This window comes from Enhydra lutris, unplaced genomic scaffold, assembly GCF_002288905.1.
Source record: "Enhydra lutris kenyoni isolate GAN:26980312 unplaced genomic scaffold, ASM228890v2 scaffoldscaffold99, whole genome shotgun sequence".
In the NCBI taxonomy this organism is placed as follows: Eukaryota; Metazoa; Chordata; class Mammalia; order Carnivora; family Mustelidae; genus Enhydra; species Enhydra lutris.
The window spans coordinates 2,043,846-2,115,934 of NW_019154183.1; the positions used below are offsets into that span (position 1 = coordinate 2,043,846).

A 72,089-nucleotide genomic window follows, 5' to 3' on the forward strand; every position below is an offset into this window, starting at 1 on the left:
TAAAAAGATTGAAATCATACCATGCATCTTTTCTGGCCACAATGCTATGAAACTAGAAATCAACCACAAGGAAAAATCTGGAAAGACAAATACATGGAGGTTAAATAACATGCTACTAAACAAAGAAATTTAAAAGTACATGGCAACAAATGAAAATGAAACACAATGGCTCAAAACCTTTGTGATGCAGCAAAAAATTCTAAGAGGGAAGTTTATAGTCATTTGGGCCTACGTCAAGAAGCAAGAAAAATCCCAAGTCAACAACTTAACCTAACTTAAAGGAATGAGAAAAAGGATATACAAAAACCTAGTACCAACAGAAGGAAGGAAGGAAGACAAATTGGAGTAGAAATAAATGATACAGAAACTACAAAACAAAAACAACAACAACAAAAACAAAACAGATTAATGAAACCAGGAGCTGGTTACTTGGGGGAAAAATCACTAAAATTGATAAACCTCTAGACAGACTTAATCAAGAAAAAATAAAACTTCTCAAATAAATAAAGTCACAGATGAGAGGGGAGAAAAAAAACTAACACCACAGAAATACAAACAGTTATAAGAGACTATTATGGAAAACTTATACAACTAAACAACCTAGAAGAAATGGATAAATTACTGGAAACATATAACCCACCAAAACCTAAACAGGAAGAAATAGAAAATTTGAACAGACTGATGACCAGCAAAGGAATTGAATGAGTAATCGAAAAACTCCCAACATGCAGAAGTCCAGGACCAGGTGGTTGACATGTGAATTCTATCAAACATTTAAAGATGAGTTAATATCTATTCTTCTCAAACTATTCCAAAAAGTAGAAGAGAAAGGAAAACTTTCAAATTCATTCTATGAGGCCAACATTATCCTGATACCAAATCCAGATCAAGACTGCACAAAAAAAGAGAACTGCAGGCCAATATCTCTGATGAACATAGATGCAAAAATCCTTAATAAAATACTATCAAACTGAATCAAACAATGCATTAAAAAAAATCATTCACTATGACCAAGTGGGATTTATTCCTAGGTTGCAAGTGTGGCTCCATATTCACAAATCAATCAATGTGATACATCCACCCAATAAGAGAAAGGATAAGAACTACATGATCATTTCAATAGAAGCAGAAAAAGCACGTGATAAAATACAACATCCATTCATGATAAAAACCCTCAACAAAGTAGGTTTAGAGGGAACATACCTCAACATAATAAAGGCCATATATGAAAAATCCACAGCTGATGTCATCCTTAATGGAAAAAAGTTGAGAGCTTTTCCCCTAAGGTCAGGGACAAGACAAGGATGTCTCTTCTTACCACCTAAAAAGACATCCAGATCAGTAAGGAAGAAGTAAAATTCTCGCTCTCTGCAGATGACAAGGTGCTATATATAGAAAACCTGAAAGGCTCCACCAAAACACTACTAGAACTGATAAGTGAACTCAGTAAAGTCGCAGGATACAAATCAAGGTACAGAAATCTGTTGTTTTCCTATATACCAAGAACGCAGCAGCAAAAAGAGAAATCGAGAAAACAATCCCGTTTACAATTGCACCAAAAATCATAAGATACTTAGGAATAAACCTAACCAAAGAAGCGAAACACTTGTGCTCAGAAAATTATAAAACACTGACAAAAGAAGTTCAAAATGAGACAAAGAAATGGAAAGGCATTCCTTGACCTCGATTGGAAAAACAAATATTGTTAAAATGTCATACTACCCTAAGTAATCTACACATTTAATGTAATCCCTATCAAAATACCAATAGCATTTATCACAGAACTAGAAAAAACACTTCTAAAATTTGTATGAAACCACAAAAGGCCCCAAATAGCCAAAGCGATCTTGAAAAAGAAAACCAAAGCTGGAGGCATCACAATTCTGGATTTCAAGTTATATTACGAAGCTGTAGTGATCAAAATGGCATTTTAGTGGCACAAAAATAGACACATAGATCAATGGAACAGAATAGAAAACCCAGAAATAAACCCACAACCAAATGGTCAAGTAATCTTTGACAAAGCTGGAAAGAATATCCAGTGGGAAAAAGACAGTCTCTTCTACAATGGTGCTGGGAAAACTAGACAGCCACATGCAAAAGAATGAAACTGGACCATTTCTTACACCATACACAAAAATAAATTCAAAATGGATTAAAGACCTAAATGTGTGACCTGAAATCATAAAAATTCTAGAAGAGAACACAGACAGTAATTTCTGTAACATGGGCTGTAGCAACTTCTTCCTAGATATGTCTCCCAAGGCAAGGGAAACAAAAGCAAAAATCAACTATAGGGACCACATCAAGATAAAAAGCTTCTGCACGCAAAGGAAACAGTCAACAAAACTAAAAGACATCCTAGGGAATGTGAGAAGTTATTTGCAAATGACATATCTGATAATGGGTTAGAATCCAAAATATATAAAGAATTTATAAAACTCAACATCCAAAAAATAAACAATGCAATTTAAAAATCGGCAGAAGACACGAACTGACATTTTTCCAAAGAAGACATACGAATGGCCAATGGACACATGAATAGATGCTCAACATCCCTCATCATCCGGGAAATGCAAATCAAAACTGCAATGAGATATAGCTTCATACCTGTCAGAATGGCTAAAATCAATAACACAAGAAACAACAGGTGTTGGTGAGGAGGCGGAGAAAAAGGAAACCTTGTGCACTGTTGGCACAAGCCATTGTTAGAACTACCCTACAATCCAGCAATTGCACTACTGGTTATTTACCCAAAGGATACAGAAACACTAATTCAAAGGGACACAGGCACCCCTGTGTTTACAGCAGTATAATTGACAATAGCCAAGATATGTGTATTTCATCCATAAAAAAAGAATGAAATTTTGCTATTTGCAAATACATGGATGAAGCTACAGGGTATAATGCTAAGTGAAATAAATCAAAGAAAGACAAATATCACATGATTTTACTCATATGTGGAATTTAAGAAACAAAACAAATGAACAAAAGGGAAAAAGAGAGAGGCATGCAAACCAGGAAACTGACTCTTAACTATAGAAAACAAAATGATGGTTACCAGAGGGGTTGTTGGACAGGGGAAGGGTGAAATAGGGGATGTCTCTTACATAGTCTAGGAGCCCCATAAATTGACTCCTCATGTTCTTTGGACAGATGAGCTAAAATAAAAGATGAATACAACAACTGGAAAAATGTGCTAAACTCTATAGCCGAGTGGCGAAGGCTATACTACGTTGGAGACGTAGTCGTGTGAACACAGGCAAGTTCCTTAAAATATATAAGGTTCAGTTTGTTAACCTATAAAGTGGGGAGGATACTATTCATTTCTTGTGAAGATAAAATAAGGCGATTTATGCAAAATGTTTGGCAGGTTCTATTACAGTGCCGATCTTTATTTTGGTTGTCATTTTTAATTAAGAGGAAAGTGGGCTGGCCAACTCAGGATGGCCACTAGGTGGTGCTAGAGAACAAGGTCTACCAGAAAGCATTCCTTGTCAGAGACCTGGCGTTTTATTGGAATACATCAGGAAGCACATTTCTGATAAACATTACAACCCACATTCCTTGCATCACTTTGGAACTTTTACCTACTCTTGGAGTTTCCAAAGATTTCTGGCCCACCCTGCCTTCTGAGTAAGATTCTCTTTCAGCCAACAAAAAATTACGGAGTGGGGGCTCTAGGTGAGATGCTAGAGAGTCAATGATAAATGAGACAATGTGCCCGTCACTACCATGAATCCCACCTTGAACATGGCGACTGGACCTTTCTTTAGTGCTTCCAGGTAGAGTCGTCCAACAAGCAGTTGGGTATTCAGACTGAAGCAGGAGCGACAACCAGAGCTTCGGTTTTATTGGGGAAACATTACCCCTGGTTCATAGTTCATCAGGGGCACGGAACACATGCTCTATGAGAAGGAGCATGAACAGGACTGGCTGCTGTAGGATGTGGGTGTGCCAGCAGGAAGAAAGGGTGTCAGGATCCAGAAGGAAAGTTCAGAGATGGCGGTTGGAAGCAGGACCGTGTAATGTCAGGGAAGACAGAGACATGAAGAGGCAGAGAGAGTGTCCCTGAGAAGGCAGAAACATGCCCCCGGATTTGACAGGAAGAAGCCCCTTGACAGGTGCTTAGGGATAGGAGGGGAGAGGTGCTAACATAGGCTGTTCTTCAAGAGTGTGGATGAGGAGAGGTCAGATGGTAACTGGGGCGCAGGGTGGGGGTGGATCTTATCTCTGCTAATGAACTCAGTTCATAGAGTGCAAAGAAACCTGTTCAAAATAGTCATTCACTAGAGCGCAGTTGATTGTGTAAATGACATGTGTCTTTCTTCCACACACGAATTAGTGGCCCCCCAAACTCACCATCCACCTGCTATGAGGCATTGTGGTCTTCAGATGGAGCTTGTCAATCTTTCCATCCTTGAGCCCGGGGTGATGTGATCCTGGCAGAGTCCTGTTCCAAACACACAGTTAAGCCTTGAACTTACCAATCATTTGTAATTGGCCTTCCTAGCAGATTGTAATAGAGTAATTTGTATGCATGCCAAGGTGTTCAGGCATACAGAAAATTCAGTAACTAGTCTATACAGACATCTTGCAAATTGCAGGAAATGTGTTGAGATGACTTCCATGAAGGCCCAGACCATGTTCATAGGCCCATTCTAGTAAGGAATGTTCTGACTATCATCCTAATGAGACACAGAGCACTCAACAGAAGGCTACGATTTTCTCATTTATGAATGTCATAAAACTTGTGTCCACGGAGCCCTTGATAGGCCTGTTCTGTGCTCTAGCAACAGAAGAGAAGTGGTAAGCTCATCGCCTTGATGTGAAGACATCTCAAACATCTTTCTCAACACTTCCAGTATCCCCTACACCTGGCATCTTGGAGAGCTATTCTGAGTCCCTTAGACACTTAATAAAGGCCTTTGAATGGAGTGACACAGACAAGCAGAGAGCAGACTCCATTACCTGCCCATGACCTAACAGGTGCCCAGAGCACTGGCTCCTTCCTCCTGGCTCATTCTACACCTGACAGCCTGCAGTCTGTTAGAGAGTGCCAGAGCTCCAGAATGCAAGTCTTTCAAAGAGACAAAATTTGATTTGATGACCATGTTCCTCAATCTCAAATGGCATGAACACATCTACCTGGGGATAACCTTGAAGTGTCTTGAGTAGTGATAATAATTGCCTCTTTCAAAGATGGTTCAGAACGCTTGCTTTCCTCCATCCCCCTCTCCACCAGGCTGCCTTGTGGTGGGGAAACAGAGCTGAGATCAAACCGGTGATCTCATTTCCACAGTCGGTCCTTCAGGTGGAGGGATGTGTTCTTGGGGAAGTCGGGAGGTTTGACTAGAAGGAAAAGATGAACGATGGCTGTCTGTTTCCTCCATTCCCCCAAACTTCCTGTGTCTGCGCGCCTCTGGGGGCTGCTTTCCGCCTCTCTGACACCACCGACCTGCCAATGAAGGGCCTTCAATTTGTTCAAACACTCAGTGATTTTAATTAACCAACTGCCGTTCCAAGAACCGACATCAAATACTCTTGTGATCTTTGATGGTGAAGCAGAAACCACTGGGTAGAGGAGACAGGAAATAGCCCTGCCCCCAGCTCCTGCTGCTTACCCTGCGCCAAGCCAGAAACACCCCATAAACCCTTGGGCTGTCACTTATTAGAAATAATGTCATTGAAATGGAAGTTGCCATGGTACAGTGGCCTCCAGCTGAGCCCAGACTGCTGGGGAGGCAGGAGGGAAATTGCACTCAGGCTCCTTCGATGAAAGGTTACCTTGACTCCCAGCATACAGATAAAGCCCCACAAAGGGAAGTTCATGGCGCTGTTATTAACAAGGTGATTGAGGTGAGCCTTCTTTTTAACTCCACTGAACAAATGCCTCAAAGACATTGGGGGCAGAGAAGCAAAATCAGAAGCTGAAACCAAATGACTTAATTGCTTTGCCATACACGGGCGTTTTTAAAAATGAGAGTGGCAACAGGAAAGATTGCATCACTGAGACTTTAAATCCTTGGTTACCGCAAGCAAACACAGCAACAAACCTGGATGGAAAGTCCGTCCAAGTTGAAAGAAATGCGATGTTGGCTTTATGACAAATGGGTAGAGGTAGGGGATCACTGGGGCAGACAGCTTCTGAATTCTTTCTGCCTGAGGTCATTTTAAAGAGAGGTACAGCTGAGCGCTCTGACCCAAAGGAGATGGATTCAGATCAAACCAAGAGTGTGGTTTTGTCGTTCTGCTGTTCTGGAGGTGCTGTTACCTAATGACGCACTCTCTGGTTTGTGAGGATGAACCTCTTCTTCCCGATGAAATTAACACACATAGCTATGCCCCCGCTACCTCTGCACACAGAAGATGTAGAACTTGAAGTGTTTTGTGGCCCCTCTGGAGTGCGGAATCCTGCCCGGCCCCCTCCGAGCCGCACGACCTCAGGCAAGCTAAGTTTCTGGGGGCTTCGGATTCATCATCTCTAAAACTGAGTGAAGAATAATGATAATAATGTCCTCTGTATTCATTATCTATTGCCGCCTAACAAATGACCCAAAACTCAGCAGTTTAAAACCATAGACATTTACAATATTGCACATCTTCTGAGGGTCAGGAATCTGAGAGTGGCTTAGCTAGGAAGGGCTGGTTCAGGTCTCTCTGGAGGCAGGTGACAGCCAGAGCTGCAGTCATCTGAGGGCTCGACTGGGGCTATGGGGGCTGCTTCCAAGGTGGCTCCTTCACACAGGTGTGTGTGCAAGGCCTCTGTTCCCCACCTCCTGAGCGTCTCCATGGGCTGCTTGAATGACTTGACCATAAGGCAACTGACTCCCCCAAGAGGAAGTGATCTGGGAGGCAGGAGGGCCGAAGCCAAAATTTTTTTGTTGCAGAACCTTGGAGATGACATACCATCACTTCCGCTCTATTCCATTGGCCACACCCTGAGAGTGGGAGAGGGCTACAAGTGCACGAATGCCAGGAGGCAGCGACCACTGGGTGCCATCTTGGAGGCTGCCCCCCACTCCTCCTTGAAGCACACGGTGGAGATGGGGGAACACGCCTCTGCAGTGAGGGCCAGCTGGTTGAGCCTCAACAGAAATGAGAGGGGACTGATAGAGAATATCAGAATGAATAGAGAATATATATATATATGTACACACATATATATATATTTAAAAAGGGTCAAATAAAACCAACATGCATCATTCAACAAGTATGTATGAAGTATCTCCCACACTGCTCTAGTTCCTTGGATTATATTAACACACAAAACCAAGATTGCGATGCCATGCAGCACACAGTTCATGTTCCAGGGGAGGGACAATAGAGCATTCAAGTAAATGTAATAGACAAGCAGGTCCCACAGCATGTTATAAGAATCGAATAATTAAATTATTATATCAATAATTATATCAATAAATTGTAGAAATAATTGTATCAATAAATTATAGAAATAATTATATCAATACATTATAGAAATAATTCTATCAATAATTAAATAATAATCATTAAAATTGCATAGCTGCAACAGGAGCAGGAAACACAGGTCAAGTGGCATTAAGAATGCAGGTGGGGGAGACGCAGACTGAAATATTAAACACGGGGTCAGGGAAGGCCTCACTGAGAAGGCAGACTTGGGAAGACCTGAGGGAGGGAGGGAGGGAGACACGCCAAACAAACATGCAGAGGAAAGCAATCAAAGCAGAGGAAATGTCTGGAGTGGGGGCCCATCACACTTCTTAATGTGAGAGGAAGAGGCCTGGACAGGGAGGGGCTATGACTTAGGACTGAGAGTCAGAGAGATGGGACCGGGTCTCGGGGCCTTGTAAGCCATCCGTGGCAACCTCACCAACTCTGCTATGGGAGCGGCCAGTGAGTAAGGCCAAGCTGCTTGGTGGGAAACCCAGGCCATGGGGTCCCAGGGCCTCTCCTCCCAAGGCTGCCCCCAGCTAGTGATGGATGGGGTACAAGAGAGCTAGGACGAGGCCCTTTTCCAGGGCACGCCCAGCTTTCCTGAGGCCAGATGGAGGCGTGGGGCCTGCCCCGCTGATTTTCCTCCCATCTCGGTCTCGCCTGGGGTCGGCCTGGCTTCGCAGTGTGACAGCTCTCACCGCCTCCAGTGCTCCTTCCCAATTTCTCTCATTAGATCTTCTACTGAATGCTTGGGTCGAATAATCCCCCCTTAGCATCCATGTCCCGGGGACCCAGACTAGTGCACTGGGGTAAGTGGCTGGATTTTACACTACATGAAGACGGGGCAGCCGTTCACAGTGTTCTCAGCTGACATGGAACACAATCTGAGGCATTTTTAAAGGATCGCTCTGGCTGCAGTTTGGGAAAGAAACCTCGGGGGAAATGGGGGAGTAAGCAGGTCAGCTGGAAGGCACTGCAGTGATCCAGGCCTGGGGGGGGCCGCTGTAACTGTGGGAGCGGGAGGAAGGGAGCGAGTCGTGTCTCATTCTGAGCACAGCGTGAAGGCAGAGCCTGCAGGGTTTCCTGGCGGATTTGACGTGAGAGGTAAGAAAAAGAGGAGTCAAGGATTTTCCGCCCAAGAAACTGGACAAAGAGAGGTGCCTACGCCGAGGGAAAGCCTCAGATAGAGCGGAACTGGGGGAAATTTGGAGACATTCAAACGAAGCTCTCAGCTAGGATTTGGATGTACAGTTGAGCCTTGAACAGCCTGGGGGTTAGGGACACCAATCCCCACTGGCAGCCAAAAATTCACATATAACTTTTGGCTGCCCCAAAACAGAATAACAGCCCACTATTGACCAGAAACCTTCCAGACAACATAAGCAGCTGATGAATACGTATGCTGTATGTTGGGGCACCTGGGTGGAGCATCTTCCTACGGCTCAGGTCATGATCCCAGGGCCCTGAGATCAAGTCCCGCATCAGGCTCCCTGCTCAGTGGGGAATTTGCTTCTCTCTCTCCCTCTCTGTGTTCTCTCTCTCTTAAATAAATAAATAAAATCTTTTTTAAAAAACACATATCTTGTATGTTACGTGTATTCTACAACTGTATTCTTACAACAAAGTAAGCCAGAGAAAATCGTAAGGCAGAGATAACACATTTATAGCCCAGCACTGGACTGAGGGAAAACAATCCACGTGTAAGGGGAGCCCTTCAAACACATTCAAACCGTGTTGCTCAAGGACCACGGTACACATGTGCCGTTCGGGAGAGAGGCTGGGGCTGCGGAAAGACATCTGAACGTTGTCATGTTTGGTGGCCTCTAAAGACAAGGGACAAGATGAGCCCCCAGGGGAGTGAGGATCAGTGAGGATAAGGCAGGCAAGAGGCCCAGATCACTGGGACAGGAAGCGGGGAACCCTCTCCTGGTCAGGGAACCGAGGGAGGGTGGGGGCTGGAAGAGGTGAAGATAGCACAGGAAGGGTGAGGGAGGCAGCCACGGGGCCAAATGCCACTGAGGTCCATAAGCTGGTGACTCAGTGTGGGGCACTGCCTTCAGCAAGGCAGAGGTCAGAGGTCCTCAGTGAGGAACAAGCTAGTCTCTGGCTTCCCGCTCAGAAACCACCCCTCTTGCAGGTGGGCATTTCCCCCTCTTCCCCGGGACCTGAGCCCTGGACATCCCAGTTCCCTGCGTCCACCACACGCACCTGCCCAAGCAGCTCCAGTGCTCCAAAACCCCTTCGGCGGGGGCAGGCTCTGTGTGAGAAGCCTCTACCCCGCTAACCCCAGAATGGGGGTGGGCTGAGTGCTTGGATGGCAACTGCAACACCCACGACTTGGCATGGGCCTTCCAGAAGCGGCATCTCCCAACCAAAGGAAATGGTTTCTGTGGATGCCCTTTCAGGTAGAAGAGCGGGCCTTGGGTCTCAGACACAGCACAGGCGACGAAGGATGGAGAATGTTGGGCGGAGTGTGAGGGGAGCAGAGCCCTGGTCCAGCTCTTCTAGGAAGGGCTCTGAGGCTGGGCACATCTCCTCCCATCATGGTGGGAACATCTCAGAATGTCATGGATTTCTGAGAAATTTAGCGTTAGCATAAGAAATTTTTTAAAAGTGGATTTTCAGCAAAAAGAAGAAAGAAAGAAAGAAAGAAAGAAAGAAAGAAAGAAAGAAAGAAAGAAAGAAACTCAACTTTTCTGTTATAAGTGCCTATCAGCAGTTATGGGAACTAGCAGATGTTTAAACGTATTTGGAACAATTTTAGATTTACAGAAAAGTTTCCCAGATAGCAGGTAGTCTCCATATACCCTTTACTCAGCTTCTCTGACATTAACGTCTGCCATATCCATAGCACGTCTGTCAAAACTCAGAAATTAACATTGGTACCATGTGTTAACTTTATTCAGATTTCACCAGGTTTTCCAATATTGTCCTTTCTCGATTTCAGGGTCCAATCCAGGATACCGCACTGTATTTTGTCATCATATCTTCTTAATCTCTGCCAGCCTGTAACAATTTCTTGGTCTTGTTTTTCATGACTTTGGCACATTTGAAGAGTACTGATGAGGTATTTTGTAGAATGTCCTTCATTTGGGGTTTAACTTATTTTCTCATGATTAGCGGTGCTTGTAGATGTTGGGGAAGAAAACCACAGAGGTCAAGTGTCCCTGTCATCACATGCTATCAGTGGGTACATAACATGACTCCTCACTGATGAGGTTAACCTTCCTCACTGGCTAAGGTGAGGTGCGTCAGGTTTCTCCACTGTAAGGTTACTGTTTTCCCTCTTCCATGCTCTGTCTGTTGGAAGCAAGTCACTAAACCCAGCGCCTATTCAAAGGGAGGAGAATTAGTCTCCATTTCCTGGAGGGGGGTGGGAATTATCCACATAAATTATTTATAATTCTTCTGTAAGTAAGACTTGTCCCTTTTCCCCATATATTTATTTATCCAATCATTTATTTATATCGGTATGCACTCACAGATATTTATTTTATTTCCTGAGTTATAATCCAATACTATAGTTATTTATTTGGTTGTTCAAATTGTTCCAGCTTTGGCCATTAAAGTTCTTTCAGTTTGGCTCCTCTGTCTCTTGGATATAATACACCTCCCTCTTCGTCTTTCTCTTTTTAAGCGCTTCCTCAACATCTACCACTAATAAGATGCCCCAGGCTCATTTTGCATTTTCCATGCCCCAGTCCTGAAATCAGCCAATTTTCCAAGACGTCCTGGTTTCATTCTTTGGAGAATGGTGTTAGAAGCAAGATCTAGGTTCTGAGTGTGCTCATTGTTACCGAGTGTCACATTTTCTAGGTCCTTTCAGAAGATGCAGTTAAGAAATAAATATGTATATACTAAGTCATGTATACACACAAACCTATATTTATTTTTCTATCAAAGCCAAAAGATATTTATGTATATATATTCAATAGATAGAGTGAAGAGACATCTATTGAACATATCAAAGATAGGGAAAATTATAAGTATGTGTGTGTACATGTATGTATGTATACATGTGTGTATGCATGTGTGGGTCTATCTGAAGATAGATGATAGATAGATAGATAGATAGATAGATAATCTCTGCCTCTAATCCAGCACAACAGGATTCATTCTCGATTTCTTCTTTATTTGTAACTTCTTCCTGACAGTGTAAAATCTGGCTCCCATTGTCCATAATTTACTTACTGATTTGTTTAATCCTAGTATATGAGTAAAATAGTTTAGAATTGCTAACTTTTGCCCCTCTGAGAACCTAATTTACTAATGACAGTACAGTGTTGATATATACACATCTTTTTGTCCTTGGACGGAAATATCCAGTGAAAACGGTGTTTTCCAAAATTAACTCGATCAGTAACTGTTTTCCCATCCCCTTCAATGAGATTATCTCCCACATTTAGAATACAGTTAAATTTGTCAGTCTGCATTACATCCTGAGATTGCCCAACATCCTGGTTGATTTTTTTAAATTTGTATACAACAAAGTTCATGTGGCACACAATTCAGTGGGTTTTGACAAAATCACAGAATTGTGTATCGGATACTCCAGTACCATAGAGACTGGTTTCATTGATGTAAAATTTCCCTTGTTCATCCTCTCTGTAGTCAACCCCACCTTTAATCCTTGGCAAACACTAATCTGTTTTTAATCCCATAGTTTCTACTTGTTTCATAAGGTCACATAAATGAAATCTTATAATATAAAGTCTTTTGTGTTGTTTCTTTTACTAGGCAAAATGAGCTTGAGATTCATCCATGTTGTGGAAATTGGTAGCTTGTTCCTTTTATTGCTGAGTAGTATTCCACTGAATGGATATACCAAGTTTTTTTGTTTTTTGTGGGTTTTTTTTTTGTTTTTTTGTTTTGGATATGCCAAGTTTTTTATGGTTTCTCCTGTTGAAGGACATCTGTTTGTCTCCAGTGTTCCGTGATTATGAGTAGTTGTTGTAGGTTAACTTTTCACGAGAACAGAAGTTTCCAGTTCACTTAGATAAATACTGATGTGTGATTGTTGATGTGATTGGAATGTCTATGCTTAATTTAGCCAGACCTGCCAAACTGTTTTCCAAAGTGACTACACAGTTTTGCTTTCCGCCACGGATGAATGAGGCTCCTCACTGATCTACAGCTTCATCATCATTTCGTACTGTCTGTTTGATTGATTGATCTAAGTTATTCTTTTTTTTTTTTTTCTAAGGTTATTTATTTCTTTATTTGACAGAAAGAGAAATCACAAGTAGGCAGAGAGGCAGGCAGAGAGAGAGGGGAAGGCAGGCTCCCCATTGAGCAGAGAGCCTGATGTGGGGCTTGAGCCCAGGACCCTGTGATCATGACCTGAGCCAAAGGCAGAGGCTTAACCCACTGAGCCACCCAGGTGCCCCGATTTGAGTTATTCTAAGAGGTGTGAGTGATATTTCATTTTGGTTTCAGTTTATATTTCTCTAATGATGAAAGATGTTGACCATCTTTCCTACATCTTGAGTTGTGTTGCTGACCTCACTAAGATATTTTATTAATAACAAATTATAACAAGACATTTTGTGCTATTAGTATAATTTTTAAATGTTAATTTCACCTCTATCTCATCCTTTTTCAAATCTTGGTTTCATGTATGTTTATAATTTATGTAACATTAGTATGGAACATGAATGTGGTTCATAATCTGATATATACCTACAAGGGGTACGTGCTCAATATTGGTGGGATCTCCAAACTTGTTTGGAGACAGTTGCCTGAGAAAGAAGCTTGTGCTTGGATGGGAGGCTCTAGTGGAGTTGTATAGTGAGGAGGGCTGTTGGGGAGGATGATAAAAAAAAAAGAGAGAGAGAGGTAAGGAAGGCCCAGAACGTAGTTATCACCCAAGTCCCAAGAAACAGGATTCTAGAATCTCTAGGTAGTAGGGAACAAGAGTTAAGAATTCTTCTCTCTCTAAGGCTCTGAAGAAAGATTCCTGGTTGAAGACAGATCACTTGTGTCTTGTCAGAATCAGAAATGGCTTCATGGGGTGCAGGAAGCTCATGTGAGCTGCCAATCACTGATTGAGTAAGTAGAGGAATATTCCTTTCATAAAGGGTCTCTGGGGTAGGCACCAGGAATCTGCCTCTTTGGTAGCAACGGCATGAGAGGAAGAATCATTATGGGGTCTTTAAAGTAACTAAGCAATAAGGTAAAAACGTGTCCCATAATGATTCTTCCTCTCACCTTTCTGAATACTCAACCTTGTTTTTAGCCTCACCTATCAACTGGAGAGTGTACTCTAAGAGAGTATAATTATAATATCATTAAAATGGGAATTCAGGAGATGTATCACCCCCTGTGGTTTCTAACTGGACATCAATAAAGGAGGGTTTATTTCTTTGCTCGCCTGACCCAGGGAACATAATAGCATTTACTTGACAGTGGCCACAGGCACTCATTCTTCTTTATACTGTATATTCCTGTACTTTGTTTTCCCTCATGCTGGTTCTGAGTGGTTAAAAAAAAACAGGAAGCGGAGGGATGGGCAAAATGGGTGAAGGGGAGAGGGAGACACGAGCTTCCAGGTAAGGGATGAATAAGTCACAGGAATAAAAGACATAGCAGAGGGACTATAGTCAATGATACTGTAATAGCATGGAGTGACGGACAGTAGCTGCCCTTGTGGTGAACACGGCGTAAGATATAAACTTATGACTTGTCAAATTACCATGTTGTACATCTGACACTAATGTATTATAGCAATAAAACAGCTTTTAAGGTTTAAAAATTAAAATAAAACATAAATAAAACAAAATTAAATTAACAGAAAACCTCTCAGCAGGGCCACCCACAACCATGACAAATTTTTAAGTTCTCAATAGCAATAGACTTAATCTCAGGACTCAGGACAAAGCAAGGTTGTTTGACCTGTTCTCCTGATCTTTGACAGGTTCTGCCTCCAACAGACTTGGGGATGAAGGCTGCTGGCATCTTAGCCCTGATTGGCTGCCTGGTCACGACCACTGAGCCCAAAGTCTACACTCGCTGTAAACTGGCAAAAATATTTTCGAGGGCTGGCCTGGACAATTACCAGGGCTTTAGCCTTGGAAACTGTGAGATTTCTTTCTTCCTGTTCTTTTCCTACATTTGGTGTCCCTGATGAGACGCCGAGTGTCTCCAAACCCCCAGCTTTGCCTCGTCCCCAGCTGTTCCATGCTCTACCTACCCCTCCCAGGGACTCCTACTAGCTATCCACATATTCTCAAATTATGCTCCCTGGGGCACCTCTCCTCCTCCCTACCCCTCATGTCCTCAATCCTGGAGTCCTCCACAAATAACACCAGCAAGGGAAGGAGAAAACAACGCCTCCCTTGCTGGCATGGTAAGGGCAGACCTGACTTCCGACCTAGTCCGGGTGCAGCCACTGACTAGGTGTGCCACTTTGGAAGTGCCCCATGGGTGTGCTACTTGCCCTGTCCCTCCCCAAGTTCTGTTGGGACCACAGCATTATGGTAACATGTGTAGGAGCTCTCCTCTAAGAGCAGACTTGGAGAACAAAAATGCATTTCTTTTATTGGCATTTCTGGGTTTTCCCTGTCTAGGGATCTGCATGGCATACTACGAGAGCCACTACAACACGACAGCTCAGACCGAGCTGGAGGATGGAAGCATCGACTATGGCATTTTTCAGATAAACAGTTTCACATGGTGTAGACGTGCTAAGCTACAAGAGAAGAACCACTGTCATGTGGCCTGCTCAGGTACACTTTCATTTTTTTTTTTTTAGTAATGTCATCAGGAGACTGTGGACTCTGAGAAACAAACCGAGGGTTTGGGAGGGAAGGGAGTTGGGGCAGGGGGCAGTGAGCCTGGTGGTGGGTATTATGGAGGACATGTGTTGCATGGAGCACTGGGTGTGGTGCATAAACTGAATTTTGGAACACTGAAAAAAAATTAAATTAAAAAAAAAACTGCATGGAAAGAAACATCTTGCCTAATCTCACCTACAGATGAAAAATCATTTGAAAAATAGATTTCTCACTAGAAACCACAACATGAGAAAAAAACAGCAAACTATTCCACAAGAGTTAAAAGAAAATATTAATCCAGAATTTTATGTACAGTAAAAATATTCATCAGGAATGATGAAGAGACAAGACATTTTCAGATGAAGGAAAACTAAGAGAAGTTTTCACGGACCTGCCAAAAACAATCACTAGAGTAAATTCTTGAGGCAGAAAATAAATTATAAAACAATGAATCTTACAACATGTCAAAGGAAGAAGTATGGAAGTAAAAATGAGTAAATACAATGGACTTCGCTTTTCTTGAATTTTCTAAATTATATTTGATTGTAAGAAATAAATTATATTTTCTAGTGTAGTTCTCAGTGTATATAGAGGAAATAGTTGACAGTTATACTAGAAAGGGGATGGCAAATGGGCTTAATGAAACTAAGATTTCTACACTTCATCTGAATGAGAAAATTTTTCAGAATTAAAACCACAGAAGGCAAAAACAAAACAAAAAATACACACAAAAAAGGAAGATTGGAAGACAAAGAACAAGCACAATGAATAGAAAACATTTACAAATATGGCAGATATTAATCAACAATATCAATAATCATTTTAAATATGAATGATCTATATATGCTAATAAAAAGACAGAAACAATCAGAAAGTATAAAAAAATAATGTCCTCAGGGATAAAAGCAAGAAAGCTGTATAATGGACTATCTACCCATTTTCTGCTTTGACAAAATCTTGGAGTAGATGTGCAAGTAGGTCTATGCCATGCCAATAAATTATTCAACAGTTTCCTGGGGTGACACTGTCCTGTGGCCTACTTGCCCAGAGATGACTTACTTCTTCTAGGATGGTTTTTGTGAACCAACCATGAAAATGGAGGGGTGGAAAAATTATCTTATTACCCTTTCATGCATAGAGACATTATGTATGTTCAATAAGAAGGAGAAAACTGTTTGCCAACTGCCTTCTGTAAAGCAATTTATTGAAAGCATGCATTGATGCTTCTTTGTACAGAACAAGACAAATAAATACACTTTACATTTTGTAAACAGTATAAATTAAGCTAGAATTCACTTCTAAGGCTTCTACTTCAATCATTTAAGAAATATATGTGTGCACAGAAAAGGCTGATGGAAAGCATCAGACATAAATTCTGGTATTGGGAAAGAGAACATATGCTTTAGGAAGTTAAAGGACTATAAACAGGTGTGGGTTGAGTGCTGTGGACTTCAGAGGACAAAGACCTCATTGATAAAATCATGGAAAGTCTTGTAGACACAATGATATTTAATCTAAGGCTTGGAAGATAGGTAAAATTTGGACATTCAGAGGGAGAGAAGAGTCATTCCAGGTAAAGGGAACAAAAGAAGCCAAAAGGTGCATGTGGGGAGAGGATATGGGGCACACACAGGGAGAAGTGAGACATTTGTGTTATCTGGAACAAAGGGGATGTTAAGACAAATAACAGGACCCAGGGTTGGAACGGTTGATTACTACCTGATTATGAAGGGCCTGGGAAGCCAGGTAAGATGTATGTACCGATTTCTGCTTGCAATAGGGAGAGGTCAGTTGATTAAGAATTGTTCTAGAAGGATTAATGCAAACAGGGTATGAGATATTGCCATTGCAAAGGTTGAGGTGAGAGATAGAAAGACCTGAATGATGGTCATGGCTGATGGGATGAACAGACAAGAGATATTCAACAGATCCTGCCCTCTCTCTACAATGTGAGCACCACGAGGAGGGCAAGGATTTTATCTGTTTTGTTCACTGATATATTATCAATGCCCAGAGGGGTGCCTGTCCAGAGTTTTGGTGTTCAATAGATATTCATTAAATAAATGAATGGAAGGAATTAGGAGCAAGGTTGAAGACAAGGAGTTATAAGATATTCTGCGGCAAACTCCTTAGGAGCAGGAAATAAACTTTTAATTCCTCTTTGACACAAACAGGATAATCAGTACATATGTTTGAATGTATGAATGATTGAACAATATGTCAATTTTCCAGTAAATTGTCCCTACACCTACATTACAAGAGTATGGTCACTAACTCCTGAAGCAAATCATACAATTGTCAATCAATTCCTAATTTAGAACATTTTTCTGTTGGGCTAAAATCCACCTCTTTCTAGCTTTCTTCCGTTAATTCTAGTTTTTCCTTCTGGGTTTATTTAAAACAAATTTGCTCCATTCTATACGCAGAAACTTGTTAAAATGTTTGAAAATAACTAGTAGATATTTCTTATCTTTAATTTCTTATCTTCTGGGCTAAAACATTCAGTATCTTCACCTTCCTACAGATATGATTTTTAAACCCCTCCCCATCCATGGTCAAGCTCAAGCATTCCCTAAAAGTTTGCCAATGGAGTCTTCAATTCAATACAGCACCTGGACATGAACATTTTTAGAAGTTGAAAAGCAGGAGGACAAAGGCTGGCTAATTTAGTAATTAGAGAAATCTGAGACCTAAACTGACAGTAGGAAAGACAAGAAGCAACCATAGAATCCTAAAAGGGCTCAGAAATCAGCAGGACCAGCTAATTCTTGAAACTGGAATGAAAGTAGGTAGAAAATAGGAGAATCGATGAGAAGCCCAATTAAGGAGCAGCTAGACCATCCGTTTCCCTTCCTGACTCCATTCAGCTACTGACTGTTCCTCCCCAATTCTGGCAGAACACTGGAGCTTTCCTTTTTGGACAAGTGAGTAGAAAGTCAACTGAGGGACCTCAATAACCTGTGAATGTGAGAGTTTCATACTGAAGACACAGGAGATTAAATTAAAGTTACCATAGTCCCAACAATTTTCCTCCACTTAGATCCTAGAATGACAGACAGCAGCAGGCTATCCTCTCCAGAAGAGAAGATCTGTCCAGGAGAATTCAGACAGATGAAAAGGAAATAACTAAAGATTCTGAGTAGGAGCTCTCCATGAACAAAACTAGCCAGACTTCCTTATAGGAAGATACACAGTTGAAAATCCCCATGTCTGTGTATAGAACATCTACAAATCAGTTTTTAAGTCTCTCCTTCTTAAATGGGTGCAGATAACCAAGAATCGCCAGACTCCATAGACACGTCATTCACATGCAGGGGTGAGACAAAACAAAACAAAAAACAATATGAGATAAAAATAACTGTTTTGAAAGCAGAGACTATACAGGGAAATGAAAATTTCAAATGAAAAAGGGAAGTATCAACGATATCTTCAGATAGATAACATGTCTTATCAATGAAACAAGAAAAGGATACTTTATAAGGAAGAAATATTTGGAGAAGAGCTCCTGGAAATTCAAAGTATGACTGCAGACACACAAAAAACTCAATAGATAAATTGGAAGATAAGATTGAGGAAATCTCTCTAAAAGCAGAATAAAAAAGAAAGAGATAGATGGAAAATAGGAGAAATAAGGATATGAAAAATAAATGAATCTGTATAACACATTTCAGCAGGATAGAAGAGAAACAGTAGATAGAATGAAATCTTTAAAAAACATTTCCAGAACTTAAGGGCATCTGTTTCCTATTTATAAGGCCCATCACATAATCTATGTTGATTAACATAGATTCACACTAAGGCACATCCTCGTGAAATTTCAGAAAACTAGAGAGAAATAGAATACAGTATAGTCTTCAAAGAGAAGATGTGTGGTTTTTTTGTGTGTGTTTATCTTACTTGATGTTCATTAACAATTTGGATCCCTGAGTTCATAGCTTTCATCTCTTCTCCTTCTAAAACTTTAATGATGTATGTATCAGATCATTTGATGTTGTCCCTCAGGTCACTGAGGCTCTTCATTTTTCCCATCTTTTTCCCTTTGTGTGTTTTACTTTCAGTAGTTTCCATTGCTATATCTTCAAGTTCTCTATCTTTTTTCCAAAGTGCTTAATCTATTAAATTCATTCATTGAATGTTTTATTTCAGAGATTATATATTTTTGTGCAAGGTCATTGCTTTATAGCTTTCATTTCCCTTATTTTATTCATGTTTTTCTTTAAGTCCTTGATATAAATAAACATATTTATAAATTGTCTTAAATTCCCTGCCTGGTAATTCAATCAACTGTATCATTTCTGGGTCTTAACATTGACTGATCTTTTCCCTGGTTATGGGTCACATTGTTATGCCTCTTTGCACATATAATAACATTTTGTTGGATCCTAAAGATAGTATACGTTACATTTTTAAGTGTCTGGATTATGTTTTCTTCCTTTAAGGAGTGTTGGATTTCATCTTGGCAAGTAGTTAATTCTGATCAGCCTGACCCTTTTAAGACTTGCTTTTAAGTTGTGGTAGGGAGGGGCACCTGGGTGGCTCAGTTGGTTAAGCCACTGCCTTCAGTTCAGGTCATGATCCTAGAGTCCTGGGATCAAGTCCTGCATCAGGCTCCCTGCTTGGTGGGGAGTCTACTTCTCCCTCTGATGCTCTCATTCATTCCCTCTCTCTCTCTCTCTCTCTGTCAAATAAATAAAATCTTTAAAAAAAAATTGTGGTAGGGAAGTTTGAGAGTCATGTTTATGGTGGGGTTAAGTTAGTGCTACCAACAACTCATGCCTATTCTAGTGTCTTTTGAATATCCAGGAAGTCTCTCCCTTCTGACTAGTCAGAAATCAAATGTCTCCCAGCCCTGTGTAAGCTCTGTAACTGTAGGGGTCTCTGGTAATTGTTTTCTAGCTAGCTTCGTGGAGTCTTACCCTTTGCAAATCCAGTTTAAGCCTTTGGCCAAAGGTTCAGTGGAATCCCTATGCCGATTTCTGGTGTTCTTCTTCTGGGTGGCCACCAACCTTCAGATACTTTTCCTCATAGATTGCAGCTGCCTTCGCCTCTTATCTCTGTCTCCTCTACTTAAATTGCCATCTCCTGCCTAGGTTTTACCTTTCTGGTCTAGCAAGTGCCTCTGGGCAGGAAGTCATGGTGATCATAAGACTCTTCTTCGGTCTCTATCTCTCAAGGGTCATGATCCTGCCTTGTCTTTTGCCTAATATCTGAAGATAATGTGCTCATGTATTTTGTCTAGTTTCCTAGTTGTTTACAGCAGGAGAGAAAATCTGTTTCTCCATCATGGCCGTGCTTGACTTTACATGCAGTTGACTAATTTAATATTGTTCAATTTAGTTTCGAATACGGAAGTCTCGGGCAAACCTATATCTGCAAGGCAATCTTGAATTCTAGAAAATTAAAATGTTGGACGGTTCATGGTTAGAGGTGAACAAACACTCCTATCTGCTTTCTCATCATAAAGAGCATGAGATTTTTAGAGACAGCTTTAAAATAGAAAACAGGATGTTGGTTTTATATCCTAATCACCCCTCAGTAGCTGGCCTCCCTCAGCCTCAGGCCAGAGAAGCTTTAATTATGGACAATGTCATTCTGTCCCACGTATTACAGAAGTAGGGACATTTGTCATGGGAACCCGGAAACAAGTTAGCCTTATGGTCTCTTTATGAGAAACATGAAGTTTCCTACATGTACGGGTCATGTGCACCTTTTGACCATGGCATCTCACTCCCAGGCCAAAATCTATTTCCAAAATTCCTGCCTACCATCCCCAAACTATTTGGACAGAATATTTTTATATATGCATATATACACACAAATAATAATATAATATCAATCTTTATTTTCCTCCAACAGCACAGACCTCATTAAATTAAGAGATGTTTAAGGAAAAGGAAGGTGATTGTTGTCTCTTGTATCTAGCTTCATCTACTTTTATTACTCTCTATTTCCCATCAGCTGGGTATCTGAGTTGGCCTTTGTCACTCCAGAGAGAGGAAGGAGATGTAAATTGTGGACATGATAGTGATACAGTAGGTGGGAAGCAAGAGGATGGTGGGGAGAGACGGAGAGACATTGAAGCACAACTAACTTACCTGAAAATACCGTAGTTCTTTCTGTGTGTAGATTGCTGATGTTTTCTGTTGTTTATGTGGAAGAATAAACTCTTCGGTTGAATAATGCTTTGCTGTTCGACAGAACCCTTTGACTGCAGAGACTTGTCTATTTAAAGTAAATGGAGCAGAAGCAATTCTTGGCCTGGAGCCTTAGAAATACTTGCTCTCTTGCCTCATTTCTGCCCCTCTGCTGCCCCTCTGTGGTGATTTCATTGTGTTTTCACATCTCAGCACATCAGGTTCTCGTTTCCCAGCCCCCATCTCCCTTCACGCATTTTCCCAAGCAAATTCAAAGTCACGTCCAACTAGCACTTTCAAGATATCTCATTACTGTTACAAAAAGCTACAGCAAAGTGGGGGACTAACAAACAAACTACAAGGTCTCCACCACATGGGCCTGAGAACCTAATCCTCTCGCCAATGGTACACACTATCTCCAGCCAAGCAAACTGCCTTACCTCCAACACAAGCCTTCCACATGACGTTGTACTGTCCTGGCATAACCAAATACTCTCTGCGTCTTCCCCACTGTGGATAGCCTGTTTCTTTCCCACCCCGTGAGGGCCCACCGGACCCACTTCTCCTAGGAAACAGGCTCCAACCACTTTCAAACACAAATGGTATCTCAGCACTTACCAAGCATTTGTGTGCCCCAAATGACGTGTCTCTAGGTAATTTGAACATGCAGCAGATACCAAGCACTTGAGTTAGGATCATCTCTTAATAAATAAATAATTACTCGAAAAATGAATATTTATGTTTTTATTCTCAACTTCACTGGCATCTATAGTATTCCATAAGCAGGCCTCTTTGCTTAAGTGTCTGAGTTGGAAGGAAGTAGTCAAGGGCAATAGAAGTTAAGTCATGGGTTTGAATGCAGGTTCATTTAAAGGGCTGACCTTGGCATGCACCCACACAGTTGTTTGAGGTTGAATAGAGATAATACACGAAGAGACCTAACAGGAGCTGGACACACAGTAAGTGTTCAACAAAGGTTGGCTCTTAGTAAGAACGATTACTATTCTAACTAATCTCTCTAGAAATTAGGCGAATGACTTATAACCTAACAAAGCTTTGGTTTTTACTGTGAATCAGATGTTACTAAATTTGCATAATGTCTCAATTGGTTATCCCTTAGAGGTCGTCATACCTTTTGTTAATTTTTTCTTGGTTAATAGAAGTTTGTTTTAAATTTAAAAAAAAAAGATTTAGAATGAATTTGCTCAAAAGAAATCTATCACTACCTTTATCTTTTAGTTAAGCTTATCTGAGAAAGCAACCCAATTAGCAACTACACTGGCATACTCAAGAAAAAACTCCATTTTCAACTGAGTTTACAAAATAATTGTGTATTGTATTGATCTGTTTAGGCTGACATTATTCTTTTTTGGTTACAGTTTTCTGAAAATAAAAATAATGCATTTCTACTGTCAAAAGTTCAGAAATATGCGGTGAAGTTATAAGAGCCTTTTTATCCCACAATTGAGAGCTAAACATTCAAATACGGGTAACGATGACTATCTTTTTATTTTCTCTCTCAACCAGTGCTGTCCAATAGTATTTTCTAGGTTGATGGAAATGTTCTCCAGCTATCCACTATGAGAACCACTAGCCACAATAAAGATTCATAAAGCATCTGAAATGGAGTGAGAGCAACTGAGGCACAAAAGTTCTGATTGTATTGATTAATTTAGATTTAAATAGTCCCACATAGGGAACGGCCACCATATTGGACAGTGTAGCCCTAGGAGGATATTTTCTACAATACTGAGAACCTTACATTAGGAGCATTTTCACTATTACAAAATCATGTCAACATTTGATTTTAAATGGCACCCTGTTTCATTCTACGAAGGTATTGTTATTATTAATGTGAACACCCCTCTTATAAGGCAATTAGATCTTTTCCATTTGGAAGTAAAATAAACAAAGCTATAGTAAACTACTTTATAAATAAATCTTTGTCTACATTCATAACTCGTTCCTCAAGATAGATCCAAAAAGGGATGCCTGGGTAGCTCAGTGGGTTAAGCCTCCACCTCTGGCTCAGGTCATGATCCCAGGGTCCTGGGATTGAGTCCCACATCAGGCTCTCTGCTCAGCAGGGAGCCTGCTTCCTCCTCTCTCTCTCTGCCTGCCTCTCTGCCTACTTGTGATCTGTCTGTCAAATAAATAAATAAAATCTTAAAAGAAAAGAAAAGATAGATCCAGAAAGAGAAATTACTAGGTGAAAGATTAAGAACCACTTGAAGGCTCTTGACCCATACTATTACATTGCTTTCCTGAAAAGCTGAACCCATTATACTCTCACCAGCAAGCACTGAAGAATGCCTTTGTCCTTGCACCCTTGTCAACCTGGAGCATTACCCTGTCCTTTAAAAATTTTGGCCTAATTAATAAATAAAAATGATATCAAACAGTGTAGGCTTTTGTGTCTTGATTGGTGGTGGTGATGGGCAGAGAGAGATGGACCTCCCAGATTCCCCTTAAAGGGAAGATGTCTGGCTCTAACAGCGTCTGTGTAATTTTCAGACTATCTCCCTGGAAACTCCTTTGGGGTTGTCTTAGCTACAGAGGACTGCCCCATCTAATACTGTGCCCCTCCGGGGCAGTCCACACCCAGGGACTAACTGAGAGGGATTCATAAAGACTTAGCCATTTGGGTATCACTTGTGCAACTTCGATGGGCCTGCATCGCAACTGGACATCTCCATCTGCCCACTCCAGCTCTGTCCCCTTTCTTGCACAGATGTGGATCTCTAATAAACACTCTGCACCCAAGCCTGTGTTTGCATTTACTTCTGAAGAAGTGCAACAGAAATGATGTTGGACTTTATTTGCTTTTTTCTGTCATGTTTGCATGGAGGGTTTTGAGGCCGCTTCTGGGCAAGCAGGAAAGAATGCTCAGGCCAGTGCATTCATTTGCAATCAGAAGATTTGTTATGTCTGAAAGCCCTAGAAAAACTAACAAAGACTAATGTGTCTGACATAAACATTTTTGCATGTAAAAAACACCTTGGATGGATTTTTTTTTTTTAATGCACAAACTGGAAAGTTAAATAGACAAGTTTACCTATAAAGAGATCATAAGTGCCAAAGCATCCCCAGTAGAGAAAAAAACATTGTACTGTCCTCCTACCTGTGTATTTCTTTAGGACACAGAAGACACTCTCCTCCTGTGCCTAAACACATTCCCCAAAACTCTTTAGGACCGCAACTTCAAGAAGTCCAAATGTGGCTACTTTACAAATTAAAAAAAAAAAAATTCTTTGATTTGTGAAGACGCTCAACAAAAATAAGAACATGGCTTATAGTTCATCCCACTCTCCTGTTCCAACAAGCAGTGAGAAAAGTGCAGAAAACCTGATCAGGGCTTCCCCTCAAATAACAGTCTCAGCTAATACGCTACTCCTCTCTCTTACAGCCTTGATCACGGATGACCTCACAGATGCAATTATCTGTGCGAAGAAAATTGCTAAAGAGACAGAAGGGATGAACTATTGGTAAGAGTTTTTCCTTGGCCAATTTTGGCTGATGTGGCCAAAACCAACCGTGTCCATTCATCACACCTCATTGGGCACTGATAAGCTCACCTCTGCAGAGAGGTCCCACAATGTTAATGTGACCTAGTCTCCCTTCTCAATGAGTGTGTGGCTGGACAGTGAACACGGCGAAGGGGGTTTCTATGGGGACGAGAGACAGTATGAGTCATGGCGGTTTGCAATTGCTTTTCACATTAGTATTCCAAACAACAGAGCAATTCCTCATGTGAATTTCTGGTGAAGGCCATACACCAGAGGAAAAAAGCTTGAATTTGCTTTCCACTTGGACGAGATCTTGGAGGGCTAGGGCAACATCTTGTGGGGAGAGAGAACATGCAGTAGCGAGAGAAAAATGACCATGTCAGTTACACACCATCCATTGGCAGGGAGCTTGCCTAGGACAATGCACAGACATGGTCTCTGGTGCTCCCAGTTACCCAAGGCTAGGTTTCCTGTGAACATCGCTAATCAGGTCACTCACTTGGGGAACCTGAATTTTCAGTGGTGTAGGTGTTGAACTGAATGATCCATCCCTATAAAAATTGTGTTTACCTGTTGCTAAGGCTAATGAGAGCTAGGAGAAAATCTAGAAGAGAAAAGTCTTAAGGCAAAAGATAAAGTCATTGGATCTCAGAAACAAAACTAAATCCTGGGAGCTGCTGGTAAATTTGGTTAATTGCCTATGGTTTTAAACCTACGGATATTTGGATTGTCATGCTTCTTTCTGTTGTTCCTGCTTCCCTCTCCTCTTTAGGCAAGGCTGGAAGAGACACTGTGAGGGCAAGGACCTGTCTGAGTGGAAAAAGGGTTGTGAGGTTTCATGAACTGGAACTGGACCCAGGAGGCTCGGCAACCACTCCCTAGGATTTGTAGTGAATGTCCAAGTTCTCACGTCACCTTGTCCCCCCTTCCTCCCAATGTTCCTTCTTGAAGTTGGAGAGGGAAAACTAAGTTATAGTTTTAAGGAAATAAATATTTCCATTTCGGTATCTTTACTTCGCCCTGACTCTGTTTAAGCGGTGTCAGAAAAGCACAATGGTGAGATTTGAAAAATCACCTGCAAAATAGTTCTTGCCCCCAAAAGAACAAAATTCCATCTTTGTCATAAGGATTACTGGCTCTTTTGGCCCTGAAATGGCTTCTCATTTAAAAAGAGGACTCCTGGGGCATCTGGATGGCTCAATCAGTTAAGCAACTGACTCTTGGTTTGGGCTCAGGTCGTAGGATCGAACCCTGCATTGGGCTCCACACTCAGTGTGGAGTCTGCTTGGGACTCTCTGTCCCTCTCCCTCTACACCTCCCTCCTGCTAACTCTCTCTCTCTTTCTCAAATAAAATAAATAAATATTATTTTAAAAAGAAGACTCAAGGGGTGCCTGGGTGGCTCAGTGGGTTAAAGCCTCGGCCTTCGGCTCCAGTCATGATCCCAGGGTCCTGGGATCGAGCCCCACATTGGGCTCTCTGCTCAGCAGGGAGCCTGCTTCCCCCGCCCCCGCCTGCCTCGCTGCCTACTTGTGATCTCTCTCTGTCAAATAAATAAATAAAATCTTAAAAAAAAAAAAGACTCAAATCAAGAAGAGCAGGAGATGAATGAACATGGTTTGCTGACCTTTTTCCTGAAGACTTAGGTCATTCTTCTCTTGGTCAGCAGACACACTGCCCCTCCTTAACTCACCCCTGCTAGAGAACATGTTTCTGTGACATCTAGACAATCCCAATGGACACACTAATGGGAATAAGTGGGGGAAGTTGCAGCTGTCATCTTTAATGTTAGGACAGTTCCCCACGTCCCAACATCTTTTTAAATTAAATCTATCAAATTCAAAACTAACATCATGGTGGCAAAATTGCTTCCAGCCTTAGATCTATAGATTTTGTTAGTTTGTTCTGGAAACTGGTGACTATCTGAAGGACACTTCCTTACCTGTAACACTGAGCCAAGGCGCTCAGATCCCAAAGAGCTGTTCCCAGAATGCACTCTGCTCCAGGAAGGAATGGCTCACAGGGCAGGGGAGTTCCACTCTGTCGAGTTTCCTCTCTCCCATTCTCTGTCCTGCTGGGGCAGAGGTGGTTGGGGCTGCCTTACTGCAACATTACATAGCAAACTCAAGTCCAATGCAATCTGACTTCAAGAACGCACTCAATTAAGGTTTGTTAGAGAAATGGTTATACCTACAAATAAGTTTCCCACTTAGAAAAAAGTCCCCACTGGTCAGACTGATGGGTTTTGTGATAACACCTAACTGACCCATAAACACTCTTTCATTGCCAACTGTCTGGACTCTGCCGTTGGCTCATGTCACATCCTGGCTTCACTTGGAGCCAGAGACTTTAAAAAAAATCTGAACTGCTATTTGCCAAAAGAATATAAACTTTTCCTATGTGTCTAAACAAACATAATCCAGTGACAATTTAACAGGCATTTCAAACCATGGGAAAAAAGCTTTGGAAACTCGCAGAAGAATTGAAAAAGAATTCTGTGAGATAGCTGAAGAAAACATGAAAAATGTTGACTCCATTAATTTGTACTTCTAGAAGTCTTGAAGTCTAGAAATATGCATCTTTCATTATTATCGATCGTCCCGTTATCCATCCGCCTTGCTGCCCCCATTCTTAGCCAAACCTCCCTCATTAAACTGGTGATACTGTGTTCATGACCGAGGTTGGCATGGCACCTGACACCAGCTGTTCAAACACTGGGGGAAAGATTAAACAAACAAACAAACAAAAACCCACTCGACTCCAAGAAAGGAGTGCTTTGAGATTACAAGTGAACAGAGGTTAGCTGGCCTTACAATTTGATCTATCTTTTCACAAAATTCATAACATTTCTAAGCATGTAATCCTATTATTTCTGTGCCTAAATGTTTCATTTATTTAATATTTCCATAAAGATTTAGGATTAAAAAAATTGCATTGTCCTGGATAATTTTTTGCAATTAATGCTCTCAGAAATTTAAGAAGAAAATATTGCTCCTGTTCCTGAGTTATCTTTCTTTAACAAAGGTATCTTGAAATAACAACTGAAACGTATATTCCCTTCTAGAGTTTCCAAGTTATTTGCAAATAGATTCTCCGTTTCTCCTCACAGACACCTTAGCAGCTGCTTACCACATGTCACTGCGGGGACAGTTGGATATTAGGGTTTGGAGAACTGCTTAGGTAGATACAGTCTTTCTTTGGAGACTCAGCTCTGCCTGGCTCTTGGAACCCCTCCACACCCCACAGCATCTCTCACTATGTATCCCAGCTCAGTCTCTGTCATTCTTCAACACTTTTTGTCTGGTTCAACCATTTTTTTCTTGATGTCTCCTGAATCCATATACCCTTTCTCTTTGGGTGTCTTTGCTCCTGGTCCCCAAACCTGGAAGACTGTAATACTTCCCCATAGCCTCTACAAGCTCCACCCAGCCTACAGGAAGCCTCTCTGGTCCTCCAACCTCCAAACAGTCTTTTCTCTATGGTCTTTCCCAACTGGACACATATGGGATCACAGAAGGGATACAAACATGACCTTGCATTTGGAATATTTTTATTTTCAAATCAGGTTCACATCCAGTATCTCAAATGCTCCTTACAACTATCTTGGGACACAGTGTAAAGTAATCTTCACTTTATACAGAAGCTACTGGGTTATGGAAAAGGTGACTGTCTCTCTAAGATCCATAGTGCCACAGTCAGGAATCCAGGGTAAGCCTGCCACCCTATAGAAATCCTCACAACTCAATGAAAGAACAGTGGCCTAGTTTCTTTAGAGAGACAGAGTGCCTGAGCCCCCATCTGAGGTCATTCCCCACTTCCTTGAGCACCCCAGTACAGTACAACCGTTAGCCAGTCCTGGAAAGATCTAGAAGAGAGTAGGAAATGCTCTTACCCCAAATCTAATCTTTCCAAGGTGAATTAAAGAAATAAAGACTACATTCAGAGACCAAGAAAGAGTTCTTCTGTCCTCCCAAAATAGATGGAACATGTTCTAGATTTCTAAAATTTGAAACAAGAAATGTATTGCATTGATCAACAAAAAAATTTACAGTTTAAAAATTAAAACATGAAAATTATTTTTTCCAGTGGTCAGGTCTTCCAAATGGCCACTCCATGCCCGCTCCCCTGGAGTCAGGCTCCGCTTTTCTTCTGTGGAGCCGCTAGACTGCAGAGCATGCACGGCCAAGGAAGCGGTCTAGACACGACCATCACCCAGGCAGCTGTTCCAGGGAGCATCCAGCTGCTGGAAGTTCCACACATGCAAGGGTCAGGGGATGGAAATCCCCACAGCTAGTTTGCCTGGGAGCCCCTTCCTGGGGGGAGCTGAGGATCTAGGAGGAAATCTGACTGTAGCAGAATCATCGAGAACACAGCTGGGCTCCCAGAGGCACCTGGGGCAGCTACACAGCACTGTGACTCAGACAAGTGGCTCTGTCTCTCCCTCATTTTCCTTCCCTCTTTTCCAATTTATTCACAGCACAGGAAAGAGATGCTTGGACACCATCTTGAATCACAGACACAGCAAGCACATCTATTTAATCTGATCTTTCTTAACAGCACGAAGGGGGGAAACAGAAGGCCAGAAGCTAATAAACAGTCTCACGGAAGAGGGGAAGGGAGGAGAGAGACAAAGACGATATTTTATTACACGAGACAGCAATTTGAACAACTTTAGCCATGTGGGTCCCCTTCCTGGTGGACAGCCCAAACCCAACACTGCGTCTTGACCAGGAGCCTTTGCATTGGCTTTGTTTTCATAACTTTATCAGTTGGGCTCTGATTATAACAGAATACATATTCATTATGGAACATATAGCAAATAGTTTTCCAAACAATAAAACTATTCTCAACAGTCAATGCTGCTATTAATACTCATGGCTTTCCACTCTGGAAAACAGCATGGAGGTTCCTCAAAAAGTTGAAAATAGAGCTGCCCTATGACTCAGCAATCGCTCTACTGGGTATTTACCCAAAAGATACAAATGGAGTGATCCAAAGGGACACATGCACCCGAATGTTTATAGCAGCAATGTCCACAACAGCCAAGCTATGGAAAGAACCTAGATGCTCATCAACAGATGAATGGATAAAGAAGATGTGGTATTTATATACAATGGAATACTATGCAGCCATAAAAAGAAATGAAACCTTGGGGCGCCTGGGTGGCTCAGTGGGTTAAGCCTCTGCCTTCAGCTCAGGTCATGATCTCAGGGTCCTGGGGTCGAGCCCCACATCAGGCTCTCTGCTGAACGGGGAGTCTGCTTCCTTCTCTCTCTCTGCCTGCCTCTCTGCCTACTTGTGATCTCTCTTTCTCTCTGTCAAATAAATAAATAAAATCTTTTAAAAAAAAAAAGAAAAGAAATGAAACCTTGCCATTTGTGACGACACGGATGGAACTAGAGGGTATTATGCTGAGCGAAATGAGTTAATCAGAGAAAGACAATTATCATATGATCTCCCTGATATGAGGAATTTGAGAGGCAACGTAGGGAAGGACTTGGGGGGTAGGGAAGGAAAAAATGAAACAAGATGGGATTGGGAGGGAGACAAACCATAAGAGACTCTTAATCTCACAAAAAAAACTGAGGGTTGCCAGGGGCCAGTCAGGGGGAGAGGATGGTTGGGTTATGGACATTGGGGACAGTATGTGCTATGGTGAGTGTTGTGAAGTGTGTAAACCTGGTAACCCTGATAACCACAGACCTGTACCCCTGGGGCTAATAATACATTATATGTTAAGAAAAAAAATACTCGTGGCTTTCCTTCCATTTTTTTCCCCATTTCTTACAGGGTTGGAATCAGAGTTTTAATTTGGTAACCCGATCTTTTCACTGAACATACCGCATGATTTCGCCCAATATTTGCTAAAATACAGTGCCTACGAATAGCAGCACGGTGGCTGTGTGCCCCATAATCCCTTTCCTCTGTTCTCCCTTGTTGTGTACATGGCTCAACCAGCAACACTGTCAGACCTGGGACCCTAGGCCAAGTTGTGGAAAGGGCTCTTTCTTTTCTCCCTGCTTATTCTCCTCCAGACATCACCCAAAGCCCACTGTCTGTGATTTTTCTGGGGCCCCTCTTTCCATGGACTCCTTGACTGCTGTGGGGAGAGCGTGGATCAAGACCAGAAATAGACTGTGCCATGGTTTCCAATCAGGATCCATTGAAAAAAATGAAGTCCATACTGTCCTGAAAAACCCAAAGTACGTGGTTAGCCATGCTGTTTCACCTCCTGCAAAACGGGAAAAACATATTCACTGCACACACTCGTAGGGAGGGTTAGCAACAATATCGGAAGCACATGGCACAGACCAGGTTTTGAAAAAAATTGGTGGGGTGCCTGGGTGACTTTAGCACTGGGCTCTTGATTTGGGCTCAGGTCATGATCTCAGGGACGTGAGCTCAAGCCCAGTATCGGGCTCTGTCCTGGGCGTGGAGTCTCCCTCTCCCTCTGCCTCTCCCTGCAGTGAGCGCTCTCTAAGACACTACACAGATCTTTTTAAAAAATTGGTTCTTATTACTTCATGTCTACATTTTTCTGTCTTCGGTATGTTTAACGGGTGATTTCTAACAGGTATGACAGATACTTCAATAGGATGAATTACATTTTGCATGAAAGAATGACATTTCCGAAAAGGGAAGGGGGAGATCTTTCTTGAAAGAAGCTGCCAATGAAACCGAGGCCACATTTGTTTTACTTGGGTCCCTGCAGCTGCGATTTCCAAGCTACAGGGTAAAAAGTTAAAAGCGCTCTCGATTCCCCTGCCGGCCCTCTACCACACCCCCACTGGCAACATAATTCTTGGTGAGGAAGAAAAAATAAATCTATAGTTGCCTTGAAAAGCATTCATGCAAAATAAAGCCCAGATTCATAAGTAATCGGACTTGTGCATCACTTCTCAAAACAGTATCCTGTTACGAGCTAAAGCAAACCGCGGTTTCAACCCCGAGAACTGACAGGCGGTTCAGAGGGCAGATTGGAAAAGATTAAATATTTGTGTAAAATGCCACATCCCCCTTCACAAAGAGCCGCCTGAGTCTGGAATAAAAGGAAATGGGCATCGGAGGACAGGGATCCAGGAACTGAGAAGAGCGTCTTATCTTTCCAGAGGAAGGACTGATACTGGAGCAGTCGGTGGGGAAGGGGAGAGGGGCAGAAATGAGGCGGAGGCGGGTGCCAGCGCTCAGATCACTGCATGCCTGCGCCTAAGGCTGCACTTTTGACCCGTGCAGTGGCGTCCCGCCACAGGGGCTCAGGGGAAGATGGAAACAGGATGGTGAGAGCTTTGAGGCTGCCAGGCTGTGGTGACAGAACGCAGGAAAGAGGCATGCTCAGAGAAACCCACAGTCTGAGCAGTACTACATTAATTTGTAAGGGTGGGAGGAGACAAAGGTGGCCTGGGGCTGAGGCCAGCGAAGCACACTGTGCAAACTGGCAGTCCAAAGGCCCACTGGTGGAGCAAAGGACAGACCAGGAAAGGGAGGAGTGGGGGTTAAGAAAGTTGTTTAAAAACAGCAGTTTCCAGCTCTGCTGACAGTCTATCAAGGCTGAATTCTGCCTCTGAGACGTTTTGGTGTCTCCAGGAACTTCGAATTAAAAAAAGGAAAAACCTCATACAATAGTGCATTCTGTGAAGGCAGTAGGGAGATTGCTGATAAGATGAAAATCTTTTAGGAATTGGGATTTTTTTTTTTCTTTCCGTGGATTTTGGAGCTCCAAGAGCCCCACCACGAAGACTAACACAGGGCACACCCCAGGAAAAAACAGTGCCGGGAGCCTCAGAACATAGTTCAAGGAGAAGGAGAGACCATGGGAAGCATAGCCTGTGGTCCCATGGGCTGGCTCAGACAGCGTTAGATCAGTGGTTCTCAACCCTGGCTGACGCATCCGGAAGCTTTTTTAAAAAATGCCAATACCCAGGTCTGGCTCTCTTGCATTAAACTGGGCTCCCTAAACTTGGAACCCTTAAGTGGGTATTTTTTTTTAAACTCCCCAGTTCGTTTGAATGTGCACCCAGGACCACGAAGCCTAAGCAAAAGATTTTCAAAGGGACTTGCTGTTGTACCCAGTCTCCCAACGAGGGGGAAGAGTATCAAGTACCCCCATCTTCCAGCTGTATCCTGGGTCCCCAAGAAGTCATGTGCCTTGGGAAGGCTTAGAACCAATCCCAAGATCTGAGGAGCTGAACCTAGTCATCAGAGCAGATGCAGGGGGAAGGAGATAGAAATCATCCAGCTGCCAACAAATGTTTAAACCACCATGATGTGCCAGGCTCTATCTATAAAGGGGACATAGATGTAATAGCAGGAGATCCCAAGGCTCTGAGTGTCCTGGGTAGGGAAGGTTGACCGAACCGTGCATAGCCTGCAGTCTACAAGCATAGAGAAGGTTAAAGGACCATTTTCAAGAGGGTCTATATATAAACGAAAATATTAAATAAGCACATGTCAAAGATTTTATTCAACTCTTAATTAATGAGAAAATAAGACCGGTTGAAAGCAATTTGAAGAGCTACGTATTTACAGGCAATTTACAAAAGGAATATTATGGTCAGATTGCTGGGTTAAATCCAAAATTAATATCTTAAAGGAAATAAATGATATCTTTTGGGGGCTTTTTCTTTTTCTTTTCTTTTCTTTTCTTTTTTTTCTGCCAAATTACTTACCTTTCTACCAAAGAAAAATCTACAACTGAATAGGTAACTTCACTGAGTCCGGGAATTTTTGAACAACAGTGAGCAGTGAGTTGAAGAAGCACATTGTCCTAGATAATCCTCAGGGAAGCTCTTGTCCTCTAGGACAGTGCAAGGACATGCTGCCCACTTGTCAGCCTTATTTCCAAGTTTTCGATCATTTTTCTTGATAGCAAGGGGCAGGTGGCCAGACTGCAGGTCCGGGGAATGAAGGCTGAGCTGATAGCTTCCCAGTCCCTCGAGAGAGCCCGGAGTCCACACCGCGGTGCACCCAGCTGCGGCCACTGACATTCCCCCTGCCTCCAGCTTCCCGTCCAGCAGCCATCACAACTCACACCTCCATACCTTGGGTCAACCGTCCAGCCCAGACTCCAGTGCGACTGAGCCGAGAGCTTTTAGCAACACGCGTGCAGGGGCCCCTTACCCCAGACGCCCTTACTGACCTTAGCCGCGACAGGCATCAGCACGTGTTGAAGCCACCTGTGCCTCCGACGGGCAGCCGGGGTGCGGATGCTGCCCCGCAGGGGACACAGCCGCCACGGGGTACGGCCAGAACAGGAAGAGGATTGAATCCAGAGGTCCTGGGAATGGGACTGCCTCCCCCCCCAACCCCTCCACACTGCCGGAGGGTCTTTTGAGACCAAAATGTGAGCAGGCTTTGGAAGCCCCATCTTAGATGTAGTACCATGGTTGGCCAAGCAGTCCTGGAATGGTTTGTATCTACTTTCTCACCTACTTTCCCACCTAGCACTTGGGCCTGAGTCAAACCTGAGTATCAGGGCCACAGCGATGATTGAACTGAATTGGTCAAATTAGGAGAACAAAAAAAACAAACAAAAAAATCAGGTAAGCACTACCTCCTGCTGGGTATTTTAAATGCTCCTCCAGCAGGTCCTAGAAGAGCTTAGTGCATTCAGAAATACTTAGGAAGCATAGCTCACAGCCTGCGTACATTTTCAAAACTTTCTCTTTTGTGTCTTCTTTATAAATGTGGCAAATGCACCCTGAGAAAGCAGCTGAGCTCCCCAAGTCCCTGGCCATGGGTGAATAGGAAGCTTGGGGCACGTACTTCCCTGGTTAGTTATGAATGAATCTCTTAGGTTTGAAAGCGCTTTCACCACTTAAGGAGGTCTTGCTGTCTTGAATGGCAGAATGGTGTGAATGAACTCCGCCATCCAGGCAGTAGCCTGGATGAACAAAGAAAAGGAAAGAGGTAGAGAAACAACAGCTAAATTCTCAAAACACCCTGCCACATTGAACATAAAGGAGAGCACGGGATAACAGTTGGCCTGCTGGGCAATCAGTGTTCCTTACGTGGCAGATTTATGGGGCATTGCAGAGTGATAATGATGAGGATGATTAATAATAATAATCATCAATAAATGTTCCGGTATGTGAGGAACACAGCTAAGGACCTTCCATACATATTGGCTAACAGAATCCCCTTGACGACCCTATGAAATCAATATGATTTTCAGTTTACAAGTAAGAAAATTAAAGTTGAGAGAGTCTCATACACTCGCCCAAGGTCATACAAGTTAGATAATCAGTTCAAGTCGAGGTCTTTCTTACACTCAGCCCCTGCTCTTCACCATTGCACGATACTTTCTGAATATGCATCTCGGAACACGTCGACTAGAATGTCGGTTTCCTATTCCCCAGAAAAGGTTAACAAATTCCACCATGGGAAGAAGACAGAGTCCTGTTTTTCTCTGGGTACGTCCCCTCCCAGTTTCACAGAATATGTAAGAGATAACCTAAGGTCAGGCCACAGGAAGAAGGGACTAATGGAAAAAATCTAAATTGATCAAGAGACAATTGGACAAAACACCTTTTTAAATTCACAAATTTTTCAGAAAGTTCAGAATCTTAAAATCTCTTAGCAAGTACAAAACAATAAATGTGTTAGCAAATTTTCACTCTGAAGGAAGGACCTAATTTTCTCCGATATATTCCTGACTTCCCCACCTTCTGACCTGGGAATTTCAACTCTGTACAGGCATGGGGTAATACACCCGGTCGGCTTCTTGTTAACTTCTCTGTCTTAGCGAGCAGCCATGGCATCTTCAAACTACTACAAAAGTCTAAAAGGCAAAAGAGAGGAGGAGGAGGGCAGAGACGTTCTGACTCAACCACTGTATCAGAACACCAAAAAAAACGATACAAACGAGGGTCAGGAGCGTGACTGTCTAAAGTGAGACAGAAGCTCCTAAAAGTTCTGTAAAGAGGGCGTCAGTAGCACTTGTGGGCTTTTTGGAAAACGCCCAAACTTGGGATCTCCTGTTTCCCGAGAACAGAGCTATTTCCTACCTAGGACTCCGTGACCCCCGGTGCCAAAAGCCCATTAGAATGTGACTTACGTCCTGCATTTGACCCATCCGATCCACATTTTTCCCGTGAGTTAATAATATGACCCCTGCGAGGGGTCTTGCTGTGTGTACTGAAACTGTTTGTTAACTCTTCTATGGACTGCTGGGTTCCGTATTTAATTTCCAGGAGGAATTTCAGAAGGTCAAAGCCCCCATCGGTGAAGAATGCCACGTGAGTAATGAAACAAGGCAGGCAAGTTCACCCGGGAGGAGATGGCAGTCTTTAAGCGTGGTTGACAAAAGACCTTTAGACCGTAGACCTTTGGGGCCTGGGGCGGAGTGAACAGAGAAGAAAATGAGCTCAGGGAGAGGGATCCTTAAATCAGTGGGGAAAAGCAAAACATCTGATAGCCAGAGTCACAAGCTACTGGCACATTTGGTTTCCATTAATTGTACAAGCCGTGGTTTGGGTTGTTACTGTCAATGTTGTGCGTGTGCACTGGGTTTAATGGCAGCCGCGGCAGAGGCAGTAATAAAGATGTAGTGGAGTAAGTGTGTGAAGGAATTAAAGCTACAACTTACCAGGGTGTGCAAAAAAAGAAATCCAAGTATTTGCAGGTCCCCGGCTCTCCGAAGAAGCCTGTGGTTTCCCACACTTAACAGAGAGAGCCCCACAAGGCGTCAGCTTTCTCATTTCAAAGTCAAAGTCATCCAAAACCAAACAGCAGCCTCACAGCGGAATGGTTTCTCTCGGATTTACACATCAGTTTCTCTTTGTGTTGATTTAGCAGCGGTCATCCTTGGCTGTACTTTGCAGACAAGGGTCTCTTCCTGCTGGTCCCTGGGACGCTGTCAGCCCGCCTAGGGTAGAGCGGTGACAAGACACTCTGTGCTCAGTCCGAAGGCAGAGGAAATTTCCGGCACTTTCTCAGATTTCTGTTTTGTAATGTCAGTCCCAATACTGTCATGTAAGTAGTTCTTCTTCAGGTTAGTAATAAATGATGTGGCTTACTGGACATGGGGAAGGGAGGAATTTACCAACTGGCATATTCCATGTGTGCATTTCTGTGACTGGAGGTCAGAATGTCTAAGCTACATGAACTTCTGAGGCTGCAAAGAGTCTATGGCAGCTGTCCCCAAATCACTGGAGGTAAGATAAGATAGTAACTGTTGGGGCACCTGTGTGGCTCGGTGGGTTAAGTGACCGACGCTTGATCTCAGCTCAGGTCCTGATCTCAGGGTCATGAGTTCAAGCCCCAAGGTGGGCTCCATGCTGGGCATGGAGCCTGCTTAACAGAAAGGAAGGAAGGAAGAAAGAAAAAATAATAATAATCACTTCTTTACGGAACTTATAATGTTAGGCATTTTTCATACATTAGATGCCTACTTCTACTCTCAACTCCAGGCCCTCCCTCGGCCTTCCTTTTCTCCAAGACCTGATGTGATGCTAAAAGGGAACCTCCTGAGTATTTTTTTTAAACAGTTGCTTAGTGGATGCGGAACCTATGCTAGTCAACCTTGGCAAAGTCGTCTGTTTCTTTGGTTTATAGCAGCAGTGTGGAAAGACAGTTTGGAACACGGGTTACTGTAATATTTCTCAAGGAAGCTGTCAGTACCTAAAATCCTGGGAACTGCCATTCTGCCGGTAGGCTTTCCAAATATGAAGAGCGATGCTGGGAGCAGAGGGAATGGCTTGCTGCGTTCCTGAGTTAGCTGCCCCATGTCACTCCCGGAGTTGACTGACTCTGCAGAAACTCACCAGCCCTTGCTGCCTGCGCAGCAAACACCGCCCACATTTCCGTCCCCCGACCTCCTCTTGTTTTCCGGAAAGCCCCTTGGCTCTCACATATTCCCAACCAATCCTGCATAACTGCATAACTACCACTTAAGAGAAATTTAATTTTCTACTCAGGGTGTTCACCTCTCTTTGAAATAGATGTTAGGCACTCTGCTTTATAAATTCTCCCCAAATCTCAAAAGCACTCTGAGAGCCCCTGAGAATAGAGCATCTACATAATTCCTACCCTGAAAGACATGGTGTCCCCTCTTAGGTCAAGAGTTGATAGCACCTATGTGGTCCTTGATGATAGGGATTTACATGTCTTCCGCTGTGTCTTCCGCTGTACCCGGCATTGAGTAAGTACTGGGTAGGGTTTGTTGATCCTGCGTTGGGGTGTGTATGTGCGCTCACATGCACAAAAAAATGGGGGCGTGTTCAGCTGTGAAGGCAGGTGGTGAAAAGAGAAACCCAAAGAATTAGATCATTTCTATAATCAGTGTTGTTTACTATTTATTACCAAGGGAAAATACAGTAGTGATAAAGAAAGCTTTCTGATTATAGGGGAGAGTAATACTATGTATCTTAGGTTTTCTCTTTCTTTTCTTTTTTTTTTTTTTTTTGGCCAATGTAACATTTAGACACACTCACATTTTTGCCTTCAGTTGCCATTATCAGTAAACAGCTGTTGAAAGACTTTTTGGACAACCTTTCTAAAGTCAATGTCTTTCAAAAGACCCACTTCTCTTCCATCCTTTCATTTGGCAGGCCAAGGTCAAAGGAACATGGAGTGTGTGTGTGTGTGTGTGTGCGCGCATGTCTCCCTGTATTTTCCCATCTCATCCCTCCTTCTCTTTCCCCCTTTTCCTTTCCTACCCATTATTATACACACATTCAGGTTTGTCAGCCAGTGGGCATTGAAATACTATGTCCCTGCATATTTGTATAAAATAATCCAACTGAGAGGCACCTGGGTGGCTCAGTGGGTTAAGCCTCTGCCTTCAGCTCAGGTCATGATCCTGGGGTTCTGGCTGCAGGCAGCCTACTTCCTTTAGCCTGATATACCCTAGAAACGTTACTGCTCTCTCTGTATGCCAGGAGAGGCTTGGGAAACATCAGTGCAGCTCTGAAGTGAAATTCTTCCCTGTGATCATCACCATCTAACACGGGATACTGTGAAGACAAGTGAAGAGACTAGAGTCCCACTTGTGTTGTCATTTTTGGCTATTTCATTATTTACATCTCTAAACTTCTCTATTAGCCTATAACCTTTCAGATCTGTAAGAAAAAAGCATAGTTTACTTACAACCATGTCAAATTTTTACGGCCATGTCCAACTGAGCCACAAGGAATCTAAGGTTACTAGCTAAAAACCACAGTCGCTTCTGCAGGAAGAGAGGTCTAGAGCCAAGATGGATCTGACCAGGATTGTTCCAGATCCAAGATGGATCTGACCAAGTTGGCAAGAGACAGAAAAGGGGACGGAAGGAAGAAAAGTGCTTCCTTTTGCCAACTCCTCAGGGTGTGAACTTAATTCCGGGAGCGGGAGGTTCATCTGTAAGTTGAACTCCTTTAAATCTAAGGTCTGATCTCAGAGTTGTAGCAACTGTTTTTGAATTTTCAAAAGACTCACCAGTGACTAGTGGTCCAGATGGGACTACTGCCATGTAAACTCTTGAAGATCACCCAGAAATGATAACTGACTGGGGTGGGGTGGAAATGCAGTCTCAAAAGAACTGTCCAACCAGAAGCTCAGGAGGTGACCTGACCTGGGATCAGGGTCTTTGTGGATAGAGTGACTGTAAGGATCTGGAGATGAGATCGTGCTGGATTAGGGTAAGCCCCAAATCCAATGATGACTGTCATTCTAAGACACAGACAGGGATCAGACACAGAGAGCCCAAATGCCCAAGGCCATGGGAAAGCAAAAGCAGAGACTCTGCAGGAGACTCTACAGCTTCAGGCCAGGGGACACTGGAAGATTCCAGAAGCCGCCAGGAACTAGAGGGCACCTGGGACAGATTCTCCCACAGAGCCTCCAGGCGTCCAAAGTTTTGGCCACTGATGATCGCACGTGGAACCCTATCAGACTATGAGCTCCCAAAGGCTCGTAGGGTCTCTTTCCTGCGGCACTCTTGGCCCCGGGCACAGGTTTAAAGAATGATGGGATAAGTGAGTGAGTCCACCTTGCCTAATCCTGGCTCAGCAGGGGATGGCTGATCTTCTTTAGAAGGTGTTCGGTGGAAAGTCACCAGCACGGTCATTTCAAACGTACACATATGGCTCCCCAGCCTGGGCTCAATCCGTCAGGACCCCCCTCAAGTGGTGGTAAGCACCAACCCAGGCTTTCTCCGGCTCCGTTCCACAGGGAAATGCTTGGCTGATGAACCCACAAGCTGCCTCGCCCTCAGGGGCCCACGTAAGCCCGGGGGAGCTCGTACGGCCATCCCAGCCGGCAAGCCTGGAAGTCTGCTCTGTTCTACCCAGGCCAGAATCACACTACCGCCTGGAATGTGTGTGCCTTTGAGACAAACCCTGGATCCTTCCTAACTGTACAGCTGGGGGATGTTTAAGCGTCCATGCCCTTTTGCTGGTAGCGCGGCTCTTGTAGCATGATCACAGCTGGCAGCAAATTTCCGTACTGCGGTTGTACACCTGTGGCCTAGACAGTGACTGCTCTGAGACCAGGGTGCCTGGCCATTTCGGGGTAAGAACATCAGCTGCCGGTTCTGCTCGAGGAAGGGTTGGCTATTCAGACTGAGAAGACTCTGGCCAAATAGGGTCCTGGGGCGGACTCCTGGGGAAAGGCCAGGAGACAAGGCCTTTGGTTAAGAAAACCAACCCAGCCTTTCTGCCGCAGAGATGCCAAGCCAAAGCTCAGCCTGCTTCCACGAACGCTTGGATTAAACCTCGGGGCTCAGCGGCCATCCACAGGAGCCGGCAGGAGGAAGCTCCAGCCCTAGGCGGGGTCGTGTTCAAATCTTTAAGACCTGGATTTCGCTTTTGTGCAAATGCAACACAGCTAGCATTCTAAGCCGACAACTGATGTGCGCCAGAAGTTGAAAGAGGGAAGAAGGACAAATACCTTTGGGTCAGACATTCAAATACATTGCAGAGGTCAAGCAGGGCCGTGAGGATATTGACCATAACTGAACGTAACATTTGCGCCCCATGGTCTGGTCTTACAGAATCTCACAGCGCTTGTGGCCTTCCATACCAAAGTCAGAAATGAATGACAAGACCCCCGTACAGAGTACCTATCAGTCAACACACCTGTATTCAATGCCTGCCATGAAAGGAGAGTTTGAGACCAACCCAAGCTTTGAAGTTTTGTCATGACAAATGGTGTCAGCTGGCCGTGCTCTCTCCCACATCACAAACCCCTCTCTTCTCATCTCCATCTATTGGAATCCTACCCAACCTCCAAAGTCCTGTCAAAGGCAGCCTCCTCTGTGAACCTCTTTTGAATCCATCCCCAGCCCTGTCCTCACAAATATAATCTTTCCTCTCTTGGAACCTCTCAGAGCATCTAGTTTCTGCTTCTACAACGATACTCATCAGAACCTGCTTTGGAGAAGTTCTTTTCAGAAGAGTCACATTCCCAGCAAAGCTGTAAATCCCTTGAAAGCGGCACCATGCTTAACACTGTAGCTTCTGCAATGCTCAGCACAAGGCCCCACAGAGCAGCTTGTAAAATGCATTTATTTAACATTTTTCAACTGTCTATTAAGGTGAAGATTGGAGGTGATGAATGAATGTTTTTCCCATTTGGAGTGGTTCTCGTCCTCCTAGGATGCTTTTTAAAGGACACACACACACACACACACACACAGCTCTAAGAAGACAAAGCAGGTACAAAAAGAGGAGTTAGAGTAACAGAGTATGGGAACTAAAAACACAATAATCAGTGGGCCCCCAAAACAGAAATTAAAGTTTCGTTGTTATCAGAATGTTTTCCTTATTTGTATTGCAAGTTAAAATTACTAGATAATCCAATCTTCCAGGAAGAAGTACAGTTACTGGGCTCAAAGTTGAGAGGCTGGAGTTCTAGTCCTGGTTTTGCTGTGAACCAGCCCTGTAATTCTGGGTGAGGCAAAATCCCTCAGGACCCAAATTTCTATGAAATTAGAGAATTCAACTAACTCATCTCTATGGCTTTACAATTTCGTGCTCTTTAAAAACATGTCATTTGCACTACATCCCTTGGGTCCTTACAAGAATACCAAAAAGCAAAAGCAGCTCTCTGCTTGGGGAAAAAGAATGACTTCTTTTGCCTTTCTATTTGTCCTCTGAGATTTTTCTCAACAATTTTTCCTATTTCTAATTAGGATACTTACTCTATCCCTACTTCATATTAAAAAATAAACAGCTGCTCAAAAATTAAAAAAAAAATACAAACTAGATTAGATTAGGCTAGGTTAGGTTAGATTTAGGGGAATGCCTTACCAGAAAAATGTAAAACATATGAAACCCCTTTAATAATTCCATGCCATAGGGGCGCCGGGGTGGCTCAGTTGGTTAAGCGTCCGACTCTTTATTTCAGCGCAGGTCACGATCTCAGGGTCCTGAGATCAAGCCCCGTGTTGGGCTCCACACCGGGCTTGGAGTCTGCTTAAGATTTTCTCTCTCTCCTTCTTCCTCTGCCCTTCACCATGCTCTCTCTCTCTCTCTCTCTCTCTCTCTCTCTCAGAAATAATAATAATTCAATCCCTTCTCCTTTGAAGGAAAAAAAGATCCATGTTCAACAACATTTGGTCAACACTTTTGCCCATACTTAACCACAATAAGAATGACTCTCATAATAACATAATAATAGAATAAATAGGATAAATATTGCAATAGTATGGTAGTTTAAGATTTGTTGGAATTGTTTAAGCCATGACATCCTGTTTTTATTTCATTATCCAGAAGTTGTTTTGGTTCCAGTTCCGAGCTAATTAAACTTTAAGACCAACGACATCATTTGCACTTCCAAGCAAGTGTATGGGAAGTAGTGATGTGAATATCACTTGAGTAATGAAAAAGAATGATTTCTGGCTTTCGAGTTAAGTCTCTCGTATTTGGTAAGTATTGAGGAGAAGGAAAAGAAAGACATGACTCATGAGCATGGAGTTATGTTCAAGAGTAGAAAAAAAAAGAAAAATTTTAATTCGAAACTAGTCCATCTATGTATAATGCTGGGGAAAGGGCCTCATGTTACTGTATAAGGTTACTCACTGGGTCTTGCCCATTTTATATGTGTTGGGGGTTGGAAGGGAGATTATGAACACAGCACATTTCATTTCGAATATTGATTGTTATTGGAAAATGGGATTCAATATAAGTATTGCCATCCTAAGTTTATGCTCATGGAAATCTACTCATCCCATGTATCTATAGGACCACCTTGTAGAGAAGTCTCTGTTGTAAAGCCAAACTTAATTCATTAAGCACGTCGATGACAAGGACCTCAGTAGCCTGCCAAGTACAATCGTTAAGATCAGGTTTTTCTTCTTCTTCCTAAACAGTCCCCTGTCTCTGGCCTTCAAATAGTGTCCTGATTCCCCTGTGTGCATACCTGCACTGAGAAGGATCTCCTCCTTCCTCAGAAGGTCCCATGCTACACTCTCCATGCCCTGCACTGTCCTTCTAGGCACTCATATGGGTCTTTGTTATATATGGATTTGCAAGATTATTTGATTAATGTAATTCTATGTCCCATCACTAGAACATCCGTAGATTAGAAGCTCCTTGAAGGTAGGGACTGGCTTCGGTTCACTCCCCAGAGCCTCCTATGGTGCCTAGCATGTAGTAGACACTCAACCAAGTTTCATGAACTTGGGAAAGGCTGCATACAGTGCTAGCACTGTCTTCCAGCTGCTGACCTTATAGGATAAAGAAAGCCACACAGGTGCCCAATAGAGTCTTTTATACATGTGTCTGGGTAGCACTGCCTTTGTAACACGGCTCTCACATACCAATATCTGGGAAGGATGGCACACATTTTGGAAGCCAGGGGGCTTACTCACATTATATTACCATTTATCTTTCTCTGATTGTTGCTTGATTCCTCAAGTAGGACATACACTTTTTGAGTACAAGGACTTATGTGGAATTCACCTGCTAGGCTTGTCACTAAGAGGACCTGGGCCCTTTGCCCTCAAGAACTTCCAGTCTAGGAAGGGCCAGTGTGGATATCATTAACACTGATGTGATCAAATTTCAACTTCTGTTGTAACATTCTCTGAATGGTACAGGAGAACTGAGAAGGGAGAAGCTTCTCAGATGATGTGTTATTGGGTCTGTGACTCAAGGATGAGCCAAAAAGAAAGCCTGAACTGCTGAACTCGTTGGTAGAGGCTAGTGTCTCTTAGCTCAGCTCACCCTAGTTCCCAGAGACGGATGAACGTCAAGACGCTTGGCGTCTCTTATGATGCCTACTTTGAATGCTCCCTATCCCTGAATCTGCAAGAATTGGAGATTCAGAATGGTAGTCTATCTCCTCCCTCTGCCTTCAGACGTGAACGGCTGTGGTTATTAAAGCACGTGGGCCTCTAATACCAGCTGCAGAGGTCACTGTTACTACTCGAGTCTCCTTCGAAGCCATTTCTTACCCAGAATAAGATTGTAAAGGAAAGCAGGCAAATCAATAAAATATACTGACTTTGTTACTGTACCGATAGGGATGTGGCGACTGTGACGTTATCCACGGTCTGGGGCCAAACTGTCAGCTTCCCATTTCCAAGGCTTTTATTTTCCTCCATTCCATTCTCCTCTGTAATCTTTGGCCCATTTGCTGGGACTTTTTCTACAGCCGGGCAGAAAAAGTCCAGGTGTGGTGCCAAGGCCGATTTATGTCTTCTCCTGAGATGCTCAATTTCCCACTTACCGAAAGCTGGCTTGCTGGAGATGGTGCCTCTGATGAAATCTCTCTTCGGCCCAGAGGTAGCCAAGGCCCAGCTCCTGGGAGGTCCCTCCCTTACCTTAGGGAGCCGGAGAGGTTCCCACGTTGTGCTCCCTGTGCAATTGTCAAGTCTTTCTGATCATTTCCTTACAATTACGCTGAAACCCAACTTGAAAGGGGAGAGCATGTGTTTTTTTCAGTCTAACTTCCTGCGGCCTGAACACACTGACAGCTTCTGACAGTTCGAATTTTATCTCTCTACTCCGGGAGCCACACAGCCGAATTCTATTTCTTAGTCAAACAAACAACTACAGCAGGTCCATTCTGTGACCGCTTCAAAACAGGATGCGGAGGTGAGCGATGGCAAGAGCGGGTTTTACATAATGAGGGAGGCTGGGGGCTGTGGCGGACCCCCACGGGGTCTGCTCCCTTCCAGCCATGGCCTCTGTTCCGCTCAGACCACCGCACCCTCAGTCCTGGATGACCAGGCTCCCTTCCCAGGACCAGTGCCTGGCCCCCACATCTGGCCCACGGTCTACTTGCAAAGGAACCACCTCCTGCCCCTCCTGCGCTCAGAGAGCGGACAGAACCACGGAGGTCATTGCCAAAGACACTCCCCACTCATCCGCAGCTCCAATGGGTCTCTAGGGGGAGTCTGCCTCCGGTCTCCACGTAGGTGGGCCCAACCACAGAGGGAAAGCTCCATGACCTCTTTCAGATCCCACCAAAGGAAGAAGAGAGCACATCCAAAGGGTCCAGATGTGAGTGATCTGGGACAAGGAGGAGGAGAATGACACTGGCCACTGTCCCTCAACTCCACTGTCACCCTTGCTGGACATGGCAAGTGTTTCCCTTTGGAACTTTGGCTCCAGTGACTGCAGAGAACCCTCCAGAAGGCCACAGGAAGGTCTACATTTGAAAAACCGATCGTTTCCCCTGCTGCTGAGAAGCAAGCCGGAGCAGCCTAACCTCGGCTTGACCTTGGGAAACATGGCCTTGGCTCAGGGAGGTTTGAAAGCATAAACTCCCCGTAGGCCTCCTGAGAGCTCTGGGCAGCTCATTTATGAAGCTTCAAAACAATCTCAAGTCTTCTGCAAAAGGCCTTTGGGGGCCACCCACTCCGGACATGAATCATTTGCATGCGTATCTGTGCACCGACCCCACCCCCCCCAAGAATGCCACCCACGGGCTGCAAGGACCCAGGGGCTTTCAGAGGGAAATTTCGGGCAGGGAAAGAGACCCTTTCTCCATCCGGTTCACCGCTCGTTGGAGGTTTATGTATCCTTCAAGCCACGAAGGAATCAGAGCAGACCTCCTGTGAAACCCTTCCCGGCCACCTACAGACTTAGTAACTCCAGTCCTCCCCGGGTTTCCTTATCTCCCAGCCTGGGTTTCCTAACTGAAGCCAGAGGGCCTCACAGAGAAGGCAATTATGAGCACGGGTCTAATGCTCCAAGTTAACATACGAATTTTCCAATCAAAGGTTGTTTGAGAACAACTTTAGAAGAGGAGATGTATGCAAATTTTCATTTCTACTTTAAAAGGGGTGCACGTGCTAAAAGGGGTGCTGAGAAGTTGGCAGCTCTGTCAAAGGTCACCAAGAGACATTGGAAGTCCATTCTTCCCCAAATACTTTGTATAGCTGAACAGTTTCAGAGCTTTCACTAACCCACTGTGTCTAGGGTGCCCAAGCCCCGTGTCCAAGCAGAAATATATTGCTTCATTTGTTGAAAAAAAGAAAGAAAATCAAGCAGAAATGCAGACCTCAAGCTCCAAACACAACTAAACACAACTAATTCAGTCCACACTACTTTCTGCCTAAAGAATATTAAGATAAGCTTAATTTGATTATAAAGAGACTTACACACCCACCAAGCAGAGGTTATGAATAATCTGGGGATGAGACTGGCTTTCAAAATGGAAAATGAACTTCAGTCTGTCAGGTAAAAATGTTCCTGTGAATTAATAACACAAATAACGTGAGGCTTTCTGAGTGTGGCTATGAAAGAATTAAGTTACCTCCTGTCACGTCAAGCTGTGCACTAACTTCAATGGTCAGAGGCTCCCAGGATCCAGGAGCTGGGTTTGGAACTCCTTCTGAGAAAAATAAATGCCAAAGCCTGCCCCACCACGGTGAGATCCATCCTGTCATCCCCGCTGCATAGAACCAGTCCCCGTAGGGGGAGATCCGAATTTCGAGAGATTTGAATTTGAGAAAAAGAAGTGCCCAGAAACCTTAACAACATGGAGACGAGATTATGCAAAAACCATGTGAATATTTAAAATGCTTAGTGTCTGATCAAAAAGGGACTCGATAAGATTGGCTCGGGTGGTTGGGTGGTTGGGTAGTATACTGGCCATTACCCTTCATAATCATTTCTGGAGAACACAGAGATAGGCAAAACTCAACCAGGGTGAACAATTTAATTAAGAGGCTCGGTCCTAAGGTCAGCTTTAGGACCTCCATTTGGCCTGGGTGGGCCACCTCGGAACCTTTGTTACTCTCTCACAGCCGTGCTCGCTCATGTCTTTGGAGAAACACACCTGGAGAGCAGAGGCCCACTGATTGGGAATGTCCTGTTGAGAAGTGTGCAGTGGGTCCCAGAGCAAAGGGTGGGGGATTCCGCGATGAGGTGACAGGATGTAGCCTTGGACACACATGCCATTTGTCCATTCCTGGCCACTATGGAGAGTCCCTTAAACTTACCAAGAACTTATTTCTGACACAAAATAAGCCCGAAAGGAAATGAATCTGGGAAGTCATCTCCCCAAGGCCCTTGGCCTCCCCCAGCCTACACACCCGCGTTTCCAGAAGGTACATGCCCACCTCTGTGATGGGTCTTTCTCAAAGGCTCCTCCTGCCAGGAGGTAATGAATTGGCCTAGACGGTGTTTGGCAGCGGAAGCCTGGGAGTGATTTTGAACACAATGGGTCTTTACAGGCGTCTGTGAGTGCCCTCCCTCCCACAAACCAGCTACTTTACTTCTCAGAGGGGCCCGTAAGGTAGGGATGTGAGGGACCCGGCTTTCTTTATTACAGAAGGAAGTGATCAGGTGATTGCAGCCTGTTGATAAATCCCACCCCGCCCTTCCTAAGGGTGAAATAAAACAGGAAATGAAGAAATGGAGAGATGTGGGAATGATGCAAAAGAAAACCGACTTTGTTGGCAAAATATGAAGAAGGGAAGTGTGAGCGGACCTGGCAGGGATCTGCCTGTGCTATATTCCTTACCACATGGGTGTTAACACTCCTAAGGCCACATCTGCAGCATTTTCGGTCCCCAGGCCTTACTCCTGTCCGGGACACATTTGAAACTTGGTAAGTGCTTCTGAATTAGCACATTAGCCTGCAAGTAAACAGCCGTAAGGATAGGCCAATAGCATTTATTTAAGTCAAAGAAACTCAAGTCTGGGAAGACAGATCAGGAAGAAAGCCAAACAGTGCCCCCACCTGCAGGGTGAAAGCAAAGGGTTTTTATAACAAAAAGGCAGGGGGGAGGGGCAACTCCATGAGTTAAGAAGAGAAAAAAAAAGGCCGAACTGTTCTTGGCTGTTCACCGACAGACTGACTACCACTTCTATCTTCGGTAAGTCCGCAAGCATCAGTGTTGTGACCAGGATGTCCCTTTTCCCACTGACTCCTCAAGCAGTTGCTTAAAAGAATTGCCACTTTGCCCAATCTGAAGATTTCTGGCCCTGTTCAAACACAGACCGGGTAAGGCACTTTCCCTGCAGCAGCCACTCCTGCTTCATTTTAAAATGGCTCCCGTCGTGTCCATTTTTCACAGCCGGTGCTAAAGGAAATACGTTGGAACAGGCTGAACGTAGAATGATTGTTAAAAGAAAGGTGTCTCTCCCCTCTCCCACCGTCAGGCCACAGAGAGTGATTCGAATTAGGGTAAATGTGAAGGCAGAATTCCTGAAGAAAATCCTGCCCCACAAAGGAAGTGGGAGTCTAGGCTGTTCCTGCAGAATCCTCAACATCTTCTCAAATACAAGCCGCCATCTTAGCTTCGGATGAGCAAAGATCCACTTCCTTAGAGGTAGGAGCATGGGAAAACCTCGTTCACGCTGGTAAAAAGGAATTCAGCGGGATTGTAGGGGGGCTGCTGTGCCAAGGACCCTCCCTAAAATCTCTAAAACAAATCCCTAAAACAAATATAGATGTATTGAATTTCAAGCTTCAGCCAGTGGAAAGCCATTTTGCTTTTCAGGATTTCAAGCCTCAGCCTGTGGAAAGCCATTTTGCCTGCCTGCCTACCTTCCTTCCTTCCTTCCTTCCTTCCTTCCTTCCTTCCTTCTTTTCTCTCTCTCTCTCTTTCTTTCTTTCTTTCTTTCTCTTTCTTCTTTCTTTCTTTCTTTTAATTTCCACCCAAAATTTGAACTCAGAGATGTTTCATTTCTAAATGCAAAGCTGAAGTATATGACAAAGGATCTACTTTGATTGATTTGTTTATATTTAGAGTGAGAGTGAGCAGGGAAAGGGGCAGAGGAAGAGAGAGAATCTTAAGCAAGTTCCATGCCCAGTGCAGAACCTGACTCACGGCTCAATCTCAGAATGCTGAGATCATGACCTGAGCCGAAATCAAGAGTTGGACGCTTAAACCAACTGAGCCACCCAGGAGTCCCAATGATACACTTTTTAATAATAGCTTTTGTTCTAGTAGCTAAAATACTGAGGGGTATTTTTTTAGGAAGAATAGCTGAGGGGTATTATTTTGGGGAGAATAGCTCACAATATAAATTTGTCCTAAACTTCAGCAATCTTTTCTTTTTTTTTTAAGGTTTTATTTATTTGTTTGACAGAGAGAAGGAGACACAGTGAGAACACAAGCAGGGGGGAGCGGGAGAGGTAGAAGCAGGCTCCCCGCCAAGCAAAGAGCCCGATGCGGGGCTCAATCCCTGGACCCAGGGACCACGACCTGAGCCAAAGGCAGACGCTTAAAAACTGAGCCACCCAGGCACCCAAACTTCAGTAATCTTATGGTTATCAAGTTTGGTTGCTATTTTATCATTCTGCTCTTAGGTTAACAAAAGGAACTTTCTATTTCCAGCCAGAAATGCTACAAGATAGAAGAATTTAGGGAGATCTGAAAAACAACTGTCAAGGCAAGCATTACAGGTAGGCTAAAACAAAGAATAAAGGTACTCTACCTTCTCCAAACAGCCCCATATCCCTACCATGCCTACACTTCCTGGAGTCTGAGATTATTGTAACAGTATAAAGGAGCAAACCATCCAGTACCTATTTCCACAAAACTTTTGCTTACAGCTATAGGCTCTCCTCGGCTGAGACTATCTCCTTTGGGTTCTCTGGTTACAGAAAATGTTCCATAATAGCTTCAATATCATTCTTCAATTCTTTGTTCCACTGTTCTCCCTCCTTAGCTACTCGTTAGTCTGGCACTTCATTCATTCGTTCGTTCATTCCCTCATTCATTCGTTTGTTCCTTTCACAATAGGAATTGTTTGACATAAGGTCCTGGTGCTCACATAACTTGCATTCCTCGTGGAGGCCAGCAATCAAGCAGCAAGCCAAGAATCAAATACAATGAAGCATCTGGGGGTTTCCTGCAGGATGAAGAGATAGTAATTTAATTGACCCCAGAAAAAAGTATATATACCCTCCGTAGGGCAAAAGGAAGGCCTTGTTCAGACCAAGAAGTCCAAAGTCAACCTTGTGATTTCCACATTCCCATTAGTAGGACCTTGCTGGTCTTTTGGAGCAGCTCCGTGCTGATATATCTTCCAGCCCTCTGCTCATAGGCCCACCAAGTGACTCTTTCCAGCCAAGGAATTACTTGTGTTTGAGGAATCTACTTAAATGAAATGACAGCTGGGAAATTCATCACAGGACATTTCCAGAAAGAAACTCAGCCAGAGGAGAGTAGAGTGTGCACCGAAGCCTGGTCCACCTGTGCCCAGACATCATTACTGGCAGCCCTCAGGGGTCCTCTTAGACCCTGGTCTCATTATTTGTTTCACGGGGCCTCAGGCAGGCGCTTTTTTTTTTTTTTTTTTTTTGCCTTTTCAGGGTGTTTATAGGTTCTACCTGCAGCCAATCAGAAGAGGGCAGGGTGCACATGGAATCACCGTTTGGTCTATAGTGATTTGCTTTAAAAAGAGGTCTACACTGTCGTAGATCTTGCTGGTAGTGATACCACCAATCTGAGTCCCTGACATGTACAAATCTCAGCACCCATAGCTTTCATGCCTACAGGCACTCTTCATAGGCAATCCTAAAAGGCTATGGTGTGGGTGCTGGGTGATTCTGAAGAAGCATAAATCCAATGACCATAATGTAAAGGATCTATGAGGGAAAGCATTTTGGTTCACCAGTAATACAAGTCTAGCTGTCCACCCAGGGTCTACATTCAATTCAACTTCATCATTTTACATGTCACACAGTAACACTATGTATGCAATAGACCCCATGAAATCCAAACATTGTTTTTTGTTTAAAGAAAAAAAAACCCACATCTTGAAGGAGAAAAACAAGCTGGAGCACTTAAACCATGAGGTGACAAACATTGTTTTAAAGCAATAGATATTACAACAGTGAGTTTCAGCACAAGGACAAACTGACCAACTGACAAATTTGGAGCTCAGAGACACACGAGCTCCTAATATGATTCCCTGATTCTGACAAAGGTGATACTACCATTTCATTGAAAAAAAAAAATTCAACAATAAATAATGATGCTGGATCAGTTGGATATTCTTTGGGGAAAGAATGTATCTTCACACAACATCATACACACACGAAAATGAATTCCAGATGGATGGTAGATGTCAAGGTGAAGGGTACAAAAATAAAAGAGAAAAACATAAGAAATCATCTTTATGAACTTGGAATTGATAAAGACAAATAGGACGTAAAAATATTATGCATAAAGGAAAAATGCAGTGAATTGGATTGTATTAAAACTAAGAACTTTGGTCTTTCAAAAGACACCATTAAGAGAGTCAAAGGGGCAACCCACAGGTTAAAGAAGATACTAACAAGATATATATATATATATATCTATCTGACAAAGTACTCATACTGAAAATATATAAAGCTCTCCTAAAAATCGATTCTGTAAAAGTTAGCCAGCAGAAAAATGGACAAAAACTCGAAAAGATGCTTCCTAAGTAAGAATGTCCAAGTGGCTAGTGAACATATAAAAAGATGGTCAGGGCACCAGGGTGGCTTAGTCGGTTGAGCGTACTCTTCTTGGCTTTGGCTCAGACCATGATCTCATGAGTCCATGCTCAGTGGGGAGTCTGTTTGCTTGAGATTCTCTCTCTCTCTCTCTCTCTCTCTCTCCATCTATCTCTGCTCCCCCACCCTGACTCTCTCTCTCAAATAAATAAATAAATAAATATTTCAAAAAAAATTTTTTTAAACATGTTTAACTTCATTAGTCATCAAGGAAATACAGATTGAAACCATCATTAGGTTCTGCTCTGCCGCACCAAGACAACTAAAATATCAGTAAAGATCGCTAAATATTAACAAGAATGAGGAGCAACTGGAACATCCCCATGCTGCTGTTGAGAGCATTCACTGGTGCAACCATTCAGGAAAACTGGCCTCGTCTCCAAAAGCCAGCACACATGTACCTTTGAAGGGCAACAGAAATGTGTGAACTGCACACCCAAAGACATGTCCCCAGACTTCTAGAGCAGCAATCTTCATCGGAGCTAAAAACAAAACCACCAAGTACCCAACACCAGTAGAATGGACGAGTGCTTGTATTCCATGCGCACGATGGAATACTATATAACAATGAGAAAGAATAATATACAACTCTTCACAACGACATGAGTGAAGCTCACAGTCGCACTATGGAACAAATTAAGGCAGACATAAGAGAAGAATTATCCACCCTGACTCCATGTATAAAACAGGTACAAACAGGTAGGATAATGGTCACTCTTTTGGGAGGAGTGATTGGACAATGACCCCGAAGAGTACTCGGTTACTTATTCTGGATTCTGGTTTCACAAATGCGTTCAATTTGCACATATACATTGAGCTTATGATACATGCACTTTTCCAGATACGTATACTTCAATAAAAAGTTATAAGCAAACAACAGTTCTTGTTGATATTCCCACAATAAAGACGTATATATATGATCAACTCTGCAGAGTTGTGATGTCCAGTTTAAGACCTAAAGTGTGCTCAAAATCTGCTGTAAATGTGTTTTCTATAATGATGTAAGAGTTGGAGAAATACACCTCGTACCAGCTCCAGAGAGTTTGGTCGTGTGCACACGCATGGGAGATGGCATGAGGTTTGCATTACTAAAGCACTAAATAAGAATAATAGGAAAAATATGGTGCCCCAAAGAAAGCCAACTCCTTCTGCTGCTATGAAACTGAGAAAAGCTCAGAAATGTTACCTGGAATTTCATGGCAGAAAGCTCGTGCTACAGTTTCATTCTTGGGTTGGGGAAAATGCCAAGGTTTCCAGCTAAGAGTCTATGACAACACATCGCCTTGCTAATTTTTTTAAAACCTGTAACTCTGGTCTCCCCAACTAGACCATAAGCTCATTAAGAGCAGGGGCTTGTTCTATGTCTCCTTAAATTCTAGGCACACAGTGTCTTTTTACTTTTTGATAGTTAAATAAAATTTGATAATTAGAATCTTCAATTCTAACTGGAGGTAATGCATTTGAGGCAAAGGTGGCAGAGATGGTGGGTTGGATGTTATGTGGGTGACTGAGCTGATAAGTGACTCCTTGAGCTTCTTTTGTCCTTTCTGGCAGAATGCCTGGTTGGAGAAGGGGAAGGGGAGACTCCAAACTCTGACTCGCGTTTGCAGTTATGAATCAAGGGCAATTGAGGGATGAAAAGAATACTCCTGAGCCAACCGTGGAAGCCCATTGCAAAATGGCACATGAAGTGTGGTCCCAGGGACTTAAACATCTTGTCATATCTGGGACCTCAGGTTTTCAGTTGTTATGGGTTAAACTGTACCTCCACAACCACCAAATTCATGTTAAAGTTCGAGCTTCCAGTACTTCAGAATGTGGCTTTATTTGAAAGTAGGGTTGTTACAGGTGTATTAGTTAAGGTTTGACCATACTGGAATAGGATGGGTTTCAATCCAGTATGACTGGTGTCCTTATAAAAGGGGGAAAGTTGGGGCACCTTGGTGGCTCAGTGGGTTAAAGCCTCTGCCTTTGGCTCAGGTCATGATCCCAGGGTCCTGGGATCGAGCCCCACATCGGGCTCTCTGCTCAGCAAGAAGCCTGCTTCCCCCCTCTCTCTGCCTGTCTCTCTGCCTAATTGTGATCTTTGTCTGTCAAATAAATAAATAAAATTTTTTTTAAAAAGTGGGGGGGAAGTTTAGGGGTCCCTGTGTAGCTCAGTGGGTTAAGCCTCTGCCTTTGGCTCAGGTCATGATCTCAGAGTCCTGGGATCAAGCCCTGCATTGGGCTTTCTGCTCAGCAGGGAGCCTGCTTCCCCCCACCCCTCTGCCTGCCTCTCTGCCTACTTGTGATCTCTCTCTCTGTGTCAAATGAATAAATAAATAAACCTTTTAAAAATTAATTAATTAATCAATAAAAAGGGGGGAGTTTGAACACACACACATACACGCACACACACAAAAGGAAAACACCAGTGAAAGAGGGGTGACAATTCTACAAGCCAACAAACTCTAAAGATTGCCAGAAACTACTAGAAAGTTAGAGAGAGGCATGAAATATATTCTCTCTCACAGCCCTCAGAAGGGAACAACCCTACTGAGACCTCGATCTCAGACTTCCAGCTTCTGGAGGTGTGAGACAATAAATTTCAGCTTTTTAAGTCACCCAGTTGGTGGTACTTGGTTATAGCAACCCCACAAACAAATACCCTGTATTGAGATTTTAATTGTCCATTATAAATCATGGACTTAACTCTTCTTCCAGCAATGCACAAAACATGTTAGCAGCATTTATAATGATATCAAAGCTGTGTAAATCTATACTGAAACTTTGGAAAGAGTTATTTCACCTCTGAAAACAAACCATATATTTTGCCTTTCTTTTTTGGGGACACCCCCAAAGAGTCTCCAAAGGTAATGGCCCTCAGTGACCCCACAAGGCCCAATCCCCTCATTTTAAAGATGAAGATGTTGAGGATCAGAGGTATAAAGTGACTTGGCCAAGGTAAGCTAGATTATTGGCTACAGAACTGAGGATCCTGGCTTCCACTCTCAGATTAGACATTTTTTTTTCCCCACTAGATTACACTCTGGCCTGTGAAAATCTTATTGCAGACAGACAAGAGAAATGTACAGTCTTCCTTTGAGTTGCAGCTATGAGCAAAGTGGCAGGAATCCCACCAAGGCCCTGGAGAAACCATTACTCACACTGTAAAGATTAAAAAACAAAAGTAGCAAAAATACTTTAATATTCCCAGTCCAGCACAGTCCAAAAAAGAATAGAAGAGGCCAAAATCTAATTATGCCGCTGAATCTTTGCTTAATCCTACAAGCTACTTGGCATTCCTGTATTTTCAACATTTTGGGGGATTCCAATTTGGAACTAAACACATCGGGTATGTTTAATTTCAGACTTGTAACAAATCACATGTGCCAAACCACACAACTCTACTTCAAGACAATTTTCCCCAGTGGGAGAAAATATAATACAGCCACAGCCAAAATGCGTACGTTAGTTGAAAACACTGACATTCCCAACTTAAGTCTTATGCCACTATCATCTCTTTCTCTCTCTCTCACCCTCCTCCACTCTCTCCGAATCCTTTCCAGCTCTTTGATTCTGCCAAGAAATGAAAGAAAAGAGACTTTCATGCCAAAACCTAGATGATGGATCAATTGACCTTGAAACCATGTTCTGTTAATTCATGATTATTTTGAGTGAACTTGAGTAGCAAAGAGGGTTGCTGGAAAAATGCTTTTCATTCTGAAGGGTAGAAAAGCAAGAATGATAATGAGGTTTGCCTTTTAGACTAGGCAACCTTAATATAACTAGAAAATTGCATCTTGGATTATACATCCCAACTTTTTAGTATTCTAATAGCAAATGCAAATAAATGGCTCATATTTGGCAGACAAGTAGTTACTATTGACCACTCTAAAGGCCAATGAGATTTTCAGGAAAAAAATAAAAACTGTCCTAATTATAAAGGGAGGGAAGGGCAGATTTTTTAAAAAGATTAATTAATTTATTTTTAATTTATTTTAGTGAGAGAAAGAGAGAAAGCCTGAGCACATGTGAGGGGAGGTGTAGAAGGACAGCAAGAGAGAGAATGTCAAGCAGACTCTGCACTGCGTGTAAAGCCCAAATAGGGGCTCTATTCACAACCCTGAGATTGTGACCTGAGCCTAAGTCAAAAGACGGAACTTAAGCTACTGAGGCACCCAAGCACCCAGGGTAGTTTTAAAAAACACAATAGATTGAAAAAGAACTGACAGGGTAGCTTTTAAAAGCTGTTAATATATCCAATCTGTATAGTGTCTGCATAATATTTTTTATGATTTATAATAATTATATCCAAAATGAGTCTTTATTTGACTGTAAGCCAGTGGCCTTAGATAATAGCCTATGTAAATCTCTTATTAAGAGTTTCACATTTGGAAAACCAAAAATACAATGAAATAATATCACCTTGCATCTGTCAAAATGGCTGAAATCAAATACACAAGAAATAACAAGTGTTGGCGAGGATGTGGAAAAAAAGGAACACTCATGTACTGTTTGTGGGAATGCAACTGATGCAGCCACTATGGAAACAGTATGGAAGTTCCTTAAAAAGTTAAAAATAGAATTACCATATAAGCCAGTAATTACACTGCTGGGTATTTGCCCCAAACAAAAACAAAGCAAAATACTAATTTGAAAAGATACATGCCAAGATAAACTCAAAATGGATAAAAGACCTCAATGAGAGAAAAGAATCCATCAAAATCCTAGAGAACATAGGCATAACCTCTTTGACATGAGCCACAGTAACTTCTTTCAAGACATGTGTCCAAAGGCAAGTGAAACAAAAGCAAAAATGAACTTTTGGGACTTCCTCAAGATAAAAAGCTTCTGCAACAAAAAAGGAAACAGTCAACAAAACTAAGAGGCAGCCCATGGAATGAGAGAATATTTGCAAATGACATTACAGATAAAGGGCTGATATCCAAGATCTATAAAAAAAACTTCTCAAACTTAATACTCAAAAAACTAATAACCTAGTCAAAAAATGGGAAGAAGATATGAATAGATATTTCTCCAAAGAAGACATACAAATGGCTAACAGACACATGAAAAAATGTTCCACATCACTAGGCATCAGGGAAATACAAATCAAAACCACAATGAAACACCACCTTATACCAATTAGAATGGCAAAAACTAACAAAACAGGAAACAACAAATGTTGGCGAGGATATGGAGAAAGGGAACCCTCTTACACTGCTGGTGGGAATGCAAGCTGGTACAGCACTCTGAAAACCAGTATGGAGATTCCTCAAGATGTTAAGAACAGAGCTACCCTATGAGCCAGCAATTGCATTACCAGATATTTACTCCAAAGATACAGATGTAGTGGAAAGAAGGGGCACCTGCACCCCAATGTTCATAGCAGCAATGTCCACAATAGCCAAAATGTGGAAGGAAGTGAGAGACCCTTCAACAGATGAATGGATAAAGAAGATGTGGTCCAAATATACAATGGAATATTACTAAGCCATCAGAAAGGATGAATACCCACCATTTGCATCAACATGGATGGAACTGGAGGGGATTATGTTAAGTGAAGTAAGTCAAGCAGAAAAAGACAATTATCATATGGCTTCACTCATCTGTGGAATATAAGCAATAGCACGGAGGACCATAGGGGGAAGGAGGAAAATCTGAAGGGGGAGATATCAGAGAGGGCGATGAACCATGAGAGAGTGGGAAACAATGAGAGACCAGGAAACAATCTGAGGGTCTCAGAGGAGGGTAGGGGGAGGGGCTAACCGGGTGATGGGTATTGAGAAGGGCATGTGCTGTGGTGAGCACTGGGTGTTATACTTATCTAATGAATCATGAACACTTCATCAAAAACTAATTATGTGCTATACAGTGGCTAACTGAACATGCACCCTTACATTTGTTGTGGCATTATTTTCAATAGGCAAGGTATGGAAGAAACCCAAATGTCCATCGATAGATGAATGGATAAAAACTATGTGGTAGATATGCATGATGGAATATTACTCAGCCATAAAAAGGAATGAGATCCTGTGACAAATGCCATATGATTTCTCTCATGTGGAATTTAAGAAACCAAACAAGCAAACAGAAAGAAATAGAGAAACAAAAACCAGCCTTTTAAGTACGGGGACTAAAACGGTGGTTGCCACAGGGGAGTCACGTAGAAGATGGGTGAAATAAAGAAAGGGGATCCAGAGTACACATCCCTTGCTGGGCACTGAATAGTGTATAGAAATGTTGAATCATTATATTATACACCTGAAACTAATATAGTACTGTATATTAATCATACTTCAGTTAAAAAAGAAAATTAAAAAAATAGTTTCACATTTATTATTTTGCCTGTCTTTTCCTTTGAAGTGGAGTGGTGGTAGAGTGACACAAACTAACACAATTTAAAATACACTAGGTAAAACTGGCATAATTTTCCCGATCAATTTGTCCAGCAAAGGCTTTTGCTACACCAAGACCAGAGTGAGGACAGAATCCTCCAGACTTGTCCTCATCCCTGTCCTTACCCCAGGGCTGAATCCAGAGCTCTGTTGGGGTAACTGATGCAAAACAGGTATTCATTCAACAAATAATCAGAGAGTCACTGTATGCATATGATTGTTCAATAGAAAATGCATTTGTAAATTAATTTTTAGGAAAGATAGCTACCCGTGGTCACCAAACCCGGATGTTCAGTACATCCAAAAGTATTTGAAAGTATGCCTTTCAAAAGAAAGATTTCCCTGGAAAAATAATGGCCAAAGAGACATACTGGTGTGATGTGGCAGTTCTGGAGGGCAGGAATCTAGAACTGGATCTGGGCAGCTACTTGAGGACAGCGTGAATCCATTTGCAGATTCTCAACTTCCACACATGCCCTTTCCTAAAACTGCCCTGAAGAGAAACTGCATTTTCCTGGTTCTCCTCTTTCATCTTGCCTTTCACACTTACTCTTCCCTCATTTTACTAACGTGCTTTTCCCACTCCTCTGGACACGCATTTCCCTAACATGTGAAAATGCAGCCATAAAACACAGCAGTGGGGGGAGCCTCTTGTTAATCTAGGTGCCAAACCCATTCCCTTCCCTCTCATATCATTGAGATGTGGTTCCAATGTGTTTACTTACAAGTTTTTAAATAATTATTTATAATTATATTCATAATGTACATTTATAATTATAACAATATATTTATAATATTCATAATAATTATTTGCTCATTTATTCATAAATTTTATGAATTTATGAATTTATAAATTTTTATTTTTATTTTTATTTATAGTATATAATATTATATTTTATTTTATTTTATTTTATTTTTATATTTTATTATTTATTAAAATTTATAAATTTATAAATTTCAATAAATTATAAAACAAATAATTATTTATAATAAGCTTAATAATTATCTATAAAAATATATATGCTATTTTTATAAACTGCTTGCTAATAATAACTATACTGATAGCTATTGAAGAAAGGAATGAAAGTGTTTTTGGACTTTCACTTGGTATTCATCTTATTTGGTGAGAGAAGTATGAAAGACTTACCAGTAAGGAACTTTTCAGCAAAAAAAATACATTAGGATAATATTTGGGGAAGAAAATGAGATACAAGTATGACTTCAAATAAAATACCCACTCCTAAAGAACTTGGTCATGTATTTTTTAATGAATGCTGTTAGGTATCAAATAGCTATATATTCAGATTCTACTGGCTTTATTTAAAGAGAACTATAAGGGCCTTATTTTCCAATGCCCATGTTCATAATAGACTGGAGATTTACATCTTTTATAACTACTTATGTTTATGATGAAAAATTTTAGACACCAAATTAAAAGTGACCCAGCAGATATGTACTTTCAAAATCATTTTAGGGCAACTTGAACAAAAGGTTGAAGACTTGAGCTGACTAGTGGTTGGGGCAAGAGCGAAAATTGGAAAGAGAAGCAAACCTTGTTGAGTGTTCAGCTGAGCGCTCACTTGACGCCCACATCAGTAACAGGAGGCACAAAGCTACCAAGGTCTCTTAAGTCAGAGTTAAGAAATGCTCAGAGTGAGCCGTGGCAGGTTTCTACAGTGTGAAGCTGAGGGAAGAGGTATACCAAATATATGCGGTCGGACAATAATCACTCTGGAGTAAAAGTAATCTATATGTCCCTGTGTGTTCTGAACTTGACATACAAACTACCTTTTACCCAGAGCAAAAGGCACATGGTGGCTTTAAAATCCCATAGGCTAGAAACAAAATGGGCTGGTTACTCACACACATAAAAATTTATGCTGGAATTCATTCAATTATGGAAGCTAAATATTAACATTAATATTTATAATCTTCCTTGTAAGAGGAAAATAAAAATAAAAATAAAATCAAATAATAAAAAAATAAAAACAAATTAAAATTCTCGGGTTGGACAGAGTATTCTGACTATTTGATTTTAGTGAGCTGTCCCTGTCTAGAAAAGCAAATCGTTTTTCCACAGTGTGTGGTTTTCACAAGTGTGTTAAAAGCCACTGACCAGAAAAAATAATGAACGCAACTTCATTTCTTCTTTCCTGGTTTTGGATTTAGAAGAAAAAAAAATGACTGATATTCACTCTTAAATGCATTTTGCAGTTAAGCTCTCTAAAATAACGTATTTGTAAAATGGGGTTTCTTTAAGGAGATCTAGGGAAGGCATTCCCAGGAAGGGCACAGTTCACAACTTCCAGTTGCAAGTGATACCTATGAGAACATGGCCGACACAAGGCAATGTGCACTGCTCACTTTGGGGGGCTTCTCCCCCCTTCATTTCATGGCAAATGTCTCCAGTTCCCTCATGTCCTTATGTTCCTTTGGACTTCTTGTTGAAAGCCTGAAAGTGAACTCAAGATTACAGCCCACAGAGACCATACCTGTATCCACTGGTCCTCTGTATTTCTACATCACTCATGGTGCCAGAAACTACCCAAGTGAGAAACCTGGCAATCATCTAAGATTCCACCTTTCCCTCTGTCTTCTCCATGACCCATGAATCCCCTCTCCTGGCATTTCTCAGATCAATGCTTTTCTTCTCATTCACATGCCTCTGCTTTGGTTCTTCCCTGTACTCTTGTGGGGCCTCCTGACTAGTCTCCTCCACTCTGTTGACAAAGGAAATTTCCACACGCAGATCACAGAAGACTCTCCAACTTTGGGATTAAAAAAACCGAACTCCTTACCATGACGACAGAAGCTACTGAGGAGTTACTTGCCAGCTTTATTCCTTGCCCTTCTCTTACATCTAACACTGTTACAACTACCTCCAAAAATTTGCAGTCTTGAAAGAGCTCTTTGCTTTTGCCTTGTGTCTTTGCACATGCTGTTCCCCTTGGCTGGAATAGCAGACTATGCTTTTCTCATGGGGCTACATTTACTTCACCCATTGGGCCCCTTCTTTGTCTCATTTCATCATCAACCCTGCTTGGACACCTCTGCTCCTTCAGCCTGGATATTGTGTGCCCTTCACCCACTCCTACAGTGCCCTCCCTTTTTCAGACCACATCATATTAATTGTTTGCTTGTCTGTCTTCCCCACTAAACTATCACCTTCTGAAAAGTAGACATCGTGTCTTTGGCTGCCTGTCTTCCAAATCTAATACAGTGTGCCTGACACATAAAAGATACTCATGAGTGTGTAAAAAGAAGAATGAGAAGGAGGAAGGGAGAAGGAAGGGCAGATAGATTCATTTCATATTCAGATGGTCAGGACTAAATGTTTTATGCTCCTTTCATGGGAGGAGGACTTCTGTTTATTCCTTCAGCAAACATTTGTTTGAGCTTACACTTATGCCAGGCTTCCTGCCAGATCTGGAAGGACCTACCTAAGTAGCAATACATAGATTCTATCCTCCAGCAATTCACAGTGGGAGAGTGGACATCTAAAATATTATGACAATAAAGCAAATTCTAAGCTAGAAGGAGAGGCTCCATGTCAAGAGAGCAGAGAGGAGACTGAGCAATAACACTATGGGGGTAATGTGTTACTCAGTATAAGATAGTCCCTGCTGCGGTAACAAGTAACCCCTCTTCTCAGTGGTTTCATATAACAAGAACTCATTTCTTTTTTACACAAAATCGGTTGCTGTGCAGGCACCACACCAGAGCAACTGCCCTCCATGTAATGACTCAGTGATCCAGTGTGTTCTAATAATCTCAATATCTCTTCAATGGCTACAGCAGAGAAATAGAGGAGCAGAGAGAATTGGAAAGGAGCTTCACCTTGTCAGCCCAAAGTGACTTATGTCACTTGTACTCCACCTGCTGGTCCAGAACTAGCCATATGGCCCTGCCCATCTCTAAGTGGAGTGGGAGATGAAGTCTTTTCTGTGTCCTGGAAGAAGGAATAGGAAGTATTGGTGGGTTTTGGTGAGCCCATAGCATTGTCTCTACCAAACGTAGATCTAATTAGTAACCCCAAATTCAGATGAAGACAGTGGGGCACAGAGAAGTTAAGTAGCTTGCCCAAGGTCACGTAGATCTAGTGGTAAAGTAAAAATCAAACATAGGCTTCCTGAGTTAAAACCTTCAACCCCAATCATTATGCCATACTGCCTCTGTGCCTTTACAATGGAGAGAGAGAGAGAGAGAGAGAGAGAGAGAGAGAGAGTGTGTGTGTGTGTGTGTGTGTGTGAAGTATGTGTATGTACATGAGGGGGAGAGAGAGAGAGAACACCAGTTTGTTGGGGTGGGAAAATATGAGGCATTGGTTTCCCAGTGGCCTTCAAATAGTACACATAGATAACCATCCTTGCATCAGGTTGAACTAGATCTGGAAACATCCAGGGGCTCATCTGCTCCCCAGTCATGAACCCTTGCCTTGGAAATGAATGGCCCACGTTCAATTCTAACCAACTCCCCCTGTATCAGGTCCACTCAGGAGACTACAAGGGAAAGGAGAGGTGTCATTTGGAGCCCACTTTCCTCTTAGGAGTTTTCTCTTGTGCCTGAGGTCTATAAGTCTTGAAAAAGTGGTGAGTATGGGTGGGAGATAAAGTCCACTATCCTCCCTGTTTGGGATGAGTGGAAGTCACCCCTTGTTTGTCAAGACACTCACAGAGGAAAAGCAAACCGGTTCACAAAACACAAGACCAGGAACAAGGACACTCAGCGTCCAGTCTGGGCTCTCCACCAGGAGAACCAGTAATAATAATGATATTTTTATTAAAAATATTAAAAAATTTTCTTCCCTCACTCCCAAATCTTTTCATGTTAAGGAAAGAATAGCCTTTCTGCTGCCACCACCAGGACAGAATGGGTTGCAAAGATGAGTACAGTGTCCGCAGTGTGGGGGGCTCAGTCATCTCCTGAGGGCCAGTGGCTGCTGAAGGAGCACTGTGTCAGTTTAATAGAAGGCCAGAAATAATATAGGTGATGTATTTCAGAGCACACACATAAAAGCATCTGAACAACTTTCAGAAGGAAATGGAAGCTCTTTAAGCCTTCAGGCAAGGGCTCAAGGTCCATTGTGGTACAGCCATTTACAGGATATATGACTTTTTTTTTTCATTCCTGAGCTCCTGTGCCCTGGACACACCAATTACAACAGTACCTATGGGACCGTTAATTCCATGGGGAAGACTTGCTAGGGCTGTTCTCATTGCACTGACTACTCTTGGGCACAATTAGCCTTTAATACTAGCCCTAGGTCAATCAGATGCAAATATGGGAGCCGGGACTTAAAGGGAAAAAAATTGGTCAAGCTGGTGTAGTGGTCTTAGTGTGATTAAAGTCTGCTATTTTTAACAGAGTAAATGGTGAACACAGATTCAAATCAACCACCCATCATTTAATTTCCATTTAAACTCCATTTAGTTCTTTATCAATGCCTGGAATATCAACCTATGTAAAACCTTAAAGTTAGTAGGTATACTGACTATTTTCCGCTTTTCTCCTCCAGCTCCTGTCAGAAATAGTCACTGGGAAGTCAGAAATTTGGTAAAATATTCCAAAGAAATCTTCAAATCATGATGTTATAAGGAAATTTCGGGATTATGAAAATCAATCAAATGAAACATCCTAAACTAAAAATAGTTCTCAACACAGTGAAATCCTGAACTTAAGAGATACACACATAAGAGAAAGAAGGAAGGAAGGAAGGAAGGAAGGAAGGAAGGAAGGAAGGAAGGGAAGGAAACTTACAAATCATTATACATAATTAAAAATCTTGATGAATATGAGATGCCTTGTTGACCGTGGTTGAAAACTGACCATGAGGGTGATTTTGAATGTGCCTCCAAAAAGAAACCCCCAGTGTCTTATTTTCTTTTTCTTTTTTTCTTCCACCAGGTCAAGGGTTTACAGACATAGACAAAATGGAAACTCAACGAAGAAATAACAAAATAAGCGGAGGAGTTGAAGGCACTCTGGTTTCACCAAACATGACTACACAGGAAGTGGCGGTCACACCAAAGCCAAGGCTATACGGCAGCCCCCACAGGGGCCAGCACCACCTCAGCCAACTGTAAGTGCAAGACCATTGTGCACACCATACTTCCCTCCACAGCGCCCAGCGGTGCCACCCTTTTGCCAGTCTCCATTCAGTTTAGTGCACTCTTTCATTTGATATCTCTTGTCCACCTTTCTTCGTACCCCAGCCCTGAAAAGGAACTAAAAGGAGAGAAAGAATAAGAAATATAAGAGACAAAAATAAAGGAAAAAAATCGTTTTCATAAAAAAAAAATTTTAAGAAAAAAAATGTAACTGTAAGCCTCAGAACGTTTGCTTCAAATGTCACACCCTTGTTCTGGTTTCATCTTTTTTCCTGGGTTTTAGGAGTTTGTTGTTGTTTGGCTTTTGTTTGTTTGTTTACTTTCTGTGTATCTTCTTCTTCCAAATGGCATAAAGTTAAAAAAAAAAAAGTTTGATTCTGTCAATCTTGCATATGTGTTAGCAGCCTTAATTAAAATAAATAAATACCAGAGAGAAACTTGAAACTTTGGCCATTTTTACCTCCCTTGCTGTTCATATCTGCTACTACCCATTTCTAACAACATGTTCATGTGACCTGCATCTCCCCGATTTCAGACACTGTGCCAGCGCAGTTAGAAGCCATGATCTTATAAAGTGTATCTTAACACAAACAACACGAAAAGACATATTAATTCAAGGACGGAAAAAGCAGTTTGACTTAACAAAGCGAAGAACAAGTCAGTATATTCGAAAGAGCTGAAAGACACTTGAAAAATTATCTAGTGAAAACGCTTCCATGGAAAAATAAGGAAAAAGAGAGATTGGCTGTGACTTGCCGCTGGTTGCCGCCCTTGACCTTGGGAAAATGTTTTGCCTTATGCACTCCAGTTCCTTGATCTGGGGAAAGAGACTGACACCAATACCTACCTCAGGGGGCTCCTGTGCAAATGAATGTGGTAATCCCTGCAAAGTCCTTCAACAGCGCCTGGGACATGGTAAGCACCCAAGTACTCCTAGCTATAATAAAAATATCATTATTATACTGGTTCTCCTGGTGGAGAGCCCGGACTGGACACTGAGTGTCCTTGTTCCCGGTCTTGTGTTTTGTGAACCCGTTTGCTTTTCCTCTCACGAGTGTCTTGACAAACAAGTGCTGTCCACACCAGTTCTGTGGGACATCTGAGTTCAAGGTTGAGAGCATGCCCTTTGGAACCAGACAGAGCTGAGTAACCAGAACATTATAGCCTTTGGTCACCCATGTGAGCGTGGGCAAGATATTTCGCCTCTGCAAGACTCGGCTTCCCTGTCTGGAATGAAGGAAAAGAGGGCAACCTTCAGCAGTGATGGTGAGCATTAACCAAGATCGCAAGTGCCAAGAACCTTCTCAGAACAAATGCTTCATCCATGGTGGTTCATAGCAGGGATAGATCCTGGGAGAAGACAATGCGGAGAGGGAGGCTCGAGGGTCAAGTTTTGTTCTTAAAAAAAAAAAAAAGGTGGAGGGCACATTTATGACATTGGACTTGCCCTCTTTGGAGGCCCTTTGGAAGTGAGAAAGGTCTGGCCAATGGAAGCACAGAGCGGATGCAGGGAAGGTGAGAGCCACTGTCTCCAGTGGCCTGCCAGGTACACAGTCTCCCGTTGCTGAGTCATCTCTGAAACCCATCATTTTCTTCTTCAGAAACTGTGTTTTAAGCAGTGACAGGGAGACGCACAGCTGCCCTCTGGGAGAGTTAACCGGCTCAGCTAGGGAGAGGGCGCTACCAGAAAACTCACTCAGATGAACATTTCTTAGGGAAACCAGATTACACCAAGGATTTACACCTCTTCTCAAAGAGCAAAAACATTTGCTTTCCACGTCATGTGAATGTTTGCGGCTTTGGTGCCAAACCTAACATGTGGAGCTCGGGCAGGCGAGTCGGGCTCCAGCACGGCCATGTGAGCCCTGCAAGCCAGAGTTCGAGAGCCCTCCGTCCACATAAATCACAGCTCCGCACTTTGTGGAGGAAATGAGCTCAGAGAATCGCCGAGTGTGATAAAAAATGAAACAGATTGACTTTCCAATAAAATAAGCTCTTCTACTCTCCATACACCCCCTGGGTCCCTGGAGATGTATATATTCCAGAAATAGCATTACATTCACATCATAGTCTTGATTCAATGCTCCCAGGCTGGGGCTCTGCTCTCCTATCACTGCCAGAGGCCAGCTCTGACTCATGTTACATGTTATTATTACTAATGATGACAGATCATTACCAGGGGAATGCTTTCATGGAATACACAGCCTTGAGAACACAAAAGCGGAGAGGGGAAACACATTAACTGACGTTAAAAGGATTAGACTCGGGCAGCAGAATGTGACATTGTCCCTATTTGGTGGAAGAGCATCGAGCAAGGAGGGGAAACAGAGCCCGTTTACCAACCATTACCAGATCTGGGTTCCATCCCTTCTTAATGCCGATCATGCCCAGGGTTAATTGGAACTTTCCTGCAAGCTTTATGGGTGAGGGAGCTAATGATGCCAATATTTGGAGAAAAAAGGTAGCAGAGTCACACAGGACAATCTCTGGGCTTCTGCAAGAACCCTTTCAGAAGATTGCAGCGTCTCTTGACAGGACCAAGGATATCATGCTTTTTGTGTCCTGCCTCTGACGTTCATGGTAAAGGACACTGTTCTTTTCTTCCACCCCCCCCCCAATTAAATGACTGAGGGGAGAGTCAGGGGGAGGTCAAGGAGAGAAGGCAACCATATATGCAAGCAATCGACTTGTTTCTGTTTTATAAACAAGTATTCGAGGTAAGGGTCCAAATCGAGTGAGATGTCTCAGGACATAAAATTTCTACCTACTTAAGCTTCCAGTCTAGAAAAGAGGAGTTTGGGAAACTCCCTTGACCTGATGTTGGGAGGAGAGGAGTGGGAATCTGGAAACCATTTCTGATCTCTGTGTTCAAAAGCATGCTTGCTAATGTGAATGAACAAATGATGTGCAGATACTTAACTTATGCTTCTCCCTTGGAATCACCGCCCCATTCCTATGTAGTTGAAGTCTATCTCTTCCTTCTGCAAGCTGTTCCTTTACACTGTCATACAAAAGTAAGCCATGCTCATTCTTAAAAGTACAAATAATATGACATGGAGAATAGTACTAAAAGTCTCCAGTCACCCTCCTGTTTTACCCCTCCTTTAGCCAGAGGCAAGCGACTGCTAACAGCATATCAGCGCACTCAGAAATCGTGTGTTTCTGTGCATGCCCAAAGCGATGGGTTGTATTGTTTTGTTTTTAACACTACTTTTGGACCATATTGTATATATATTATACTGTATTGCATATACATACTACCGCTTTCTGTAATGGTGTACGGAAGACATCATTCCATCTCTCTATTTCTCTGTTTCTGTAGAGTCATAATCAAACCTTGCCCCTTCCATGAAAAGGCACTTCCAACTATTCTTTCCTTGAAACAAGAGCCGCAGTGGAACTGAGGGTCTCGTGAGTACCTGGGCTCACGCTAAGGACTTTGTACTTACTGTCTTGAATCTTTACAACAACCTTGCGATGTTGGTGTTAGGATACCCATTTTGAGGAGGAAATTGAAGCTAAATGAAATTCATTATCTTGCCCACAGTCACGCAGCTCCTTATTCCATGGAAGAGCCAGATCCTGACCCAAGGACATGCCAAGGGCTTTCATTCTCTCACCCCACTCGTTCTGCAACTTGTTTTGAGTACTGTTTCTGTGCATTACTCAGGGCGCTAGAGATTCAGGGGTGACCAAACAGTTTGACCTCATGGTGCTTACATATTTGTTGTTTTATAATATGTCCAGCTGTCCCGACAGAGTATGATTTGCTGTTTTCACAGGTATGATGAAGGGTTTCTATTGAACTGATCTAAGGCTCAGTAGAAATGCAAGACATGTTGCCTTACCATAAGAACACAAGGGGGAAAAATCAAACTATCTTTTGAAAATCCAAAATGTGGTGTTTTTCTCATGTGTTTAAAACCACTGGATAAAAGTAGCCAATAGCCTTTCTCTTAATCATATTTGCATTAGTCTGCTTGGGCTGCTCTAACGAAATACTACAGATGGAGTTACTGAAACAACAGACACTTGGTTTTCACAGTTCTAGAGCCTGGGCAGTCCAAGATCAAGGTGCTGGTTGATTCAGTTCCTAGTGAGAGCCTTCTTCTTGGCCTACAGAGGGTGACCTTCTCACGGTGTCCTCACCTAGCAAAAAAAGAGAGCGATCTCTCTCTCTTCCTCTTCTTATAAAACCACCAGGCCCATCACCCAAGGCTCCTACCCTCATGACCTCATCTAACCCTAACTCCCAAAGGCCCCAACTCCAAATACAGTCACATTGAGGGTTAGGGTTTCAACTGACAAAACTGAGGGAGTAGCGAGGGAGACAATTCAGTCCAGAACAATATTCTCTCATCTAATCCTTATGGTGAAGAATATTTATTATTGAAACATCAAAATCCCCTTCGAATTTCCAGCTCATTATTTCTATCTTTATCATTCATACATGATCTTTTCAAGATAACTGCAAAAACAAAGCAAAACAAGGGCGCCTGAGTGGCTCAGTCTGTGGGGTGAGATCAAGAGTCTCAGCTTGATCTCAGCTAAGGTCTTAATCACAGGGTCATGGCTTCCGGACCCCGCACTGGGTCCCATGCTGAGTGTGTTGCCTACTTAAAAGAAAACAAAACAGATCTTCACCTAGTTAGACAAGTAAAATCTGAAGTCATTTTTGTGTCTCCCCAGGTTCACTTTCTAATTAAAAGCTACACAGGGTCACAGGCCCCAGAGATGATTCTCAGGAAATCAGAGGTTTACAGTGTGACAGTTTAGGTATGTTGCTGCCATTGGAAGCTGTAGAATACAGCTGCTGACAGAAAGTGAGATGGATGTAAGAAGGTAAAATGATTCTACTCAGCATATGTCCATTAATCAGAGTAGACAAATTTAAATTATGTATAAATATTGGCCCCATGGAAATTATATCACAGGAGTGGGTGCTAGCAGTGGGGATTAGGAAAAAAACACAAAGGATGTATAGCATAAACTTGTTAAATGATGGGGGGAGATCACAACACCATACTATGTTAACCGATATGAGAATGGAAACATTGATCTCTCGAAGCACATGCTTTTTGAAACTTATCAGAGCAAAAAGTTAAAACTTACATCCAAAGTTTTGTTTCACTGAATCACACATTGACCAAATATCTAAGGGAGGTTTCTTCATTTAAAATCTTGTACATTGACCCTGTTATAAAGGAAAACTTCCACCAAGGACACCCTTTATCTCTTTTAGGTTTTTCTTCCATACAGAGTTTTTAAAAAGTGGAAACCTTATATGAAACTGCCTTGCTTGATACCTGTAATTGAAAAGCAAATGTAAGCATGGCACAGAAGAGTCATCCAGAGGTCACTCATGAAGCACTACCTAGCTTATAGCCCTGGGTACTCAGGAGGGGATCAAGCTATTTGCATAAAATCCTAACCCTGTGGTATGAATGCATGGATGTCAAGTCAGAACCAAGTAGTCATGCACCAAATAATTCAATAGAAGAACTGGGCCCACAGACCTCCCAAAGCTAAGTTCAGTGTCTGGGACAGAAGCTAAGTAGTGATGTTGCATTGCACCATCTATTCAACAGAAGTTTTAAAAGTAGATCACCATGGGTAAGTACTGAAAACCACATCCCCCCAGCCCATCTCTATTGTGAATAATTTCTTTGGATTATGGAATTCTGAATCCAGAAAGTTCACAAAGGGAAAATAAGTGAGATTGAGGTAAAATGGTGGCAGACCTGAGGCTCTCCTCATCCCACAAATACAATGAGATGACTATCAAATTATCCTAAACACCCCCAAAGTTGACCCAAAGACTGGCAGACCAAACTCCACAGCTAAAGGCAGAGAAGAGGCAACATCAAAGAAGGTATGAAGTGCTGAGAGGTGATTTGGGATAGAAACAGAACATGGTTGCTGCAGTAGGGAGAGAGCCACATCATGGAGAAGGGTGAAAGACAGTATAGCACCAGGAGGGCCCACAAGGGGAAGACAAATCTCCATAACAATTGGCTTGGAATGCAAGAGGGGCTGAATTTTGTGTTCTTGCAACCGGTGGGGCTTAAAGCCTGGAGTTTTAAGTCAGTGGGCTCGGCTTAGGGAAAGCCCAGAGACATTGGGGCTGATCTTGGAGAGAAGGCAGAACAAACAGCCTACAGACATACAGCATCGGGACAGAAATCTGGAGTGACTGAGACATACAGTGGGGGGTTATCTGCTCTTCTCAGAGCACATCCCAGAAAGACAGAATTCATAGAGAGACCCTTCCAGGAACAAAGGAACTGGCAAGCACCATTGCCTTCCCCTACCCATCAGCATGAGCACAGGGCCACCTGTGAGAACCAGTGCAGTACATATACACACTACTTAACTTGCTTACACTAAGCCCCTCCCCTGTACTCTGGTGGAACCACCCTTCCCAGCCTCTCTTGCCTCAGGCCAGTGTGGTGGGTCTCCTCCCCCAGAAGAATGGCTGAAACCCCTGCCACTGCCACATCTTCTGACCATGAATTCTTATTCATAAGGCCATTGCTCTCAGGAACAAGAGAAGTAGCTGACTTTCCTAATACAAAGCAACAGACACAGCGACTTAGACAAAATGAGAAGATAGAAGTATTTGTTCCAAATGAAAGAACAAAACAAGGCCATAGTCAGAGGTCTAAATGAAATAGATATAGGTAACATGCCTGATAGAGAATTTAAAGTAATGCTCATAGAGATACTTAATGGACTTGAGAAAAGAGTGGAAGACGTGAGTGAGACTCTTAACAGAGAGATAAAGAATAACACAGCAGGCATAAATGGTTAAATAAACGAAATGAGAAACATGCTGGGTGGAATTAACAACAGGCTGGATAAAAAGAGGAACAAATTAATGACCTAGAAACAGTAATGGAAAGTAATCAAACTGAACAAGAGAGAAAAAAGAATGATCCAAAGTGAGAAGAGACTTAGGGAACTTAGTGATTTCATCAAATGTAATAACATTTGCATTATAGGAGTCCCTGAAGAAGAAGAGAGAGAAAGGGGAGCAGAAAATTTATTTGAAGAAATGATAGCTGAAAACTTCCCTAATGTGGATCAGACATCCAGATCCAGGAGGCACAGAGAACCACCCCCCAAAAATCAACAAAAGCAGATCCACACCCACACACATTACAATTACAATGGCAAATATAGTGATAACAGAAAAAAAGTTTATAGCAGCAAGACAAAAATAAGAGAGGTACATACAGGGGAAATCCCATGAGGCTATCAGGGGATTTTTCAGCAGAAACTTTCCAAGCCAGAAGGGAGTGGCATTCAAAGTGCTGTATGGAAGAAATTTGCAGCCAAGAATACGCCATCCAGCTAGGCTATCATTCAGAATAGAAGGAGAGACAAATAGTTTCCCAGAAAAACAAAAACTGAAGGAGTTTGTGAATACTAAACTAGCCCTGCAATAAATATTAAAGAGGACTCTTTGAGTGGAAAGGAAAGACTAAAAGTGACAGTATGAAAGTAGGAGACACAAAAACAGTAAAAATAAATACTTTTGTAAAATATCAGTTGAAGAACTCACAAAATAAAAGTGTATAAAATATGACACCATATTCCTAAACCATTGGGTTAAATGAGGAAAAAAGTTTAAACTTAAATGGCCATCAACTTAACATAGACTGCTATATGCAGAAGAGATTATAAACAAACTTAATAGCAACCATAAATCAAAAACCACTAATAAATATGCAAAGAGTAAAGAGAAAGAAATCCAAATATATCACTAAAGAAAACCACCAACCCATGAAAGAAAGGCAAAAAAGAATCAAAGAAAATCTTCAGAAACAATGACAAAACAAGTAATAAAATGGCAATAAATACATACTTATCAATAATTACTTTGAATGTAAATGGACTAAATACTCCACTTA

At 42.5% G+C, this 72,089-nt stretch overlaps 1 protein-coding gene across 1 annotated transcript; it reads left to right on the forward strand.

Moving 5' to 3' along the window:
• Window positions 1–13,339: 13,339 nt before the first annotated feature.
• On the forward strand, window positions 13,340–25,842 carry LOC111139316 (lysozyme-like protein 1). Its single transcript, XM_022491578.1, has 5 exons — window positions 13,340–13,461; window positions 14,327–14,489; window positions 14,979–15,137; window positions 24,726–24,804; window positions 25,598–25,842. The coding sequence occupies exons 2-5, from the start codon at window positions 14,351–14,353 to the stop codon at window positions 25,665–25,667; spliced, it is 447 nt and encodes a 148-aa protein (XP_022347286.1). The 5' UTR covers window positions 13,340–13,461; window positions 14,327–14,350; the 3' UTR covers window positions 25,668–25,842.
• Window positions 25,843–72,089: the final 46,247 nt, after the last annotated feature.

What these genes read in the sequence shown, in the direction of transcription:
- LOC111139316 (XM_022491578.1), top strand. Translation starts at nt 14,351, where the DNA reads ATGAAGGCTGCTGGCATCTTAGCCCTGATTGGCTGCCTGGTCACGACC. An exon ending in GGGCTTTAGCCTTGGAAACT is followed by an intron (nt 14,490 to 14,978) that starts GTGAGATTTCTT and finishes TTCCCTGTCTAG; the next exon opens with GGATCTGCATGGCATACTAC. An exon ending in ACAGAAGGGATGAACTATTG is followed by an intron (nt 24,805 to 25,597) that starts GTAAGAGTTTTT and finishes TCTCCTCTTTAG; the next exon opens with GCAAGGCTGGAAGAGACACT.